The sequence below is a fragment of the Mus caroli genome, unplaced genomic scaffold, assembly GCF_978045245.1.
Source record: "Mus caroli unplaced genomic scaffold, Mus_caroli_1 scaffold_5, whole genome shotgun sequence".
NCBI classification, from domain to species: domain Eukaryota; kingdom Metazoa; phylum Chordata; class Mammalia; order Rodentia; family Muridae; genus Mus; species Mus caroli.
In genome coordinates, this window is record NW_028227260.1 from 114,954,882 (window position 1) to 115,026,970 (window position 72,089).

At 38.1% G+C, this 72,089-nt stretch overlaps 1 protein-coding gene across 1 annotated transcript; it reads left to right on the forward strand.

Annotated features, from left to right (window-relative positions):
* Positions 1-9,345: 9,345 nt before the first annotated feature.
* LOC147004765 (X-linked lymphocyte-regulated protein PM1-like) lies at positions 9,346-21,426 on the forward strand. The gene is made up of 5 exons (XM_085837837.1): positions 9,346-9,405; positions 10,898-11,026; positions 13,138-13,201; positions 21,184-21,283; positions 21,418-21,426. The coding sequence occupies exons 2-5, from the start codon at positions 10,921-10,923 to the stop codon at positions 21,424-21,426; spliced, it is 279 nt and encodes a 92-aa protein (XP_085693963.1). The 5' UTR covers positions 9,346-9,405; positions 10,898-10,920.
* Positions 21,427-72,089: the final 50,663 nt, after the last annotated feature.

The following is a 72,089-nucleotide window of genomic DNA, read 5'->3' on the forward strand; positions in this document are numbered from 1 at the left end:
TTCGAACTATATTATGAACTAACCCTTATTCCAGAGCTCTTGACTCTAGCTACATATGTATCAAAAGATGGCCTATTCGGCCATCACTGGAAACAGAGGCCCATTGGACTTGCAAACTTTATATGCCCAAGTACAGGGGAACACTAGGGTGAAAAAGTGGGACTGGTTGGGTAGGGGAGTGGGGGGGGAGTGTATGGGGGATATTGGGATAGCATTGGAAATGTATATGAGAAAAATACCTAATAAAATAATTTAAAAAATATGGCTTTTATAATAATAATGATAATCATATAACATACATGCACAGTGTGTGTATAAATAGAACAAATTGATATGATTAATGATTATTAGTTTTTAGGCAGATAAGGTAACAAAAGCCCAAATAGATAGAATAGCATGTTCCTGGAGACATAAAAACCTGAGTATCATTGGCCTTAGGAGGATTGTATCATAATACATTGTGACTGGTACAAAAGCTATAAGGGGAATTCGGCTTGGTATAAAATAAAAATAGAAGATAAAAAGATAGTAGGGGATAAAGATGGCGTATCCACATACCACTCATGCCTTTTGCTTACTGAGAGATTAGACCATGATTGATAGAGTTTACACATGGAATGTCAATGTTCTCCAATTGTTAAAAAACACAACAGAAATAAGTAGGATTTAGTGGACTATTCATTGATAACCTCTGAGTTTGGAGATTTGATGAAATTTACTTTGGGAGTTGAATGTGTAGTGCACACATACTAAGTGTATAGTTCCATGAGAGAGAAGAACAAATAATGCAAGAATAAAACCAAAGCTCCTGAACAACAAACTATATTACCTATTCTGCTTCTAAGTAACTAACAAAGTACACAGGCTGGATCTAGGCCTCTCAGCTTAAAGGTAGTAGATGTACAGCTTTGTCTTCATGTGGGTCCTGAAGAACTACAGTGGGGGTTATCTCAAAAGAAAGAACTATTTGAAAATTCATTGATAATAACAAGAAACCTAGGATAGTGGAAACTATTCTCAACAATAAAAGAACTTCTGGTGGAAACACATTCCCTGACCTCAAGTTGTATTACAGAGCAATTATAATAATAATAATTTTAAAAAACCTGCATGGTATTAGTACAGAGACAGGCATGTAGATCAGTGGAATGGGATTGAAGAACCAGAAATGAATCAAAACACATGTGGTCATGTGTTTATTGACAAAGGTGCTAAAAAAAAAAAAAACCCAGTAGAAAAAAGAGAGTATTTCAACATACTTTGAATAAGAAGTTAGCTTGTAGAAAAATGCAAATTGATCCATTCTTATCTCCTTGAACAAAGCTCAATTCCAAATGGATCAAGGACCTCCTCATAAAACCAGATATATTGAAACTAACAGACAAGTACATTGGGAAGAGCCTTGGGCACTTGGGCACAGTGGACAATATCCTGAACAACAAGAGTTAACAAATATGACCTCATAAAATTGTAAAGCTTCTGTAAGGCAAAGTACATTGTCAGTAGTACAAAATAGAAACCAACAAACTGGGAAAAGAATTTTAACAATCCTACATCCAATAGAAGGCTAATATCCAATATATACAAAGAACTAAAGAAGTTAAATGCTAGAGAAAAATGACCCTATTAAAAATGGGGTACAGAGCTAAACAAAAAATTCTCACCTATTAAAAATCTAGTGGCTGAGAAGCGCCTAAAGAAATGTTCAATATCCTTAGTAATCAAGGAATTGCAAATCAAAACAAGCCTGATATTCCACCTCACACCATTCATAATGGCTAAGATCAAAACGCAGGTGACAGCAGATGCTGGCAAGAATGTGGAGAAAGAGGAATACTCCTCCATTTCTGGTGGGGTTGCAAGCAGGTACAACCACTCTGGGAATCATTTTAGTAGTTCCTCAGAAAATTGGACATAGTACTACCTAAGGACCCAGCTATACGACTCTTGGGCATTAACCCAAAAGATGTTCCCATTTGTAGTAATTTCACATACTCCACTATGTTCATAGCTATCTTATTTGTAATAGCCAGAAACTGGAAAGAACCCAGATGTCTTTCAACAGAGGAATGGATAAAGAAAATGTGGTATATTTACACAATAGAGTACTACTCAGTTATTTAAAAATTAATTTATTAAATTCTTAGGCAAATGGATGGATCTGGAGGATAACATCTTGAGGGAGGTAACCCAATCACAAAATATATGATATGCACTCACTGATGAGTAGATATTAGCCCAGAAGCTCAGTATGCCCATGAAAAAATTCACAGACCACATAGGTGTAGATGAGAAGGAAGAATTTCAACTTAAACGTCCAGCAAATATCTTCAACAAAATATATAAGAAAACTTCCCATACCTAAAGAAAGAGATGGCCGCGACCATCCAAGAAGCATACAAAACTCCAAATAGACTGGACCAGAATAGAAATTCCTCCTGACACATAATAATCAGAACAACAAATGCACTAAATAAAGAAAGAATATTAAAAGCAATTAGAGGAAAAGCTCAAGTAACATATACAGGCAGACCTATTAGAATTACTTCAGACTTCTCACCAGAGACTATGAAAGCCAGAAGATCCTGGACAGATGTTATACAGACAGTAAGAGAACACAAATGTCTGCCTAGTCTACTGTACCCAGCAAAACTATCAATTACCATAGATGGAGAAACCAAAGGATTCCATGACAAAAAAAAAAAAAATTCACACAATATTTTCCACGAATCTAGACCTTTAAAGGATAATAATAGGAAAACACCAACAAAAGATGGAAACTGCACCCTAGAAAAAGCATGAAAGTAATCCTTCAACAAACCTAAAAGAAGCAGCCGCAAGAACAAAATCCCAACTTCAACAACAAAAATAACAGGAAGCAATAATTACTTTTCTGTAATTTATCTTAGCATCAATGGACTAAATTCCCCAATAAGAAGACATAGACTAATAGACTGGCTACAAAACCAGGACCCAACATTTTGCTGATTGCAGGAAACCCACCTCAGGGACAAAGACAGACAGTAATTCAGAGTAAAAGGCTGGAAAATAATTTTCCAAGCAAATGGTCCCAAGAAACATACTGGAGTAGCTATTCTAATATCGAATAAAATTGACTTTCAACCAAAAGTTATCAAAAAAGACAAAGGGGGGAAATCATAGACATCAAAGGTAAAATCTACCAAGATGAAATCTCAATTCTGAACATCCATGCTCCAAATGCAAAAGCATCCACATTCATAAAAGAAATTTAGTAAAGCACAAAACACATATTGTACTGCACACCTCATGATGCCTTCTCCAAAACTGACCATTTAATCAGTCACAAAACATGCCTCAACAGATATAAAAATATTGAAATAATCCCATGGATCCTATCAGATTACCTCAGAAAAAGGCTGATATTCAATAAAAACTATAGATAACAGAAAACCCACATACACGTGAAAGGTGAAAAACAATCTACTCTATGATAACTCGGTCAAGGAGGAAATAAAGAAAGTAATTAAAGACTTTATAGAGTTTAATGAAAATGAAGCTACAACATACCCAAACTTATGGGACACAATGAAAGCAGTCCTAAGAGGAAAACTCATACCTTTGAATGCCTCCAAAAAGAAACTGGAGAGAGGATGCAGGAGCAGCTTGACAGCACAACCAAAAGCTCTAGAACAAAAGGAAGCAAATTCACCCAAGAGGAGTAGAAGGCAGGAAACCATCAAACTCAGGGCTGAAATCAACCAAGTGGAAACAAATAAACTGTACAAAGAATCAACCAAACGAGGAGCTGGTTATTTGAGAAAATCAACAAGATAGATAAACCCTTAGCCAGGCTAACTACAGGGCACAGGGACAGTATCCAAATTATCAAAACCAGAAATGAAATGGGAGACATAACAACAGAAATTTAGGAAATCCAAAAAAAATCATCAAATCCTACTACAAAAGCCTATACTCAACAAAACTGGAAAATCTGGATGAATTGGACAAATATCTAGACAGATATCGGGTACCAAATTGAAACTAGGAGCAGATAAACCCTGGAAATACTCCCATAACCCCTAAAGAGATAGAAGCAGTAATCAATAGTCTCCCAACAACAACAACAACAACAACAAAAAAAAGCCCAGGATCTGATGGGTTTAGCGTAAAATTCTATGAGATGTTCAAAGAAGACCTAATACCAATACTATTCAAACTATTATGCAAAATCAAAAGAGAAGGTACACTATTCAATTTGTTCTATGAAGCCAGAATTACAATTGTACTCAAACCATACAAAGACCCAATGAAAGGAAACTCAGACCAATTTCCCTTATGAATATCAATGCAAAAATACTCAATAAAATTCTTGCAAACTGAATCCAAGAATATATCATGATCAAGTAGGCTTCATCCCTGTGATGCAGGAATGGTTAAGTATACAGAAATCTATCAACTTAATCTACTATAGAAACAAACTCAAAGACAAAAACCACATGATCATCTCATTAGATGCTGAAAAAGCATTTGATAAAATGCTACACCATTTATAATAAAAGTTGAGGAATTCAGGAATTCAAGGCCCATACATAAACATAGAAAAAGCAAGAGACAGCAATCCGGTAGTCAACATCAAAGTAAATGGTGAGAAACTTGAAGCAATCCTACTAAAATCAGGGACTAGACAAGGCTGCCCACTTTCTCCCTACTTATTCAACATACTAGTTGAAGTCCTAGCCAGACCATTTCAACAACAAAAGGATAAAAAATGAATACAAATTGGAAAGGAAGATGGCAAAATATCACTATTTCCAGAAGATATGATAGCATATATCAGTAACCCCAAAAATTACAACAGAGAAATCCTAAACCTGATACACAACTTCAGTGCAGTAGCTGAATATAAAATTAACTCAAACATGTCAGTGGCCATTCCCTACACAAAGGATAAAGAGGATGAGAAAGAAAATAGGGATTCGACACCCTCCACAATAGTCAAAAAATATAAAATTCCTTGGTGTGACTGTAAATAAGGGAGTGAAAAGTCTCGTATGACAAGAACTTCATGTCTCTGAAGAAAGAAATTGAAGAACTCAGAAGATAAAAAGATCTTCCATATTCATGGATTGGTAGGATTTATATAGTAAAAAATGTCTATTTCCCGAAAACAGTCTACAGATTCAATGCAATACCCATCAAAATTCTAACTCAATTTTTCACTGAGTTAGAATGGGCAATTTGCAAATTCATATGGAATAACTAAAACAAAAACAACAAAACAAACCAACAAAAATAACCAAAAAACAAAAAACAAAAATACAACAAAAAAACTAGGATAGCAAAAACTATTCTCAATAAGAAAAGAACCTCTTTAGGAATCACCATGGCTGAACTCAAGCTGTACTACCTGATAAAAACTGAATGTAACTGGTACTGCAAAAGACAGGTAGATCAATGGATTAGAATTGAAGACACAGAAATGAACCCACCCTGATATTCCACCTCACATAAGTCAGAATGGCTAAAAAATTCAGGTGACAGCAGATGCTGGCAAGGATGTGGAGAAAGAGGAACACTCCTCCATTGCTGGTGGGATTGCAAGCTTGTCCGACCACTCTGGAAATCAGTCTGGTGGTTTCTCAGAAAATTGGACATAGTACTACCAGAGGATCCCGCAATACCACTTCTGGGCATATATCCAGAAGATGTTCTGACCAGAAAGTAGGACACATGCTGCACTATGTACATAGGAGCCTTATTTATAATAGCCAGAAGCTGGAAAGAACCCAGATGCCCCTCAACAGAGGAATGGATACAGAAAATGTGGTACATTTGCACAATGGAGTACTACTCATCTATTAAAACGAATGAATTTATGAAATTCCTAGGCAAATGGATGGACCTGGAGGGCATCATCCTGAGTGAGGTAACCTAATGACAAAAAAACTCACAGAATATGTACTCACTGATAAGTGGATATTAGCCCAGAAAGTTAGAATACCCAAAACATAAGATACATTTTGAGAAACACATGAAAGTCATGAAGAACAAAGACCAACGTGTGGATACTTTTCCCCTTTTTAGAATTGGGATCAAAACACTCCTGCAAGGGAGTTACAGAGGCAAAGTTTGGAGCTGAGACGAAAGGATGGACCATCTAGAGACTGCCATATCCGGGGATCCATCCCATAATCAGCCTCCAAACACTGACACCATTGCATATATCATCAAGATTTTGCTGAAAGACTATGCCCGGACCTAGCAAACACAGAAATGGATGCTCACAGTCAGCTTTTGGATGGATCACAGGGCCCTTAATGGAGGAGCTAGAGAAAGTACCCAAAGAGCTAAACGGATCTGCAACCCTATAGGTGGAACAACAATATGAACTAAACAGTACCCCCCAGAACTCGTGTCTCTAGCTGCATATATATCAGAAGTTAGCCTATTTGGCCATCAGTGGAAACAGAGGCCCATTGGTCATGCAAACTTTATATGTCTCAGTACAGGGGAATGCCAGGGCCAAGAAGTGGGAGTAAGGGGGTAGTGAAGGGAACTTGTGGGGGACTTTTGGTATAGCATTGGAAATTTAAATGAAATAAATACCAAATAAAATAAAAACATGAACCCACACACCTATGGTCCCTTGATCTTTGACAGGGGAGCTAAAACCATCCAGTGGAAAAAAGACAGCATTTTCAACAAATGGTGCTGGCACAACAGGTGGTTATTATGTAGAAGAATGAGAACTGATCCATTCTTATCTCCTTGTACAACTCGCAAGTCTAAGTGGATCAAAGACCTCCACATAAAATCAGAGACACTGAAATTTATAGAGGAGAAAGTGGGGAAAAGCCTCGAAGATATGGGCACAGGAGAATATTTCCTGAACAGAACAGCAATAACTTGTGCTTTAGGACTAAGTATCAACAAATGGGACCAGAAAAAAATTGCAAAGCTTCTGTAAAACAAAAGACACTGTCAATAGGATAAAAAGGCCACCAACAGATTGGGAATGAATTTTTACCGAACCTAAATCTGATAGGGGACTAATATCCAATATATACAAAGATCTCAAGAAGCTGGACTCCAGAAATTCAAATAACCCATTAAAAATGGGGTACAGAGCTAAATAAGAATTCTCAACTGAGGAATACCGAAGGGTTGAGAAGCACTTGAAAAAAAAATGTTCAACATCTTTAACCATCAGGGAAATAGAAATAAAAACAAAACTGAGATTCTACCTCACATCAGTCAGAATGGCTAAGATCAAAAATTCGGGTGACAGCAGATGCTGGCAAGGATGTGGAGAAAGAAGAATACTCCTCCATTGGTCGTGGGATTGCAAGCTTGTACAACCACTCTGGAAATCAGTCTGGAAGTTTCTCAAAAAATTGGATATAGTACTACCTGAAGATCCAGCAATTCCTTTCCTGGGCACATACCCAGAAGATGGTCACACTGGTAGTAAGGACACATGCAGTAGTATGTTCATGGCAGCCTTATTTATAATGGCCAGAAGCTGGAAAGAACCCAGATGTCCCTCAATAGGGGAATGGATATAGAAAATGTGGTACATTTATACTTTGGAGTACTGCTCAGCTATTAAAACAATGGATTCATAAAATTTTTAGGCAGATAGATGTATCTGGAAGATATCATCCTGAGTGAGATAACCAAATCACAAAAGAAGTGACTTGAAATGCACTCACTGATAAGTGGATACTAACCCAGAAACTTACAATACCCAATATACAATTTGCAAAACACAAGAAAATCAAGAATGAAAATCATCGCGTGGATACGTCATACATCCTTAGAATAGGGAACAAAATACCCATGGAAAGAGTTACAGAGTCAAAATTTGGAGGTAAGGCAAAAGGATGGACCATCCTTAGACTAACCCACCTAGGCTTCCATCCCATAATTATCCACCAAAAGCAGACACTATTGCACATGCCAGCAAGATGTTGCTGAACACACCCTGATATAGCTGTCTCATAGGAGGATATGCCAGTGCCTTGCAAATACAGAAGTGGATGCTCACTGTCATTTATTGGATGGAACACAGGGCCCTAATGGAGGAGCTAGAGAAAGTATCCAAGGAGCAGAAGGAGTCTGCAACCCTATAGGTGGAAAAACAATATGAACTAACCATTATCCCAAGAGCTTGTGTCTCTAGCTTCATATGTAGCAGAAGACGGACTAGTCGGCCATCACTGGGTAGAGAGGCCCCTTGGTCTTGCAAACTTTATATGCTGCAGTACAGGGGAGTGCCAGAGCCAAGAAGTATGAGTGGATGGGTAGGGGAGAAGGACAGGGAGGGGGAGCGTATAGGGAACTTTCGGGATAGCATTTGAAATGTTCATGAAGAAAATATCTAGTAAAAAATTGAAAACAATCAAAAAACAAAGAAAGAAAAGGAATACACCTCACAATAAAGTTGGACAAGGCATGAAATAGTACAAAAGGAGTTATAGAGAAATATGAAAATTAAAAATTATCATTGGGCATATGTGTATGTACAGTGTGTGTGTGTGTGTGTGTGTGTGTGTGTGTGTGTGTGTGTGTGTGAATGTGTGTGGGTGTGTGTGGGTGGGTGTTGGTTCACCATAAATTTAAACACACCGGATGCATGCCTGGTACCAGAAGAGGCCAGAGGAGTGCAAATAAGTGCACAAAACAGTGCTTGGAAAAATGACTCAGCTGTTAAATCACCTGTTCTATGCAGATGACCGGGCACAAAACACCCATATCTTGGATCACAATTTATGCACAGCTAAAGTTTCAGAGAATCAGTGCACACTTCCAGACTCTATAGGCAACAGAGGCATAAGTGAGAGAGAGGGCCAGAAGGGTCAGGCACATTCTTGTAATCAAGGTCAGTACTAGGAAGGTGGAGACAGGAGGGTACCAGGGGATAGAGGGGATAAGGATGCTCCCTTCTGATCCCTTAGGACAGAATAAACTCTTGTGGTGTGCGTAAGTACATTCAGAAAATGTCCACACACATTAAATGTTATGCACATAAATAAATAGAAACAGAAATTGCATACAAGAGCCTCTACATTTGAAATAAAGTAGTGTCATTTGCATTGTTTCGTATGTTTCATGTTTGTTCAAGTTTTTCAAGTCTGTATGGACTTATGAACCTAGAAAGTGTCTTAAAGCCAGTAGTAGTTCATTCCCACCTCCTGAAAACTCCCTTTGAAGCAATGGTGCCTGGTACTCCATGTACGCATGCGCAGGATATATTCAGCCAATCAGGACAGTCCCTGGGTGAGACCTGTTTACTCCAGCTTGCGTCACAAAGGGTCCTCAGAAGCCTCTGTCCAGGCATCTCTGCTGACAACGGTTTTTTACCCTTGAGGAGCTGAGCACGGAAGGGTGCTGTTGGGAAAGTGTTCACCTCTGAGATAACCTGTAAGTGATAATTTGCTCTGATCAGGGTTGTTGGACAGTTAATCGAGGTGTGTCACGGTGTGGCATATCAGGCCCAGGTGGTCACTATGTTAGGAAAAGCCTACTGGTCCCCATTTCCTATGGCTTCTGATTGTTAAATGAAGGTGGAGGACCATATTCATGGCAGAGGATTGAATAGGTCAGGGCCTTAGAGAATTGTGAACCCTTGGAGGACACAATCTTGGGTCCTGGGGATAGGATCAGCGAGCTGGCTGCAGGATTGGGGGTCGAGGGAGCATGTGTCTGTGAGTGAGGAGCCTTGGAGCTTGTCCTGTGTGCTGTAAGGAGCCTTAGGGTCCAACTTGGTGCTTTTCCTGTGTGCTGTCCAGGATCCATTAGAAATACACTGAGGATTCCTCCCTCTTCATTGTCTTCTCTATGGTGTGTTCCTTTGGTATACACTGTATGGACATTGCAGAGAAGGGAGTGGTAGAGGAAGAATGAATGAAAAGAAGAAGAGGAGACATTGCAAGAGATTAATAAGTAATCTGGGAAGGATTCTGAGCACCGATCCTCCTGTCTCAATCGCCCATGTATTGGGATTAAAGACTTGCACCACCAAGTTCAGCGTTTTCACTCAGTTTTATTTCTGTAGAAAGGGATCTTCCTTTGTAGCTCAGGCTGGCCTGGCTTGGGCAAGCCTTGAACTAAAAATCTGCAGATGTTTGAAATCCTCGGCTTCCCCCAATCCCACGTTTCTCCAATATAAGGATTTTCTGTGTGGGTGGTGGTGGCGAGTGTTTGTTGTAGACTGAGCATTGGGTCTTCTTGACATGAATATATAGTTACCATGCTCGTTATCTTTCTGAATAGTACTGTGAATTTACTTTAAAACCGAGATACACTGAAAAACGGAATTGATGATGTTTTGTTTAAAAAGAATCTTTGGGATATAGGATCAAAATTCAGATGCCTCAAAGTTTAAATGCAAACACATTTTGCTCAACATTTTTGGTGGGAAGGGGAGGACTCACACATTAAAGGCTGGCCTGTTTTTGCCTTTTTTTAAACTGAGAAATGGTAGATTGTTAACTTGGGTTCTAAAGAAGGTTTTTAAATACGTAAATTAAAGAAGATTTTAAAACAAAGTTAGGAGGGAGAGGGACATGATAAATGGGATACATGGAGGAAATTGTAAGGGAATATATATATATATATATATGTATGGGTATATATATATATATATATATGTGTGTGTGTGTGTGTGTGTGTATGTGTGTGTGTGTGTATACATATGTATATATATATGTCATTATATTGAATATGTATTCAAAACTCTATGATAAAGACAAATTATTAAAAATATAAGTTTTAAAAAACAAAAGAAACAATCTTTCAATGAGCTAAGATAATTATTTGACTTTTTGACATTTTTAACTATTTAAATGATACCTTTGGATTCAGATTGCTATGTTTTTATTCTTTTTTCCTTTTTATTTTTGTAACTGAGAAGACAACTGAGTGCTTAAGAGAAAAATGGCAAAGAAAATGTGGGTGGTACCAAAGAACGGTTACTTATTACTTCTTGACTATGATGAAGATGAAGATGACATAAATGTTTTGGATGACGCTCATTCTGAAGGTATAGTATATCCAGTCTTCGGTATTGATTGTGTCCTGCAGTTTCTTAGACTTTTACCAACTCACCTGCAATGGAACAAGTCTTTTCTAAGAGATTTCATATACTTAATTTCTAATTTTACCTATATCTATATATTCCTATACCTGAGTTTTAGCCGTGCATATACCTACTCTTGGCACTGTAGTCACAATATGTTGAGAAACAATAACTTGCTATGATTTTACCCCAGGAAAAGACCTGAACATTGTTCCTGTATGTTAGCAAAACATGAATTTATTTCATATAACCTGCAAATGAATTGTTTCATTCCTTTTTTTCTATTATATATTTTCTTTATTTACATTTCAAATATTATCCCCTTTTCTATTTCCCCTCTGAAAATCCCCTCTCCTCTCCCTTCTCCCCCTGCCTCCAACACGCCCACTCCCAAATCCTGGCCCAGGCATTCCTTAATACTGGGCATAGGACCTTTACTGTACCAAGGGTCTCTCCTCCCATTGATGACCTACTAGCCCATCCTCTCCTACATATGCAGCTGGAGCCATAAGTCCTAACATCTGATTTATTTGATTGGTGTTTTAGTCCCAGGGAACTCTGGGGGTACTGCTTAGTTCATATTGTTCCTCCTCCTATGGGGCTGCAAACCCCTTATTCTCCTTGGGTACTTTCTCTAGCTCCATCATTGGGGACCCTGTGCTCAGTACGATGGATGTCTATGAGCATCCATTTCTGTATTTGTCAGGCACTGGCAGATCCTCTCAGGAGACAGCTATATCAGTCTCCTGTCCCCAAGCTCTTGTTGGCATCTTCAACAGTGTCTGGGTTTGGTGGTTATTATGGGATTTTTCCCTGAGTGAGGCAGTCTCTGGATGCATTCAGTCTCAGCTCCAATCTTTGCCTCTGTAACTCCTTCCATGGGTATTTTGTTTCCCATTCCATTCCCGCCAGAAATTCATAAAAACAAACTGAAGACCAGTCTTCATTTTCCTCTACCTGGTGTTGAAAGGCCAGATTGCCCAAATTTGTCTATATAGGATCCAAACAGCCTCAAAATCCTGAGGCTCCTCTCAGCCTCAGAAGTACTGGGACTTCAGACATAATTCAGGACAGGCTGTGTTTATTTGTGTGTTGTTTTGGTTTAGGGAAGTAAGCTCTAACTCTCTATCTCAGGAGTGTCTGAAACCTCGTGTGCAGCTTGAACTGGCCTTGAAACTGAAGTCCTCAGCCTTACAAATGTACTGGGGCCTGAGGATACATGCCTGTTTTATTTTTTTTTAATTTTTTTCTTAACTGAAGATTAAACACAGAGCTTCTTGCTGTAGCAGTAAAATATATGTCCAGACAGGCAGAACTTTATAATTTAGATTAAGGAAGCCCAAGATACTTTATTCAACTTAATTCTTTTTTTAAAAAATGTGTACATATTAAAGTTAAGGTTTATAATGGCTATCTTTGAAGCCAACTATTCTGTTCCATGTTTAAATACTAAAGTCTTTAGTATTAAATCAGAGGGTAATAGAAATATGGTTTTATCTTTAAACCCTTCATGCAATTATGAAGTGCTGCTTTTGTAAAATTCATTCCTTAATGTTATTTTATATTTCAATTTTATTAGTTTAAGTGATTTTTTTGATTCAAATGGCTTGAGAAAATTTATTTTTTTATTTTAAATCTGAAAACGTAAGTTTCTCAGTGGAATGGCAGCGTTTTGCACGTTCTGTAGAGACACCAATGGAAAACTGTAATTTGTTAAGTGGTGAACAGCAAGATGGGAATGCTTCAGAATTGGACCTTATGGAAGATACCAGATATCTTATGTTGGGCATTGATGTTACACTTCCTTTTTTCTAGTTATTCTTCTTAGGACTGTAATGAAGATCAAAAATCTCATATTGCATCTCTTGTCTTTAATCACAACATGTAAATAAATAGCTTAAAATATATTTCTAGATGACAATTAGACATTACTTGATTTTGTTTAACTTCTAGACAAATCATAGATCTGCTTTAAAACCTAATGTTGGCACTATGCCTGAATGATCACAAAGCATTTCATTAAAATTTTCAAAATAACATAATTGTTTTAATATCTTGTTTTATTACCAACCCAGTACAGAATCCAGTAACTCATGATGATGGGAATGCAAATCCTGAAAGAATAGTTGGAGATACACGGTAATATGTTCAAACTTATTATTTCCTTCTTAGTGTAAGTTCTTCCAGAAAAGTTTTATTGATTGTATAGCAAGTAATCTATATTAATAATTAGAATATGATATATATTATAAACAATATTTCCGTAAGATTAATCCTTAATTTGAATGGTTTTCTTGGAGGGTGTATTGCTGTGGGTCAAACTCTCATCGTCCTGCTGTAGGACAAAAGCTGAGCCGTCAAAAGGTATCCTTACTTTTTAAAGCTTTAATTACTTCATAGATCTCCAGTATAAAATATTCTGGGAAAATTTGAAGGTACGTTTTTTGGATATATAATGTGTTTAAAACTATATAGTATTAACATAATTTACATATTAGGAAATATTAGTTAATATACTATATGACATCTTAATGAATTATTCCTATTTATATGTAGTATTTTGTGAATATTTTTATTTTAATTTATTTATTATTCTCTATCATCTTCCTTTACATTTCTAATAATAGCCCTTTCTTGGTTTCACCCCAGAAACTCCCTATTCCATAACCCATCCCTTTGCTTCTATGAGGGTGTTCACCCCCCACCCACTCCCACCTCCCCATCCTGGCATTTGCCTACACTGGGGCATTGAACCTTCACAGGATCAAGGACTTCTCTTCCCACTGATGTCTGACAAGGTCATACTCTGCTATATATGCAACTGGAGCCATGGGAACCCCTCTTTTGTTGGTGGATTAGTCTCTGAGTGCTCTGGGGGGGTCTGGTTCGTTCATATTGTTGTTCTTCCTATAAGGTTGCAAACCCCTTCAGATCCTTCAGTCCTTCCTCTAACTCCTCCACTGGGGACCCATTGATCAGTCTGATGGTTGGCTGTGACAATCAGCCTCTGTTCTTGCCAAGCTCTGACAGAGCCTCTCAGGAGAAAGCCATATTAGGCTCCTGTCAGCAAGCACTTGTTGGCATCCACAATAGTGACTGGGTTTGGTGTCTGTATATGGAATGGATCCACAGGATGGGCAGACTCTAGATGGTTATTCCTTCAGTCTCTGCTCTGTACTTTGTCTCCATATTTCCTCCAAGGAGTATTTTGTTCTGCATTCTAAGAAGGACTGAAACACCCACACTTTCCTCTTCCTTCTTCTTGAGCTTCATGTGGTCTGTGAATTACATTTTGGGTATTCTGAGCTTTTAGGCTAATATCCACTTATCAGTGAGTACATACCATGTTTGTTCTTTTGGGATTGGGTTACCTCACACAGGATGATATATTTTAGATCCATCCTTTTGCCTGTGAATTTCATGAAGTCATTGTATCTGTACCATTACCATACATTTTTATCATTATTTCTCTATAATACAGCTTGAGGTCGGGGATGATTCCCCCTGAAGTTCTTTTATTGTTGAGAATAGTTTTTTTGATATCTTGGATTTCTGTTATTCCAAATGATTTTTCAAATTGCTCTTTCTATCTCTATGAAGAATTAAGTTTGAATTTTGATAGAGATTGCATTGAATCTGTAGATTGCTTTTGGCAAGATGGCCATTTTTACTAAATTAAGTGTGCCAATCTATGAGCATGGGAGATCTTTCCATCTTTTGAGATTTTCAATTTCTTTCTTCAGACTTGAAGTTCTTGTCATACAGATCTTTCACTTGCTTGGTTTGAGTCAAACCAAGGTATGATAATTTGTGACCTTGTGAAGGGTGTTGTTTCCATAATTTCTTTTTCAGCCTGTTTATCCTTTGAGGAGAGGAAAGCTACTGATTTGTTTGAGTTAATTTAATATCCAGCCACTTTGCTGAATTTGTTTATCAGGTTTAGGAGTTCTCTGATGGAATTTATGGGGTCACTTACATATACAATCATGTCATCTGCAAATAGTGATATTTTGAATTCTGCCTTTCCTATTTTTATCCATTTGACCTCTTTTTGTTGTCTAGTTGCTATGGATAGAACATCTAGTGCTATAGAATACTACTATATTATATACTACTGTGAATAGGTAGGGAGATAGTGGGAAGCCTTATCTAGTCTTGTCTTGTCTGATATTAGTGGGATTGCATCAAGTTTCTCTCCATTTATTTTGATGTTGGATACTGGTTTGCTGTATATTGCTTTTACTATGTTTAGGTATGAGCCATGAATTCTTGATCTTTCCAAGAATTTTATCATGAAGGGTTGTTGAATTTTTGCAAATGATTTCTCAGCATCTAATGAGATAATACTGTGGATTTTTTCCTTGCCATTGTTTACATTGTGGATTTCCATATATTGAACCATCTCTGTATCCATGGGATGAAGACCACTTGATCATGAAGGATGATCATTGTAACATGTTCTTGAATTGGGTTTACCAAAAGTTTATTGAGTATTTTTGCATCTATATTCATAAGTGAAACTGGTCTCAAGTTTCCTTTCTTCATTTGGGTCTTTGTATGTTTTGGGTATAAGTGTAATTGTGGCTTCATAGAACAAATTGAATAGAGTTCCCTCTCTTTTTAATTTTGCGTAATAGTTTGAAGAGTGTTGGTATTAGGTCTTCTCTGAAGGTCTGATAGAATTCTGTACTAAACCCATCAGATCCTGGGTTTTTATTTTGGGTGAGGGGGTTGGGAGACTATTAATGATTGCTTGTATTTCTTTAGGGTTTCAGGGAGTGTTTGCAGGGTCTATCTGATCCTGATTTAAATTGGTACCTGATATCTGTCTAGATAATTGTCCATTTCATCCAAATTTTCCAGTTTTGTTGAGTATAGGCTTTTATAGTAGGATCTTTTTTTTTTTTTTTTTTTTTTTTGATCTCCTAAGTTTCTGTTGTTATGTCTCCCTTTTCATTTCTGGTTTTGTTAATTTGGATACTGACTCTGTGCCCTCTCTTTAGTCTGGATAAGGGTTTATCTATCTTGTTGATTTTCTCAAAGAACCAGCTCCTGGTTTGGTTGATTCTTTTTATAGTTCTTTTTGTTTCCACTTGTTTGATTTCAGTCTGGAGTTTGATTTTATCCTGCCTTCTACTCCTCTTGGGTGAATTTGCTTCCTTTTGTTCTAGAGCTTTTAATGGTGCTGTCAGGATGCTAGTGTATGCTCCCTCCAGTTTCTTTTTTGGAGGCACTCAGAGCTATTAGTTTTTCTCTTAGGAATACTTTCATTGTGTCCCATAAGTTTGGATATGTTGTAGTTTCATTTTCATTAAACTCAAAATAGTCTTTAATTTCTTTCTTTATTTCTTCCATGACCAATTTATCATTGAGTAGACTGTTTTTCAACTTCCACGTGTATATGGGTTTTCTTTTTTTTATTATTATTATTATTATTATTATGGGGGTTAAGACAGGGTTTTTCTGTTTATCCATGGCTGTCATGGAACTCATTTTGTAGACCAGGCTGGCCCTCAAACCAGAAATATGCCTGCCTCTGCATCCCAAGTGCTGGGATTAAAGGCATATGCCACCATGCCTGGATTATTTATATTATTATTGAAGATCAGCCTTAGTCAGTGATGACTTGATAGGATTCATGGGATTATTTAAATAATTTTATATCTTTTGAAGCCTGTTTTGTGACACATTATATGGTCAGTAATGGAGAAGGCATCATGAGGTGTTGAGAAGAAGGGACATTCTTTTGTTTTATGATAAAATGTTCTATGATATCTATAGATATAGACCTCTGTTAAATCCATTTGTTTCAAAACTTCTGTTAGTTTCACAGTGTCTCTGTTTTGTTTCTGTTTCCAGGATCTGTCCGTTGTTGAGAGTGGGGTGTTGAATTTTCCCACTATTATTATAGGGTACAATATGTGCTTTGAGCTTTAGTAGAGTTTCTTTTATGAATTTGGGTTTCCTTGCATTTGGAGCATAGATGTTCAGAATTGTGAGTTCATCTTTGTTGATTCATCCTTTGACAAGTATTGTGACAGTCCTTATCTTTAAAAAACAAAAACAAAAAAGAACAACAAAAAATTATTTTGGTTATAAGTTGATTTTATTCCATAGTAGAATGGCTATTCCAGCTTGTTTCCTGGGAATATTTGCTTGGAAAAGATTTTCCAGGCTTTTCCTCTGAGGTAATGTCTGTCTTTGTCACTAAGGTGGGTTTCCTGTATGCAGCAAAATCCTGGGTTCTGTTTATGTATCCAGTCTATTAATCTATGTCTTTTTATTGGGGAATTGAATCCATTGCTATTAAGAAATATTAAAGACCAGTGACTGTTGGTTGTTTCCTGTTACTTTTGTTGTTTGAGGTGGAATTATGTTTATGTTGCTACCTTCTTTGAGGTTTGTTGAAAGAAGATTTCTTTCTTGATTTTTGTATGGTGTAGTGTTTCCCTCCTTGTGTTGTAGTTTTCCATCTACCTTTGAAGGTTTGGATTCGTGGAAAGATATTGTGTGAATTTGGTTTTATCGTGGAATATTTTGGTTTCTCCATCTATGGTAATTTTGAGTTTTGCTGGGTATAGTAACCTGGGCTGGCAATTGTGTTCTCTCAGGGTCTGTGTATCATCTGTCCAGAATCTTCTGGTTTTATAGTCTCTGGTGAGAAGTCTGGTGTATTTCTAATAGGTGTGCCTTTTCATGTTATTTGACCTTTTTTCCTTACTGCTTTTAATATACTATCTTTATTTAGTGCATTTGTTGTTCTGATTATTATGTGTCAGCGAGAATTTCTTTTCTGGTCCAGTTTATTTGGATTTCTGTAGGCTTCTTGTTTGTTCATGTGCATCTCTTTCCTTAGATTGGGAAAGTTTTCATTTATGACTTTGATGAAGATATATGCTGGCCCTTTGATTTGTAATCTTTTTTCTCCTCTATACCTATTTTTCTTAGGTTTTGTCATCTCACTGTGTCCTGGATTTCCTGGATGTTTTGGGTTAGGAGATTTTTTCATTTTGCATTTTTTGACTGTTCTGTCAGTGTATCTATGGTATCTTCTGTACCTGCGATTCTCTATTCTATCTCTTGTATTCTGTTGGAGATGCTTGCATCTATGTCTCCTAGGTTTTCTTTCTCCAGGTTCATCTGTCTTTGTGAGTTTTTAAACTCTATTTCCAGTTTTAGATCCTAGATGGTTTTTGTTCAATTCCTTCACCTGTTCTGATGATGCCGACTAGTTTTGGTTTCTATATTTATATTCTTGCACTTAACTCTTGCTATCTCATTTTCTTTGGTGCTACCTTCCCTTGCAGTCTCTGACTGGAGCCTGTCCCTTCTGTAATCCTGGTTGTGTCAGAACTCATTGGAGTCCAGCTATCTGGGATCCTGGGATCCTGCGATCCTGATATTCTGGGTGTGTCTGAACTCCTGGAAGTCATGCTGCCTCTTGGATCCTGAAATCCTGGTGTGAACAATCTAGTGAGATCCTGCTGTGTCAGAGCTCCTGGGAGTTAAGCTTTTTCTTGGTGTTGCAATATTTGGTGGGGTGCCAGAGCCCTATGTTTTCTCTAGACACAGTTGCAAGCTGCAAGGAACCCGTGCCTCTGGCTGGGAGGATGATTTTGTTTCCCTGGTTCTTGTGGGGGTCCCACATACACAGGGTGTTGGGAAAGATGTCGTGCCCACAGCTGTGATCTTCTGTCAGAACTCCAGTGTTCCTGGGTGTCTCTGATCTCCTGGGAGTTGAGCTTCCTCTGTAATCCTGTGATCTTGGGCATTTCAGAATACCTGGGAGTCATGCTTCCTCTGGGTGTTTTAAGAGTGGGTGCAGAGCCAGTACCCCAGGTCTGATCCAGGTGCAGTTTCAGACCAGAAGGAATCCATGCCACTGGCAAGGCAGGAGTTCCTGTGTCCCTGGATCCTTAGGGACTCAAGTTACTCCTGATGTTGATGCCATTGCTGTGATCCTGGGTGTGTTAGAGCACCTGGGAGTTGAGCTTCCTCTGGGTATTGTAGGACTAGTTGCAGAGTCAGCACCCAAGGTCTACTCATGACACAGACTCTTGCAAATATTTTTGATTTAGCATCATGGACTTACTTTTTCCTGTGGTACAGAAGTGAAAATGGTGCTTTTTGCAGAGGTGTGACATTAATTAAACTTAATTTTTATTTTTTTGTATGTGTGTGTGTGGTGCATAAATACAAATGTGGAGGGCAGAGGAGGATGTTGGTTTTCGCTCTATTACTTTCCACCTTATTCCCTTAAGTCAGGTTCTGTCACTGAACATCCAGTTAGACAAGCAGCCAGCAAGTCCTAGCAATTCTCACTTTGCCTACCACAGTGCTGCTATTGTAGAAGCAACCATCCATGGTTGGTTTTCAAGATGGGTACTAGATTCAAATTTGCAAACCTCCTCCTTTCACAGTAAACCCTCTTAACTATTGAGGTATCTTCATAACTGCTTTGAAGGGATTTTAGAGGGAAAAAAAAGATGTAAACTTTTTTATACTTCCATGTATTCAAACCTAAGTGATATGTATACAAAATTCTGTACATTCAACAGTTTTTCATTGACCTAGTATTAATTTTATATTAAGTCATTTTCTTTTCTAGGACTCCTCTGTGCTTCTTTATTTGACACAGTGCAAAACTGAATTCTTTAATATAACCCTTATTACTTTTTTTAAAATTTTATTTTATGGGTATGTTTGTTTTGCTTGCACACAGCTTGTATGTCTGGTACCTGAGGAGGCCAGATGAAGGCATTGATTCCCCTGGAACTGGAGTTATAGGTTGTGAGCCATCTTGGAGGTGCTGGGAATCCAATCTCAGATCTCTGGAAGGGAACCAGTGCTCTTGACTGCTGAATCATCTCTCCAATCCCCTCACTGGTTTTTGTTTTGTTTTGTTTTGTTTTTTCATAAAATGAATTATGTAACTGAAAGTAAAAGATAGCTTTACTAACCAGTGAGAGAATGATACTCAGATCCAAAATAATCTGTTTTAAATTATATGTAATTGAATGTTACATTAGCTTTCTTAGAAGACAATAATTTTTCTTTGAGATATGGTCTCACTATGTAGTTCAGGCTGGCCTGAATTTTGCTATGTAATCTATGTTGTCCTATACACTGGAAAACTCCTGCTTAAGCTTCCTAGACTAGGATCATAGGCCCAAAATATCTTACATGGCTTAGGAAACAATGCTCTTAATACTTATTTTTCAGACATATTTGTATATTAGTGTTTTGCTTATAGGTATATATGTGCACCACATATGTGCCTGTTGCCCATAGATATCAGATGATTATTTGAGATACCTTGGACCTGGAGCCACATAAAGAGAAAACACATGGAAACTTATATCAAAGATTCTTTCAAAGAAAGCAACCAGAAATTAGAATGACTTTGGCAAATGAACAAATGGGAGAGGTAGAGGTTTTAGTTTGGTAGGGTCACATTTGTATCATTTAAAAAATTATAAATGGCTAAGTTTAAAAAAAAAAGCCATGTGTGAGATTTTAGTAAAAAATATGTGTCTTTGATTTTGTCTAAGCATTTAACCCTATAACTTCATGCCTTCGAGGAAACTAAACCTAATTTTCAGAAATCTGTGAAAATTTTTATTTTCTACTTTAAGTACCTGTTAATTAGATTTTAAAATTTGATTTAATTTCATTGTGGAAACACAGAAGTCTTGCAAAAAATCTTAGAAATGTAATTTATGGTTTATTATAACAATATGGAAAAGGATCAATTACATATGCAGACAATTTATATATTTTAATTGACTTATGTTTTGCAGTATGTCTTAACTGAATAAATATAGGAAAATAAATTAGACCTTATATTTGGTAGAAATTAATGAAAAAATACTTTGAAATACGATTAATTTCCTAAATTAAGATGTATATGTATTAAAACCTCTTTAATTTTAAAAAGCTAAAACATAAAAGAAGATGTCTCTGATAATCTGTTAGGGAAAAATCTGTAATGATTTCCCATTAGATAATTTTGTACTGCTGTTTTTCTTTTTATAGTATGAAATGGTCTATTTAATTTGTTTTGAGTGTTCTTTTTTTAAATTGGTATGAAATGTGACTGCTTTCATTACTTTGCTTTACAGCGAGGTGATCAACCACAAATTGTGTGAGCAGAATATAACTACATTTCAGAAGTTTGATATGGATATACAGAAATTCAATGAAGAACAAGAAAAATCAATGGTTAGTATCATAACTAACTTTATAATTAACCTAGTATAACTAAGTATCAGGTAGGAATGGAGAAACTAGCCTTGTGTTGGGCACATGAACCTAAATTAAGTTTCATTATCTATCTATCCTTTGTTCTGTTCTAGTCCTACTGAATTGTAAACCAGAGAAGTATGATCACATACTACTATATCAATGAAAACCACTAGGTATTTTATGGTAGTCAAGATCATAAATTTTCAAGAGGCAGACATTTGCTGAAAGATGAAAAGAGGATTACCACTTTTTACAAAAGTGAGCACAGTATGTCAGCCTCAGGTACAGTTGATAGGAGAGTGAAAGCTTAGTTACTGGTGTCATCTGGACTCTGTTGTTAATATTAGAAAGCCAATTCAAACTGGTAAATCAGTTCTTACCATCATAACTTAGTACAGATTTAGTAACAACAGTGGATGGAAACAACCTGTTTCCATCAGGCTGTCTCAACGACCCTAGCAGAATATTCCTGTGGAAGAATATCACCAAACTATCTTAGATCATCTCTCCATTACTGTACCAATGACTGTAGTCATCACATGGTTTCCAAGTAAGACCTGAGATGATGACCATATTAACTACATTTTTATTTGATGGTTTAATAGTTTCAGAAGTATTAAATATGAAAGGAACAGGAGATCCATTCCTGCCTGGGAAGGCATTGAGGAAGCTGCCATTATATGTCAGTTCAAGAAAGAGATAGGGACTGAAGATAAAAAAAAAAAATACTCCAATTGAAGGCAATTTTTATACCTTGATCTCTGGATGAAATTTCAAGGGGGAGTGATCATCAGTGTAAATGAGGAATCTAAAGACAGACCCCCAGAGAACTTAAATATTTGTAATTGTGCATGTGGCAAGGGGTGGGGGGGTTGAGAGGGAACCAGCAAGGGAAGAGAACAATTGGTAGAAAGAATACTACCATAAGTGAAGGAAAACTTTTAAGGAAGAAAAGTTCACTAACTGTGTCATATGTTGCTAATGGGCCAAATAAGATAGATTTGCAGGGCTGGAAAATGGTTTATTTGGTAATCTTTCTCAGTGTAGGCATGGAGACCCGAGCTTATATTCCCTGAGTAGGCATGCATGCACAGACCACCACCACTACCACCACCTACACAACCACCACCAACAAACTAGCAAAACTAAAAACAAACCACCACAACAATAAAAGTTAGTGTGGTGGTGAGCATTTTAGAACCACCAAACTCAGATTTAGTTCAGAGATAAGAAGATTCCCAGAGCTTCCTAGCCACCAGGTGTAGCCTAATGGATGAGCTCTAGGTTCAGTCAGATCCTGTCTCCCAAACAGTAGGGTGCAACCAAAGAAGACACCCAATATTAATTCTTTGTCTCCATATATATGCATGTGTATGATTTTTAAATGGAAAATACGCAAAGTGGAGGTCATTGTACTTAATCAGGATGATTTGAGTGGAAGTACTTAATCAGGATGATTTGAGTGGAAGTGTGAGGTTAAACTGATCACAATATATAAAGGACAAAATAGGAATGTAGTGTCCCAAGGAGAAAAGGTATAAAGAGCTTGTCTTAATTTTTTATAAAATGCAAATTACCATGGTTGTGTGCCAACATAAAGAATACAAAGAGAAATGTATATTACTACTTCCATGTGTTACTTGAGATTGAAACCTAGAGAAAACCAATCTACCACTAAACTTTTTCCCCAGACATCTCTTTACACTTTATTTTGAGGCAGGATGTCTTTAAGTGATCAAGACTAGATCTTGTGATCATTGTAACTCAAACTTTATAAAAGTTAGTTTTATAGGCATTACATTGACAGCCAGCTGGAGTCATAAATTTAAAATAGCAGTTACAATTGCTGAAACTCTTGACAATAGTTGAGACAAGTGAAGATGTTGGACTTAGAAAAGAATAGTGTAAGGCATCCTTAAGAATGGAAGAGAAAGTTGAAGATGTGGAACATACACTTTAGGTTGGGGGTACATACAGAGATGAGGTAGTGAACCAACTCTTGGGATTGCTTCTGCTATTTAGAAAAAGGAGGCCATTGTATGATAAAAGCATTAACACTAGCTAGAGTTAAGCTTCCAGGGTTATGATTTTACCAAGTTCATGTTTACATGGTGCATGCCTATAAACCTAAGTACTTGGAGGCTAAGGCCAGTCTCTGCAGCATGGCAAACACTTTCTCATAAAAAAAAAAAAAAAGTTTTATTAACCCACAATTGGTAGTATAGTTGTATTTCATGTTACTTAAAAATATAAGTATATTTAGTCATAGTTGTTAAAATGTTAAATCACGTAGAAAACTATTCCTTTTAAGTTTCATATTGAATTATTTTTGCTCACGTAAACATTTTAGTATTGGAGATATATTTAGTGGTTGAATCTTAGCCTAGCATTCATGCTGCATGGCAGTAACAACAAAATGAACAGAATTGTTATAGTAATGTTTTCCTTTTACATTTGTAGAGCAATTATCAAAAAGAACAACAAGCATTAAAACTGTCCAAATGTAGTCAGAGCCAGACCCCGGAAGCAATTAAAGACATGCATGAGAAGTCCATGGAGGTGTGCATGGAGGTATGCGCATAGTCAATAAAATGTCCTTAGGAAACTAAATATGTTTTAGGAATCAAAAAGTTTAACTACTTGCTATTTTGAATTATTTCTGACTGAAGTGACTGATATTATCTGTAAAATCCTAATGACTTTGTAGGAATTATTGAAGACATGAAATTATAAACTGGGAATTTGTCCTCAGATGTACCTCATAGTTTATTAACTGTATAATTATCTGGCTTAACTATATATAGCACGTCTATACATCATTTGCACAGAATCTTTCCTATTTGTATGCTTGGGAGTTTGTTTAGTAAGAAGTGCTTTTCTGTTTTAGGGTTTGATGAACTTGGAGAACAACAACGATGATATGCTTTTTGATGTAGATGGTGAACTGAGAAAATAAATGTCTGTGTTTAAAAGAGACATTATGAAGCATACTCTGAAGTACTCATCTACTTTCCCATCTTCAGACTAATGAACCATACATATTTTTTACTTGCTGGTACATTTGTAACCAAATAAAAAAAATTGCTAACTTTTTTTTCCCCTATGTAACTGAGTTTGAAAGACTCTTTAATCCTTGTTATTCTGATGATTCTAAGAAGGAAGTTAAACCCCACTGATGTGATTATAAAGTCAACTAGGAGGTATACCTCTAGAGTCAAAATAGAACTCCTTTATTTTTAAACATCTTTAATCATTTTCTTGTTTAAGTGTAAGAGCCTCTTTATATTAACTTCCAAACAAAATCTAAATGAATAAGTGAGTGGCAAATATTCCTTTGTACCGAACTTTCACACACTAATGTAGTGAATTGTTTAAAATTTATTCTTTAACCTTTTTTTAAAGTCCAGGCTTTATCCCCCTCCTTGTCTGCCCTCTGACTGTTCCACATGCCATAACTCCTTCTGCCATGCCCCCCACGCCCCCACTCCCCATCTCCAAAAGGATGTCCCCACCATCCTACCCCCACCCCACCAGACCTCCCTACTCCCTGTGGCCTCAAGTCTCTTGAGGGTTAGATGCACCTTCTCTAACTGTGTCCAACACGGGAGTCCTCTGCTGTATATGTGTTGGGGGCTTCAAATCAGCTGCTGTATGCAGTCTGGTTGGTGGCTCAGTGTCTGAGAGATCCTGGGAGGTCCAGGTTATTTGAGACTGTTGGTCCTCCTACAGGGTCGCCCTCTTCCTCAGCTGCTTCTAGCTTTTCCCTAATTCAACCACAGGGGTTCCCATCTTCTGTCCATTGGTTGCATGTAAATTTCTGCATCTGTCTCTTTCACCTGCTGGTTGGGTCTTTCAGAGGGCAGTCATGATAGGCCCATTTTTGTGAGCACACCATAGCATCAGTAATAGTGTCAGGCCTTGATGCCTCTCCTTGAGCTGCATCCCAATTTGGGCCTGTCACTGGATCTCCTTTTCCTTAGGCTTTTCTCCATTTTTGTCCCTGTCCTTCTTTCAGACAGGAACAATTCTGGGTTAAAGCTTTTGACTGTGGAATGGCAACCCAATCTTTCCACTTGATGTCCTGTTTCTCCACTGGAGGGCTCTACAAGTTCCCTCACCCCACTGCAGGGCATTTCATCTAAGGTCCCTCCCTTTGAGTCTTGAGATTCTCTCACCTCTCAGGTCTCTTGTACATTCTAGAGTGTCCTGTGCTATTCCTGTCCCGCAGGAATGCACACAGAACACAAGTCAAGACATTTCGTGGTTACACTGTATTCATAATCGTGAGGTAGAACAAAGAAGGATAGAAAAGTGTTGCTATATATACCCACAGGTGTGACGTGTTAATACTACTGGCGATTCCACCCACAGTCTCAAATGTCCCAGGGGATGGACTAGTGACTTGGCAGGCTTTTGATCTGGCACATGCGCACAACGGAGCTTAGCGCCATCTAGTGACGGCATGTATTATCACGGCTTCCTACACTAGAGGGTTTTATAACCTCCTACCTATCAAACATGCCTCTTTCCATTCTTTTTGCTGGTCCTAAGCGCTTCAGTTCTTTTCCCCACCCCCGCAATACCTGATCATTTTCCTCTCTTCCCCTCCTTGTCCCCTTTCACACCCAGGTCCCTCCCCCCTCCCTGTTGTGATTTTTTTTAACCTTCATAACATTTCTAATTATTTTTATTGATAAAGATAATTGAAATTTATTTTTAATCATTATCTTATTAGTTCCCAAAGGTATGAGATACAAATATAGAAGGTTCATTGGTTTGATTTTATTTCATTTCATTTCATTTTTGTGATAGCCACTTAGTCTGTTGTTTATTGTCCAGGAAGGTCTAGAATGTTTAGGTTCAAGGTGATCCCAGCATTCCATGTAGGTGCTATTACAGGTATGTGACAACATATCTGGCTTACACTGTTTTTAAGAAAATAGTCCCACATAAATCTCCTATAAACATTATAAAATTAACACTGTCAGCTCTGAGAGATGAGAATATTTCCTGTTCACTTACAAAATTCATTGAAAGAAAGTGTATTTGTTTCTTGAAACAAACTAAACTGCTAACTGTGAGGCAGGATAAAAGGACTGATTAGTCCCCTCTCACTGTTTCAGGCCCAGCCCCTTCTCTCTGTTCCCATTGTTCTTCTTTCTGAGATCTCTGTCTGTCTTTGTTCCCAGCTTCCCCTCTATCTGTTCTCTGCCCTACATTTTCTGACCTAATGGCTTTGCTTCTGTCTGTCTGCCTCTATCTCTTCCCCAGTTCCTCACTCCTCTCCCCTCCCCCAATAAATCCATTTTATACCAGGTCTGTTGCATGGTATAATTTCTCAGGGGAACACCTGGCATTAGCCCTCCAAAGGTACTCCCTTGCCATGTTATATTTCATAACACTAACACATTAAATGTAACTGAAAAAATGTATAAATATTAGTTTGAGACATGGATTTTTGTATTCTCATAAAGGCATCAAAACATCATTTCATTGTGCTTGGCCTTCAGATAAATGACACCTAAACTTACCTAATGATTAAGAATGCTTCACATGTGTCTCAAACATAAATGATCAAGAATGCCTTCTATTTTGATGGTCAGCAATCATATAGAAGTTTGATTTTTAGATTCATTCTTTTTTTTTTAGTATTAGTATTTTGTTTATTCAGGCATATTCAACATCTTGCAAACTTTATATGCCTCAGTATTTGGGGAACACCAGGGCCAAGAAGTGGGAGTAGGTGGGTAGGGGAGTGGGGGTGCAGATTTGGGGGATTTTGGGGAAAACATTTGAAATATAAAGGAAGAAAATACCTAATTAAAAACTGAAATAAAAAACTAAAAAAAGAATGCTTCACATGTGTCTTCAAACATAAATGATCAAGAATATCTTCTATTTCGATGTTCAGCAAACATATAGAAGTTTGATTTTTAGATTCTTTTTTTTTTAGATTTAGTATTTTATTTATTCAGGTAGATTCAACATATATATATATATATATATATATATATATATATATATATATATATATATATATTCCAACATACTATTATGTGTATTGAAAATAAATCATAATTAAAACTCACAAATATGCACATACTGTGTCAGTGGCCTGTTCATTGTGTTTAGATTCATTCTTAAGCTGTTAATCTTTATTCCTCATTATTTCAAATATTCATTTATAGATAGAAAGAATTGAAATATTTGTTTTACCAAATATTCAGTATTTCAACATTTCTTTTAAATCAATCATACTGTTTTTCTAAATTTACTTAAATGAATTAATCATTCCAGATAAGCTGCTGAGTGACTTTCTCCATTTCTGTCCATCTTATTTTGAGATAGTTGTTCTCATTGAACTTGGAGCTGGCCCTTTCAGCTACACTGGTACTTCAGCAAGCCCCGGCATCTATCTCTCTCCACTCCTCCAGGGCTGGGTTACACACAAGTGCTGGCACACTTAGCATTTACTGTGAGTGCAAGCACTTTACCCAGTTAGCCAACTTCCTAGCCCCTATCCAACTATTTTTTAATTAACATTAAACAGTTTTTATATTAAGGTAATACCCTACTTTGTGAGCTGAATTTTGGAATTGTTTTTCTTCTTGAAACAATGTATATCTATCATTGCCCTTTGACACACATAAATGCACAACCTTGCTCCAGTGGCTAGAGCACTGTTCATTTAAACCAGCGATAACAAGCAGATGCAACAGGAGTAGCAGCAACTGCCCCAGGTCCTCTCAGGAGCTCTTGCATTTATACCCTCTCAAGAGTCCCTAGAATTTCAAACATAAACTATGTGCAGCTGGGGACACACGTGAGATTAAAACAAAACAAAACAAAAAAGTACTCATATAACATTACTGGGTTTTTAAAGAAAGCGAAATTCTCACACATTGCTGTTCATCACTGAAAGAAGTCAGGACTGGAACTCATGCAGGTGAGGGAGCAGGAGCTGATGCAGAGGCCATGGAGGGATAGTCCTTACTGGCTTGCTTCCCCTGGCTTGCTCAGCCTGCTCTCTTATAGAACCCAAGACTAACAGCCCAGAGATGATCCTACCCACAAGGGGCTTTTCCCCCTGGTTCACTAATTGAGAAGATGCCTTACAGTTGGATCTCATGGAGGCATTTCCTCAACTGAAGCTTCTTTCTCTGTGATAACTCTAGCTATGTCAAGTTGAAACAAATCTAGCCAGTACAATTGACCCCTTGTCAACTTGACACACAAACACATCACTAGTAAGCCTCAACCCTTGCATTCTTATTCATCCCCAAGATATAAATAACTTTAAAAGTCCCATAGTCTTTACATATTCTTAAAATTTCAATCTCTTTAAAATATCCATCTCTTTTAAAATCCAAAGTATTTTTACAATTAAAAGTCTCTTAACTGTGGGCTCCACTAAAACAGTTTCTTCCTTCAAGAGGGAAAATATAAAGGTACAGTTACAATCAAAGCAAAAATCAATCTCCAACCATCCAATGTCTGGGATCCAACTCACAATCTTCTGGGCTCCACCAAGGGCTTGGGTCACTTCTCTAGCCATGCCCTTTGTAGCACATGCGTCATCCTCTGGGCTCCAGACAACTGTACTCCACTGCTGCTGCTGCTCTTGGTGGTCATCTCATGTAACTGGCATGTCCAAAACACTGCATGACCCCTTCAGTCCTGGGCCTTCAATTGCAACTGAGGCTACACCTTCACCAATGGCCTTTCATAGCCTCTCACAGTGCCGAGCCTCAGCTGCTGTGCGTGATCCCTTCATGCCTTCAAAACCAGTACCACGTGCGAGACCCTTACATATTACCAAGTCCCGCTTCAGCAGGAGTACAATCTTGGCTATCTCTGGAGCACACCCTCTTTGTGCTTTCAGAAAACACTTCCCAGAAGATGTCACCTCAATAATGCTGGTCTCTTCTTAATTACCACTAAATTCTTAGCTCCAGCTAACCAGCATCAATAGTCCCAGTAATGGAAAGTTTTTGCTTTAGTAGTTCTAGTATCTTCTTAACCACAGCTGATTCTTCAGCCCCAGCTAACCAGAGATACAAAATCTTCACAATCAAAACAGCAATGGCCCTGAAAGTGTCTTTAATATTCCCTCTGAAATTTCACAATCCAGACCTCCATCTTCTGTACTTTTCTCAACATTATCTTCCAAGCTCCTATACAACATCTGACAGAGCTCTTAACAACAAATGGATCTTCAAGTCCAAAGTTCCAAAGTCCTTCCACAGTCCTCCCCAAAACATGGTCAGGTTTTCTCAGGAATACCCCACTCCCAGTACCAATTTGTCTTAGTCAGGGTTTCTATTCCTGCACAAACATCATGACCAAGAAGTAGTTGGGGGAGAAGGGTTTATTCAGCTCACATTGCCACATTGCTGTTCATCACTGAAAGAAGTCAGGACTGGGACTCAAGCAGGTCAGGGAGCAGGAGCTGATGCAGAGGCCATGGAGGGATGTTCCTTACTGGCTTGCTTCCCCTGCCTTGCTCAGCCTGCTATCTTATAGAACCCAAGACTAACAGCCCAGAGATGGTCCTACCCACAAGGGGCCTTTCCCCCTTGATCACTAATTGAGAAAATGCCTTACAGTTGGATCTCATGGAGGTATTTCCTCAACTGAAGCTCATTTCTCTGTGATAACTCTATCTGTGTCAAGTTCACACAAAAGTAGCCAGTACAGTTTAACTCCCTAAAACTTCAATTGGGGCTAGGTGTGGTAGTAGCACATGCCTTTAAACCTAGCACTCCAGAGTCAGAGGCCTCTGTTAGTTTGATGGTAGCCTGGACTACTACACAGTGTGTTCCTGGTTACACTGATCTACATAATGAGACCCTGTCAAAACCAAAACCAAAACCAAAACCAAAACCAAAACCAAAACCAAAACCAAAACCAAAACCAAAACCAAAACCAAAACCAAAACCAAAACCAAAATAATACTTCAGTTGTTGTGGAAAACTGACTTACCTAGTGGAAGTGTGATTTAAACTTCTGCTGGAAGCACCACATACCTGGGCCAAAGATTTTATAATGCAGTGGATTAGGAAATCCAATGCTTTGGTTCCCAAACCACTTTGAACAAAACCTCTATCCCTTGTCTAGTTTCTCTCATCTCTGACTGGCCTGAAACAGTGTCAATGCAGATATCAGGTACCATGCCCTCTGTGGACTATATCAGATATGTGAGGGACACAGCCTAGATTATACTTCTGCTCAACCCATCAGGATTGTGTGTGTTAGGGTCTAGCTGTACAGTTTTCTTCCTGTTCCAACTTACCAGAGGGGACCATTTAGAAATTATAAGTACAGGAAATCTCAAAGTAAATGGTGTGCCCTACAAATTGGCAACTATAAATAAAATTAATGGCCATCTGAGTATAAAATCCATTATCATGGTCCAGCTACCTGGACAGAGGATGGGTCCGGAGGCTACCATACTCCCATGTATATGTGAAACCATGTTATCAGGGTAAGGCACAGTTGAAATTATTATTATTATTATTATTATTATTATTATTATTATTATTATTATTACTTCTACTATATTATAATGTGACATATAAAATTATTATTAACTGTACAATCCAAGTACAGTTGAATTTATTACTAATATAACTCCCAAAGCCCTTAATATATTGTTGTATAATAGTGTCCTCAGAGGATCGAAACCTTCCACCCTGCAGGAATCTCCTTAAGCAGGGAGATAAACAACTCAAAAGAGCTTCAGGAAGCTCTTTAAGCAGGAAGGCAAACACCTCCAAACAGCTTCAAGGAGTCCCCCAAACTTAAAACAGTCATTAGGCTCCTCCATGCCAGAGGAAGGACTAAAAGCTGAGAGTCCTTCTCAGATGCAGAAAGCTGAGCTACAATTGAGGAGTATCTTGGAAGATGAGACTAGTTTCCCGAAAGAAGTAGAAACCAGCAGAGCTGGAGCTACCTTGCCTGGAAGAGGTATAGACCCACTGAGGCACGTGGAAGACTCTCTCCAAACTGTTGTGCTGCCTGCAGGCCGTGCAGTGTGCTCCAGGTCCCCGGCTTTGTGAGCTCTCGCCCATGCTGTGGTGGGCTTTGGTGATGCAGCTGCCTTTGAGTCATTTCTGCTCCTGTAAGTAACCCCTTGCACATATTCCTGTAAGGAATCCCAGTAAAATTCATTGGTCCACCAAGTTGGACTTCAGTGACATTTTTAATATACTCAGGAATTCAAGGCCCATACCTAAACAATAAAAAATATACAGCAAACCATTAGCCTATATCAAACTAAATGGAGTGAAACTGGAAGCAATCCCACTAAAATCAGGGAATAGACAAGGCTGCCAACTTTCTCCCTACCTATTCAATATAGTACTTGAAGTCCTAGCCAAAGAAATACCACAACAAAAGGAGATCAAGGGGATAAAAATTGGAAAGAAGTCAAAATATGACTATTTGCAGATGATATGATTGTATATATAAGTGACCCTAAAAATTCCACCAGAGAATTCCTGAACCTGATATACGGCTTCATTGCAGTAGCTGGATATAAAATTAACTCAAACAAATCAGTGGCCTTTCTCTACACAAAGGATAAATAGGCTGAGAAAGAAATTAGTGAAACAGCACCCTTCACAATAGTTACAAAAAATATAAAATACCTTGGTGTGACTCTAACTAAGGAAGTGAAAGATCTGTATGGCAAGAACTTCAAGTCTCTGACGAAAGAAATTGAAGATCTCAGAAGATGGAAATGTCTCCCATGCTCATGGATTGGCAGGATTAATATAGTAAAAATGGCTATCCTGCCAAAAGCAATCTACATATTCAATGCAATTCCCATCAAAATTCCAAATCAATTCTTCACTGAGATAGAAAGGTCAATTTGCATATTCATCTGGAATGACAAAAAACCTAGGATGGCAAAAACTATTCTCAACAATAAAAGAAACTCTGGTGGAATCACCATGCCAGACCTCAAGCTGCACTACAGAACAATTTTGATAAAAACTGCATGGTACTGGTACAGCGACAGACAGGGAGATCAATGGGACAGAATTGAAGACCCAGCAATGAACTCACACACCTATGGTCACTTGACCTTTGACAAGGGATCGATCTAAAACCATGAATTGGAAAAAAAGACAGCATTTTCAACAAATGATGATGGCACAAAGGGAGGTTATCACTTAGAAGAATGCAAATTGATCCATTCTTATCTTCTTGTACAAAGCTCAAGTCTAAGTAGATCAAAGAACTCCACATAAAACCAGACTAAATTTTATAGAGGATGAAGTAGGTAAAAGCCTGGAAGTTATAGGCAAAGTGGAATCATCCCTGAACAGAAGAGCAATGGCTTGTGCAGTAAGATCAGGAATCAGCAAAAGGGACCTCATAAAATTGCAAAACTTCTGTAAGGCAAAAGATACTGTCAATAAACAAAAAGACCACCAACAGATTGGGAAAGGATTTTTTTCTAATCCTAAATCTGATAGGGAACTAATATCCAATATCTACAAGGAGCTCAAGACACTGGACCACAGAAATTCAAGTAACCCCATTAAAAATGGGGTACAGAGCTAAACAAATAATTCCCAAGTGAGGAATACTGAAGGGATGAGAAACACCTGAAAAAATGTCCAACATCCTTAATCATCAGGGAAATGCAAATCAAAACAACACTGAGATTCCACCTCACACCAGTCAGAATGGCTAAGTGTGAAAATTCAGGTGACAACAGATGCTGGCATGGATGTGAAGGAACACTCCTTCATTGCTGGTGCCATTGCAAGCTTGTACAAACACTCAGGAAATCAGTCTGGCAGTTCCTCAGAAAAGTTGACATTGTCCGACTGGAAGATGCAGCAATACCTCTCCTGGGCATATTCCCAGAAGATGTTCCAACTGGTAATAAGGACACATGCTCCACTATGTTCATAGCAGCCTTATTTATAAAAGTCAAAAGCTGGAAAGAACCCATATGTTCCTCAACAGAGGAATGGATATAGAAAATGTGGTACATTTACACAAGAGAATACTACTCAGCTATTAGAAACAATGTATTTATGAAATTCTTCAACAAATGGATGTATCTGGAGGATATTATCCTAAGTGAGGTAACCCAATCTCAAAAGGAACCACTTGATATGCACTCACTGATAAGTGGATATTAGCCAAGAAACTTAGAATATCCAAGATTCAATTTGCAAAACACAAGAAAATCAAGAAGTAGGAAGACCAATATGTGGATACTTCATTTCTCCTTAGAATTGGGAACAAAATACCCATGGAAGGAGTTACACAGACAAAGTTTGGAGCTAAGATGAAAGGATGGAACACCTAGAGACTACCCCATCCAGGGATCCATCCTATAATCAGCCACCAAATGCAGACACTATTGTACATGCCTGCAAGATTTGGCTGAAAAGACCCTGATATAGCTGTCTCTTGTGAGGCTATTCCAGTGCCTGGCAAATACAGAAGTGGATGGTCATAGTCATCTATTGGATGGAACTCAGGGCCCCAATTGTGGAGCTAGAGAATATACCCAAGGAGCTGAAGGGGACTGCAACCCTATAGGTGGAACAAAAAAATAACTAACTAGTGCCCTCAGATCTTGTGTCTCTAGCTACATAAGTAGCAAAAGATGGCCTAGTCAGCCAGTATTGGGAAGAGAGGCCCCTTGGTCTTGCAAACTTTATATGCCCCAGTACAGGGGAATCCAGGGCCAAGAAGTGGGAGTGGGTGGGTTGGGGAGCAGTGCATGGAACATGGTATAGGGTACTTGCAGGATAGCATTTGAAATGTAAATGAAGAAAATATCTAATAAAAATTTAAAAAAATTAAAAACTATTGTCTTGAGTGGGGTAACTCAGTCACAAAAGACCATGCATGGTATGTACTCACTGATAAGTGAATATTAGTCAAAGAACATGGAATACCCAAGATACAACTCATGGAGCCAATGAAGCTCAAGCAGAAGGAAGATCAGTGTGAATGCTTCAGCCCTACTTAGAAAGGGGAACAAAATACTCATGGGAAATAGAGGGTGAAAGGGACTGGGATGTAAGAGAAGAGGGGTAGGTGAAAAAGAGGGAAGAATCATATATCAGAGGAGATGGAGGAAATGTAATGTGGGTCGGGAACCTGAATAGCAGTGTATAGCAAATGGGGATGGGGAACTGGATGTAGCAACCCGAAAGTCCCCAATGCCAAAAAGCAAAGGACTCACAGGACTCCAACAGGATTACATTAGCCAAAATACACCACAAAAGGGGAGAGAGAACCTTTAAAGATCATATCCAGAGGTTGGCATGGTTGAGGGATGGGACCCCACACTCAGTTCCAAAATTTTAATCCATAATTCCTCCTTTCTATAGGAAATACAAGAAAAAAAAAAAGAGTGGATCAAGACTGAAGGAAACGTTATCCAGAGACTACCCTATCTGGGGATCCATCCCACATGCAGACACCAAACCCAGACACTATTGCTGATAAAGAAAGAAGTGCTTGCTGACAGGAGCCTGATACAACTGTCTCCTGGGAGGGTCTTCTACATCCTGACCAATACAAATGTGGATTCTCACAGCCAACCATTGGACAGAGCAAAGGGAAGCCAGTGGAGGAGTAAGGAGAAGTACTAAAGAAGCTGAAGGGGCCTTATCTGGCATCAATGTGAGAGGAGGCCCTTGGTTTTGTGAAGGTTTGATGTCCCATTGTAGAGGAATGCTAGGGCAGTGAGGCAGTAGTAGCTAGGTCAGAGGGGGAGCACCCTCATGGAAGTAGGGTAAAGGGGGTTGGAAGAGGGTGTTTGCAGAGGGGAAACCTGGAAAGGGATAACATTTGAAATGTAAGTGAATAAAATATCCAATTTTTAAGAAAATCAGAATGACACAAAAAGACACTGTCTCCACACTGGGAGCCGGATTAAGCATTTTAACTCCAGTCTGCTTATCATAGGTTTCCTTCCCTCTGGGTCAATGTCATAGGAACACCCTTTGATTATAGGACATTAGAGGTCTCATTTTTTTCTTGACAGGTAGAAAAACAATAGTTATCACAAGTTCAGGGCAAATAGAAGCCAACAAAGCTCTTAGTTATCCTAGATTTAAGTGGGGCAATTCCAACTGGAATTATATTTCTATTAACAGGAGTATAGTTAATAATATTTTTATGAGACAGGGTCTAATGTATCTCAGGGTGGGCTTCAAACTAACTATGTAGCTGAAGATGACCTTGAGTATTGTATGTATGTGCATATATATATATATATATATATATATATATATATATATATATATCAATCCTGGCTTTGTTTCTGCCCCTGGTACCCCCTCACAGTTCCTCATCATATTCCTCCTCCCCCTTGCCCCTCTTCCAAGAGGATGCTCCCACACATACACTGGAACTTCACCCTCCATGGGGTCTCAAGTCATTTGAAGATTAGGCCCATATTTTCCCAGTAAGGCCAGACTAGGCAATCCTATGCTATATGTGTGTCAGGATACTCCAGCCAGCTCTGGCATGCTGCCTTGTTGGTGGCTCAGTTTCTGGGAGCTTCTAGGCATCCAGATGAGTTGATACTGCTGGTATTCCTATGGGGTCACTCTTCCCTTCAGCTTCTTCCATCCTTCCTCTAATTGCACCATAGGGGTCCCGACTTCAGTCCAATTTCTAGGTATAAGTATCTGCAACTGAATTATTCAGCTGCTATTTGGGTCTCTAGGAGGCCAAACAATGCTAGGCTCCTGTCTGTCAGCAAACCATTGCATCAGTAATAATGTCAGGATGATGCCCTCCAGGTCCATCCATTTGGCTAGGAATTTCATAAATTCATTCTTTTTAATAGCTGAGTAGTACTCCATTGTGTAGATGTACCATAATTTCTGTATCCGTTCTTCTGTTGAGGGACATCTGGGTTCTTTCCAGCTTCTGGCTATTATAAATAGGGCTGCTATGAACATAGTGGAGCAGGTGTCCTTCTTACCGGTTGGGACATCTTCTGGATATATGCCCAGGAGAGGTATTGCTGGATCCTCCGGTAGTACTATGTCCAATTATCTGAGGAACCGCCAGACTGATTTCCAGAGTGGTTGTACAAGCTTGCAATCCCACCAACAATGGAGGAGTGTTCCTCTTTCTCCACATCCTCGCCAGCATCTGCTGTCACCTGAATTTTTGATCTTAGCCATTCTGACTGGTGTGAGGTGGAATCTCAGGGTTGTTTTGATTTGCATTTCCCTGATGATTAATGATGTTGAACATTTTTTTCAGGTTCTTCTCTGCCATTTGGTATTCTTCAGGTGAGAATTCTTTGTTCAGTTCTGAGCCCCATTTTTTAATGGGGTTATTTGACTTTCTGGAGTCCACCTTCTTGAGTTCCTTATATATATTGGATATTAGTCCCCTATCTGATTTAGGATAGGTAAAGATCCTTTCCCAATCTGTTGGTGGTTTTTTTGTCTTATTGATGGTGTCTTTTGCCTTGCAGAAGCTTTGCAGTTTCATGAGGTCCCACTTGTCAATTCTCGATCTTACAGCACAAGCCATTGGAGGGCATCATCTTGAGTGAGGTAACACAATCACAAATGAACTCACACAATATGTATTCACTGATAAGTGGATATTAGCCCAAAACTTAGGATATCCAAGATATAAGATACAATTTGCTAAACGCATGAAACTCAAGAAGAATGAAGACCAAAATGTGGACACTGTGCCCCTTCTTAGAATTGGGAACAAAACACCCATGGAAGGAGTTACAGAGACAAAGCTTGGAGCTGTGATGAAAGAATGGACCATCTAGAGACTGCCTTATCCAGGGATCCATCCCATAATCAGCTTCTAAACGCGGACATCATTGCATACACTAGCAAGATTTTGCTGAAATGACCCAAAGATAGCTGTCTCTTGTGAGACTATGCAGGGGCCTAGCAAACACAGGAGTGGATGCTCACAGTCAGCTATTGGATGTATCACAGGGGTCCCAATCGAGAAGCTAGAGAAAGTACCCAAGGAGCTAAAGGGATCTGCAACCCTATAGTTGGAACAACATTATGAACTAACCAGTACCCCGGAGCTCTTGTCTCTAGCTGCATATGTATCGAAAGATGGCCTATTCGGCCATCACTGGAAAGAGAGGCCCATTGGACTTGCAAACTTTATATGCCCCAATATAGGGGAATGCCAGGGCCAAAAGAATGGGAATGGGTGGGTAGGGAAGTGGGGGGCGCTATGGGGGAATTTTGGGATAGCATTGGAAATGTAATTGAGGAAAATATGTAATAAAAATATTAAAAATTAAAAAAAAAGAAAGTTGCCTTATACAATGTCACATCATAAATATAGTTAAAATATTTCTTCTGATTTTAGTTGTTACTTTGTCACTTAATAAGCAACTTAATAAAACTTCAAAATATATAAAAAAAAAAGTAATAATGTCAGTTCTTAGAGCCGGCCCTTGAGAGGAATTCCAATTTGGGTCTGTCACTGGACCACCTTTCCCTTCATCTCTTCTCCATTTTTGTCCCTCAAGTACTTTTACACAGGAACAATTCTGGGTCAGAAATTTTAACTGTGTTTTGGTAACCCCATCCATCTGCCTGAAGCCCTATCTATCGAATGGAGGTGGATGCTTTTTAAGTTCCCTCTCCCCATTGTTGAGCATATCACTAAGTCCTGAGAGTCTTAACTCCAAGGTCCATGGTACTTTCTAGAGTGTTCCCCCACATGGAACCCACCCCCAAACCTGCATATTTCCACTCATTCTGCTACTGCTTTGGGCTTCGTTCCTGTCCCACCTAACTGATCCTGTCCCATTTCTGTTCCATCTCCCCACTCACACCCAGGTTACTCCCTCCCCCTGACTCCTATGATTATTTTCTTCACCCTCAAATGTTATTGAAGTATCCTCATTTGTGCCTTTCTGTTGTTAAACTTCTTAAGTTCAGTAGGTTGTATCCTAGGTATTCTGTATTTTTTGGCTAATATCCACTGACTAGTGTGTACATACTATGAATGCCCTTTTGGGTCTGAGATACTTAACTCATGATGATAATTTCCAGTTCTAACCATTTGCCAGAAAAACTTATAATTTCCTCATTCTTAATAGCTGAATAATATTACATTATGTAAAGAAACCACATTTTCTGTCTCTACTCTTCTATTGAGGGACATCTGTGTTCTTTCCAGCTTCTGTCTATTACATGTAAGCCTAATGTGAACATAGTGGAGCACATGGTGTGGCATATTTTGGATATATGCCCAAATTAGTCGAGCTGGTTCTTCAGGTAGAACTATTTCCATTTTTCTGAAAAATAGCCAGATTGTTTCCCATAGTGTTTCTACCAACTTGCAATCCTACCAGCAATAAAGGAGTGTTCCTCGGGTTCTACATACTCACCAGCATGTACTGTCACTTGAGCTCTTGTTCTTAGGCATTCTGATTGGGTTAGAGTGGAATCTCAGTGTTGTTTTGATTTGTAGTCCCATATAACTAAGAACTTTGAACATTTCTTTAAGTGTGACTTTGACCCCATTCAGAAATACATCAAGAATATCATCCATGATGATCAAGTAGGCTTCATCCCAGGGATGTGGGGATGACTCAATATATGAAAACCAATCCACATAATCCACCATATCAATAAATTGAAAGAAAATATTCACATGATCATCTCATAATATGATGAAAAGGCCTTCAACAAAATTCACCACCCCTTCATGTCAAAAGTGTGAGATCAGGAATATAAGGCACATACCTAAACATAATCCAAGCAGTATATGGAAAGTCAATGGACAACATAAAATTAAATGTAGAGAAATTTCAAACATTTCCACTAGATTGGAGACAAGTGAATGCACCCCACTCTTGCACTATTTATATAATATAGCATTAAAAGTTCTACCCAGAGCAATAAGACAGCTGATGGAGTTCACAGAGATGCAAAGTAGAAAGGAAGAATTCAATGTATCACTATTTGCAGATGATATTATTGTAAACATAAGCAAGTTGATAAACACCTCCAGCAAAACAGCTGAATATAAAGTTATTTCAAAGTAATACATAGCCTGCCCTCCTTTGATAAATGATAAATGGGACAACAAATAAATTAGGAAAATACAACTCTGTACAATAGACATGAACAATATAAAATATCTTTGTGCAACTCTAATCAAGCATGTGTAAGGACTTAAAAGTGAAGAACTTCAATTCTCTGAAGAAAGAAACTGAGGAACATATCAGAATTGGAAAAATCTTCAATGCTCATGGGGCACTAGGAGTAACATATTGAAAATGACCATCTGAACAAAAGCAATTTATAGATTTAATGCAATCCCTATCAAAATTCTAACACAATTCTTTCCAGACATTGAAAGAACCATTCTAAGATTCATACAGATAAACAAAACCCAGGAGAGCTAAAACAATCTTAACCACTAAAAGAATTTCCAGAGGTATCACCATACCAGTCTTCGATTTATAATACAGAGAAATAATATTAAAACTGCATTCTATTACTATAGAAATAAACTGGTGGATCAATTAAATTGAATGGATGATCCTGAAATGGCCCCACAAACCTACGGACATTTGATTTTTGACAAAGAAGGTAAAAGTATACATGGAAAAAGGAGGCATCTTCAACAAGTTTTGCTGGTCTAACTGGCTGTCTGTATATAGAAGAATACAAATAGATCCACATCTGTCGTGCACAAAACTGAAGTCCAAATGGACCAAAGACCTCAACATAAATCAGATACACTAAATCTCATAGAAGAGATAGTAGGAAATAGGTTCAACACATTGGTATAGGAAACAAATTCCTGAACAGAACACCAATACTTCAGTCTCTAAGATCAAGAACTGAAAAATGGGACCTCATGAAACTGGAAAGCTTCTGTAAAGCAAAGGACATAGCCCATAGTACAAGTCAGCAACCTACACATTATGAAAAATTTTCACTTACCTGACATCCCATAGAGGACTAATATCCAAAATTTACCAAAAACTCAAGAAGTTAACCTCCAGAAACCCAAATAACGTAGGTGAAAAATTAGGTACAGATAGTTCACTGCAGAAGAATCTTGAATGGCCAAGAAGCACTTAAATAAATGTTCAATGTGCTTTGTCATTAGGGAAATGCAAATCAAAACATTTCTGAGATTCTATCATACTATAATCGTATGGGCTAACATCACAAATTCAAGTGGTAATACATGTTAGTGAGGATGTGGATCAAGGGGAACATACCTCAAATGCTGGCGGAACTGCAAACTTCTGCATCAACTTTGGAAATCAATTTGGTGTTTCTTAGCAAACTGTAAATAGTTCTATTCAAGAGCCAGCTTAACACTCCTGTGCATATACCCAAAAGATATTCCACTGTCCCCAAAAGAACACTTGTTCAACCATGTTCATAGCTTTATTCATAATAGCCAGAAACTGGAAACAGCCTAGATGTCCCTTAACTGAAAGATGGATAAAGAAAATGTGACACATCTACACAGTGGAGTACTATACAGGTATTAAAATCAGAGACATCATGGATTTTGTAGGAAAATAGATGGAATGGAGAATATCATCCTGAGCTAGTTAACCCAGACCCCAAAGGACATGTATGGCATGTAGTCACATATTAGTTGAAATTAGTCTTAAAATACAGGACAAACTTGATGTACTCCAAAGACCCAAGGAAGCTAAACAAGAAGAAAGGACAAAGTGAGGATGCTTGAATCTCACTTAAAAAAAAAATCATGGGAGGCAGATGGGCAAAATTAACTGGGTGAGAGAAAGAATGGGTAATGGCATGGCAGTGTTCAGAATCCAGTGTGGGAAGGGGCAGGGTAGATGTCTAGATGACCATGAGAATGGAGGGAAAACTGAAACTTGCAGGGGTATAGAGTGTAGGGGTGTGACATGTTGAGGATGAGACTGAGACCTGGGAAAGGGAAGGTACTCAAATATCAATGTGAGTGATCTTAACTGTGACTCACAATATTGTGCTATGGAATCTGAATGGTCCACCTCTTGTAACTATGTAGGAACTCCAGTGAAGCTATCATCACACCAACACATCTTCAAACTTTGGACCTAAAATTTATTCTGTCTATGAGAAATACATGGACAAGGGATAGAGAAAACACTAATGCAATGGCAAAGCAATAACTTCCCAAACTAGAGACCCATCCTATGGGCAACAACCAATCCCTGACAGCATTAATGATACAGTGATAGGATTGCAGACAGAAGCATGTTGTCCTCTAGGAGAATCTACTCAGCAGTTGGCTCAGACAGATACAGACACCCACAGCCAAATATTGAATGGAGCTTGGGTCTCTTATGGTAGAGTTGGGGGAAAAATTGAGGGCCCCAAGGGGGATAAGAACTCTAAAGGAATACCAACACATTCAAACAACTTGGATCAGTGAGATTCTCAGATACTGAAATAGCAACCAAGTACCATACACAGGCTGAACCTGGGGCTTGCACACATTTGTTGCAGAGTGCAGGTCCAACATCAGTATAGATTCCATGGTGTTTTTTGCAAGATAAATCTGTGATATCATCGTAGACTCAGAGGGTAGAAGAGATCATGCAAATAAATTTCTTCTCCAGTGGCGGGATGGATCATTGACATCAATAGCAAATCTGGTGTCAAAATGGGTATTTAATGAATATGGTCTGCATTGAGGGCTGCATGCATGCATCAAGGAATTCACTATAGTCACCTGTGGCAGGTAGGATCTCAATAATACCTATGTACACCATCTTTTTTGCTGGTGAAAGCTGATATTATTGATATCAGTATAGCTTCCAGTTGCAAGTAGGATCACACACATATCTGAGGTGGAACTCAGAACACTCCACATGAAGTAGGTAGCAGCATTGTTCATGAACTTCAAGATAGATTCTTATGACAGTAGGGCACACAGACATCACCAAGCTCTTGAGAGCAAACACTGTCTTGGGATATCAACATGTTTACCACAGGCAGCAAGATTATGTGACATCAAGATATTTTCCTATGCAATTGAGATCAATGGTATAATCAATAGGGTCCAAAGTGACAGCAAGAATCCCTAATCTTCTTGTGGCTAATGGCAGCCATCATCTGGGATAATCCATGTTGTTTGTTGCCAGGAGGTATCATTGGCTTGTACACATTTTCAGAGGACATATAAAACCATAGACAGTAATGTCTAGTCCAGTGGCAGGATAGGCCTTTGACATCAAATTGGTTAGAGCTGGCAGTACACATCATATACCTAACATGGTGTCAGATGTCAGAAGTGTGGATTGATGATATCAGTATATATTTTGGTGGCAATTGGAGTAGCTTGTATTAATGTTCCAAGTGGCAGCAGAGAACATGGACATCCATAGATGATCCTGGTATCAATCATTGTGGACAGAAAACAACGGTATCTTTTCCCACATTATATCAATGAAATCAATATAACATATCTTAGAACACTTCACAACATGACCTTAAGCAGCAGTATTGACCTTAAACTTCAGAATAGACTCTGGTGGCCACAGGACTCCTTGATATGAACAATTCCATCAGAAGCAACACAGACTATGCATTTCAATATAGATGCTAGTGCCATCATTGGTTATGGACATCAAAATACTTTCTGACAATACTTTGAATTAATGATACTAATATGATACTCATTTGCAACAGGGGTCACTGAAATCAAGGTTGCCCGTGGTAGCACAGATCTTGGAAAAAACTTGGTTACTGTTTCCAGGTGTATCTTTGACATCAGCATAGATTCAGAACCTGGGAATTGTATTAACATAAGCATTTTCTCCATTGCCAGGATGGATCAATGATATCGTGTTCAGTTCTTCTGGTTGTAGTAAGGAGCATATAAATTATTAAAGAAACAGGAGGGGCTATTTCCATAAATCATGGACATTTCATAGATTCCTGTGCACCATAATACCTTGAGAGTAACAATAATCACTGTCGTGATTACTGATGTCAGAAGGCAGCACTGACATCAACACTGCTACATGTCACATGTCAGGTCATAGGCATGAAAATCATAACTGATTATAATACAGTACACTTAAGTAAACATGACTTAGGCAACAGTATTTACCGTGAACTTCAAGACAGAGACTTCTAGCAGTAGGGATAATAGATTTTAACAAGATCTTCAGAGGCAGCACTGTCTATGGATAAGAACAGAGTTACATGAGGCAATATGGATGGCTACCATCATAATATTACAGTAGGCAGTTAGGATCATCATGGTCCAAAGTGGCAGCACAAATCTCTAATATTGTTTGCTATTGTGAGCAAGAATTGTAGATATAGTATGGTGTCTGCAGACAAGTGTATCACTGATATTGAAAAGGTTGAATTATGGACATAAATCTTTTCTCTGGGGGCAAGAGGGATCAATTACATCAAATCTCTTCTTGGAGCAGCAAGGATATTACCCACAACAAGGTCTACAAAAAAAATGCATTCATGTATCAGATACATCAGCACAGTTTTCAGCAGCAGGTAAGCTCTCAGACATCAAGCTTATCCCCAATGCCAGCTCAGAACATTCACCTCAATGTATAACTTTGTACATCAATATGAACCTTGGAATTCAGTCTGTTCTCATGCAGCAAAACAGATCATTGACATCAATAGGGTCTTCCAAGGAATAGAAACGATGGATACCCTCATGTTTCCTGGGTTCAGCATATAGCAGTGACAGCAACATAGGTTCAGGTTGTAAGTCACATCAGAGGCTTGAAACAAGTTTCCAATAGGAAAAGATACTACTAACCTCATTGGGATCTTGGGCAGAAGTTCTGACCATGCATTTCATAATTGATGCTTTTGTCCACAGTGATCATAGACATTACCAAACTCTTCAGAGTCAACACTGAATATGAATTTAAATGTGGTTACAAATGGTACAATGGGAGAGTAAAATCAACATATTTATCTTAGCAAATAGGACAATTTCTATCACAATCTGGTCCAAAGTGTCAGTAGGTATCATTAACATCCTGGTTGCCTCTGGCATCAAAGTTCTTGGATATACCATGGCATCTATTGCCAGGAAGAATCAGAACATCGTGATTGTTTCAGAGAACAGGGAGAACCATGAACAGAAATCACATCTATAGTGTCAGAATGGATCATTGACTTCAAAATTATTACAGCTAAGTGTATATATCTCATAAAGGACATTCCCACAGGTGAGAGAAGCATGCTTCACTGACATCAGTATCGATTCCAATGACAGTTGGGTCACTCATATTAATGTGGCCCTAAATGTGAGAAAGGATCAATGACAACATTGTTGCTTTTGCTATCAAAGAGTATAGACATAGAATGATTTGTCTTCCGATGATGTATATAATAGTGAACTCATGGTCCACAACAGGGGCTACATGCATACATCAGGGATATCAACAGAATTTCCGGTGGCCCGTAGGATCTCAGATATCAATGTGATCTCCAGTGTACCTCAGAACCTGTACCTCAATATGATGTCCAGTGTCAGTATGGACCATAAAATATGGGATTCCCTTAAACAGCAGCAGAGATCATCCTTATGATCAGGGTCTCCATCACCTTCAGTAATAGAAACAATGAAATCCATCATGACTGCTGGTCAAACCAGTCATTACCTGTATCAACATAGTATCAGGTTTCAGGTACCATCCCAGGTGTCCAAAGTATCTCCAGTAGCAGCACACAGCACTTACCTCATTATGGCATTTGGCAGCAATATTGATCATGAACTTTACAATAGACTCTTTGACTAAAGGATCATAGGCAGGACAGAATTCTTCAAAGACAAGACTATCTATGAATCTCAACATGTTTACCAGATGCTTTATGGATAAATAATGTCAATACTTTTATCTTGAAAATTGGGAAGTTGGGATCTCTGATGTCATTACCTGTTCCAAAGAGGCAGTAAGAATCCCTCAGGACCTGGTTGACAGTGGCAGCTTGGAACTGGTATATACCACCTCGTTTGTTGTCAGGAAGTATCAAGGCCATCAAAATATTTAAGAGGCCATGAATGACTGTACAGAATCTTCTTCTCTGTTGGCAGGATGGATCTTTGACATAAAAATTGTTGCAGCTGAAAGCACACTTCTCATAAATAACAGCAGAAAAATTTGGATAGCTGATATCAGTAAAGATTCTATTGGCATTTGGAGATGCTCATATTTATGTTGCCCCATAAGTTAGCAGAGATTACTGTGATCACAGCTGCTTGAGGCCTGAATTGTCATGAATATAAAAATGATATCTTTTGACACTATGTGTCCTCAGTATAACAGAATATGGAACTCAACATGACATGGGGGAACAGTATGACCTAAATTTTCACCTTATGTTCAGATAGTCTCATAGATCCTGGACATTAACAATCTCATCCGAAGTATCATGGACTATGGGTGTAAACAGGCCACTGAAGGCAGCATACTGGATATCATCATATTTTCTGTAGGCACATTAAATGAATGACATTAATATAGACCTTAGTTTTAGCAGGGATCACTAATGACAAGGTGGCTAATGACAGCATGTAACTAAGGCCATATGGTGGAATCTATTGCCGTTTATATATCAGTGACATTAGCATAGATTAAAAGGGCAGAAAAGTTATGATCATAAACCTCTTATCAGGTAGCACTATTTATGTTGACAGCACAATTCCAGGGGCAGTAACAACCATGTACATTACATGGTTGATAGCAGGCAGGAACATCAACAGAATTTCTTGTGGAAAATAGAATCTCAGACAACAATCTGATCTACTGTGTCACCTCAGAACACTTATCTCAACATGACCTCTACCATCAACATGAACCTTGTAAGTCAGCAGGTTCCCAACAATAAGAGAGATCATGGCCATCACCAGGTTTTTCATCAGCAATAGAAAAAATGAGTTCTATCATTATTGCTGGTCACAGCATGCAGCTTTCAAATCAAGGTATCTTCAGGTTTCAGTTAGGATCACAGGCATCAAACTAGTCTCCAGTAGCAGCAAACAACACTTACCTCATTATGAACTTAGGCAGCAATACTTACCATGGACTTTACAACAGATTCTTATGTTTCATTTATCACAGACCTCATGTAGCTTTTCAATGACCACACAGACTATGGGTGTCAAAATAGTTACCAGTGACATCATGGATTAGTAATGTCAATATATTTTCCTTGGTAGTCAGGATCACAGATGTCATCAATCTGGACAAAGTGGGAGTAGAAATCACGCCTAATCTGTTTGTCTATAGCAGCATGGATCTCTGATATAACATGGTGTCCATTGCCAGTAAGTACAAGGGACATAAAAATACTTTCAGAGGGTTTCATGTAAACAAATCTCTTTTCCAGTTGCCTGATGCATCGTTACATCAAATTGCTTATGAATGGCAAGACACTTCTGGGATTTTATACAGAAGAATAGATAAGTGACATCAGTAGTAATTCCATTGGCAGTTAATGAAAGTTATATTAATTTGGGCAGAAGAGTCATCAGGGATCACTGACTTACTGTCTGCTACAGGCCTGTAGTATCATGGGCATACAGTGGTATCTGATGCCTATATATATATTGGCTCAACATAACATACTTCAGAACATGTAACTCAACATGACCTAAGATAGCATTATTGAATGAACTTCATTGAAGATTCTGATGGTCTCAGGGATTCTTACCATTTACAGTCCCTTCAGGAGCAACACAGACTATGGATTTCAACATGGCTACTAGAGGCAGGATTTATGATTTACATCATCCACTTTCCTGTGGCAATTGTGCATTAGTGAAGTCAATATAGTTCCAGTGTCAGCTAGGATAACTGACAATAATTTTGCCATTGCGAACAATAATCTCAGACAATACCATGGGGTCTGTTGCCAGGTATATATTAGTGACATCAGCATTGATTCAGAGGGCAGAAGAAATTAGGGTCATAAAATGCTTTTCCAGGAACAGGATAGTTCACTGACATCACTACCTCTTTTGGTGGTAGTAAGAATATTGTACATTTCATAGATGATAGCAGGTGCTACATGAAAGCATCAGGGACGTCAACAAAATTACCTGTGGCAGGTTGGATCTCAGATGTCAATCTGATCTCCAGTGCTACATAAGAACACTTACCTCAACATGACATCAAGTGTCAGTTTGGATCTTGGAATTCAGTATATTCTCTAGAAGAAGCACAGATCATAGACATGACCAAGGTTTCCATAAGCAATAAGAATTGAGTTCATCATGATTTCTGGTTGCAGAATACAACACTGACCTCAACATAGCTTCAGGTTGCAAATATGTTCAGTGGCATCAAACATGTGTCCAGTAGCAGCACACAGCACTTATATCATTATGGCCTTAGGCACCAGTACTGACAATGAACTTCACAACACATTATTCTGGTTGAGTTATCACAGACATCATGCCGTCTTCAAAGACACTGACTGAGGATCTCAACATGGTTACCAGTGGCAGCATGGATGAGTGACATCAATTTCCCAATTCCCTTGGCCAATTTCCCTAGCAGTTGGGATCACTGATACCAATTTGTTCCAAAGTGTTAGTAGTGATCACTCACTGCCTGGTTGCCTGTGTGAGTAGGAATCTGAAATATACCATGGTATCTGTTGCCAAGGATATCAATACAGTTTCAAAAGGGAGATATGACCATGTAAAGAACTCCCCTAGTGGTACTTTGAATCATGATATCAAAATGTTTTCAGGTAACAGGATACTTGACATAAATTTGACAGAAGCATTGATAATTGACATCAATAATGAATCCATTGGCAGTAGGAGACAGTGATATTAATTTGGTCCCATAAGGCAGAAGATATCACTGACATGGCTGCTGGATGCCTGAAGTATATGTAACAAGCAACAGTGTCCATTGCCACACTATATGTGACCTCAATATAATATATCTCAGAACATATAATTCAACATGATATGATGCAGCAGAAATTATCTAAAACTTCACCTAAAACCCTGCCTGCCTCAGGGATCCTTGACATTAACAATAATCCAAGAAGCATCATGGACTGTGGGTTTCAACATGGCTACTTGAGGCAGAATGGATGATTGATATCATCATAGTTTCTACAGGAACTTGGTAATAGTGATATTAACATGGTAACCAGGGGCAGCAGGGATCACAGGCAACCAGGTTGCAAATGGATGGGGTTGCAATCCGATGGGGTGTTCAGACATTTATATATCAATGACATCAACATCAATTCACAGGGCAGAATAAGTCATTGTCATAACTACCTCATTTAGTTGCAGGATAAATCCCTGATATCAACATTATTTCGGGTGGCTGTAAGGATCTTGAACATTACTTAGTCAACATTATGCAATGTATTCATGTATCAGTGACATCAACAGAATTTTAGTGACCATTAGGATCTCAGATATCAATTTGATCTCCATTATTGAGAACACTAACCTCAATATATTCTAGCATTTCACTATGGGCCTTTGAATTCATCAGGTTCTCAAGAAAAAACACAGATCATAGCCATCACCAGGGTCTCAATTAGCAACAGGAATAAAAGACCCCATGATGATTGCTGGTCATAGCTGCAGCACTGATTTCAAAATAGCTTCAGGTTTCCAGCAGAATCACAAGTATCAATATTTATCACATGTTCGATATTGTGGGCTACACACATACTTGAGGAATACCAACTGATGTTCCTGTTGCAGGTAGGTTTCCAGATATCAATCTGACCTCCAGTACCAAATAAGAATACTTCCCTCAAAACGAACATGGACATTAATGTGGACCTTGAGGTTCATTATATTCTTAAGCAGTAACACAGATCATAGCCACCATGAGGGTTTCCATTAGCAATAGGAATAATGGACTCCATCAAAATTGCTGATCACAGCATACATCACTGGTGTATCAACATAGATTTTTGTTACAAGTAGAATCATAATAATGAAAATACCATGCATGTTTCACATCAGGAGCTACATGAATGCATCAGGGACATCAACAGAACTTCCTGTGGTGGGTAGGATCTCAGACATCAATTTTATATCCAGTGTCAGATAACAACACTTACTTCAATATGGTATTGTGTATCAGCATTTACCTTGGAATAGAGCAGTTTCTCTAGAAGCAACATTGCTCATAACCATTACCAGGGTCTCCATTAGTAATAGGAACTTCATGTAATAGATTCCATTATGCTTGCTTATCACAACAAACAGCAATGATATCAGCAAAGCTTCAGCATGCAGATGTGATCACTGACATCAAAGGGAACTTCAATAACAGTATACAGCTCTTTTGTCATTATAAACTTAGGGAGCAGTACTGACAATGATGTTCACAATAGACATTTATGATTGGGGCATCTCAGATGTCATGGAGCTCTTCAAAGATAATACTTGTTGCTACACCATTCCTACTACAATCTCTGAGTATAAATCTCAACATGGTTACCAGTGACATCATGGATGAATGACTATATGGCCTTTGGGATCTCTGATATCATTAATTAGTCCAAAGTAGGAGCAAGCTTCATTTTGCTTTGGGGTCTCTGGTGTCATTAATTAGTCTAAAGTAGGAGCAAGATTCACTTTGCTTTGGGGTCTCTGGTGTCAATAATTTGTCTAAAGTGGGAGTAAGATTCACTCCTAACCTGGTTGCCTATGACACCAGGCATCTGGCATACAAAGTGGAGTCTGTTGCCAAGAAGAATCTAGGACATCAAGGTAATTCAAGAGGCAGGATGCATAGTGACATCAAAATTATTATAGATGGCGAGAATCTTCGCACTATTTGAGCAGAAAAATGGATAACATACATCTGTAATAATTTCATTTTTAACATCTGCGGCTATATCCATTCATCAGTAAACATAAAGAGAATTTCCTGTATCAGGTATGATCTCAGACATCAGTCTGATCTTCAGTGCCAACTAGGAAAACTTACTTCAATATGAATTCAAGCATCAGTAAAGACTTTGGAATTTATCAGATTCTCAAGCAGCAACACAGATCATAGCCATCATCAGCATCTCCATCAGCAATAGATATAATGGACTCCTGCCCAGTTTCTGTTCACAAAATGCATCACTGACATCAGTATAGCTTCTTCTTACAGGTAGGACCACAAACCTCAAAATACATTGTTTGCTCAAAATTGAGGGCAAAATTGATGAATCAGGAACATCAACAGAATTCCTTATAATATGTAGAATCTCAGCCACTGATCTGTTATTCAGTGCCAGCTCAGAATACTTACCTCATAATGATCTTGGTTATCAGTATGGACCATGGAATTCAGCAGTTTCTCCAGAAGCAGTACAGATCATAGTCATCACCATGATCTCCATCAGCAATATTAAAAATCGACTCCTTCGTGTTACTGGTGACAGCATGCAGCACTGACCTCAACATAGCTTCAGGTTTCAGGTAGGATCACTGGCATCAATGGTTTCTTCAGTAGCATCACACAACACTTACCTAATTATGACCACAGGCAGTAATACTGACAATGATGTTCACTATAGACTCATTTGGCCTTGGGTTCTCAGATATCAGGGAGCTCTTCTTATACAAAACTGACTATAGATCTCAATATGGTTACTAGTGGCATCATGTATGAGTAATATTAATATATTTTTCTTGACTGTTGGTATTTTTTATGTCATCAGCAGATTCAAGTAGGCAAGAGGGTTCATTCATGTCCTGGTTGCCTGTAGCAGCATGGATCTCGAATATACCATGGTGTATGTTGCCAGGAATAACAGGGATATCAAGAAAATTTCAGATAGCTGGGATGACCATGACTGAAGCCTCTTGTCTAGTGACAGAATGAAATAGGACATAAAAATGTTTATAAATGGCAGAACACTTATGAATGTGGCAGAATTATAGATAATTCACATCAGTAATTATTCTAATGCAGTTCAAGACTGTCATATTAATGTAGTCCCATAATGCAGCAGGGATCACTGACATGATTGTTTCTAGAGGCCTAAAGTATCATGGCCATGCATTCTCTGTTGCCAGTATATATGTGACCTCAACAAATCATATGTCAGAACATTTAACTCAACATGATCTGAGGGAGCTTTACTGACTGTGAATTTCACTGTATATTCTGATGGCTTCAGGGATCCTTGACATTAACAATATCTTCAGAAGCAACATGAAATGTGGGTTTCAATATGGCTACTGATGGCAGCATGGGTAATTGTGATTGTCATATTTTCTGGGGATACTTTGGAGAGTCAGGTTCTAATGAGAAAGATTAATGTAGAAGGAATATAGAAGAAGGTAAGATAAACTAAGGATATCTGCAAAAGTCATAAGAAATCTCACTACTAAGTAACTCTGTAAAAACCTATACCTCAAATAAGCTATAAGTAAATGAGCATGTACAGTTTAATTAGAACTTTACAGTTTCAATTTACTTATTAAACCAATGTATGCAATTGTTTATGTATCTTTTATTTCAAATTATATAACATTTTCTATTTATATATGTTTTGCTTCAAATAATAAAATTAGGTTCATATTACTGCTAAATATTACCCAAATATGCATGTTGTTTTTCATGTGGGGATTTATTGATACTGTATACATCTAGCTAAAAATAATAACAGTAGGTTATCCCCTATGTCCTATCACACCCTGAGCTACTGCTTTTTGGTCAATTTTGCATTAATGAGCATGTTTCCTCTCCTGTGTTGTGAGCCTTGAATCTAATAAGAAGCCTAATATCTATTGACTAAAGTTATTTAATTTTCTTATTCTTACGTCAAGGGTGTTTACGTTCCATTCCACGTTTTATCCTTTCTATTCCTTACATATCCCTGTAGGAGTAAATGTATCCTTCATATTTTATGTGTTTTTTCTGTTAAACCCAATATTAGTTCCTTTCCAGCTGCTATGATAAAATAACATGACGAAGGCACCTTACAGAAGGAATATATTTTGACCATAAACTTTCAGATAGAAAAGACTTCATGATGGTAGGATTGTATGTCAGCAAGTGTCAGGAATAGAATGAGGAGGATACACTGAGCCCTCTTCTTTCACAAGCAAAAAGAAGGGGACTAAATTGGAAATCCAGCAGTGTTAAGTATTCTCAACACCAGCCTCCAGTTACACACTTCTTCAGGCATCACCATAAATAACTGCACCTTCGGAAATACCAGCACCAAAAGAGGATGAAGTATTCAAATGTTTAAGCCTATAGGAGACATTTCTTCTTTAACCCACCATATTCAGGCTCTGCTGTCATTAGGTGCATGCTTCATATCCATAAAAAAAGAAAAAGCTAACTTATATCTCCCAAAAGTGAACACCAAAAAAAAAAAAAAAAGTGGTTTATAATCATTAGCCAGCAATGGGATGTTCTAAAGATCTCACCCCTACATGCTGGGCTTTGCCTGGCTTGATGTTGAATTTTTCTTCAACATATAGTTATAGTCACTATCACTTTACATGTACAAATACCTTATTGTTTCTGGAAAACAGACTTTATTTGTAGTCATTCACTACTTTTGGTTCTTGCTATCTTTCAACTATTTTCTCCATGGTGACCTCTTAACGTTAAGAAAAGAAGGTAGTGTTGTGATTTAATTAAGAAATGTTTCCAATCATCTTTAGAATTTATACAATTGGGTCCAAATGGTTAGTGTTGCTTGCAGGTTTGGAATAGGGGTTAGGAAGACATATATTATTGCAGGCTGTATATCAGGAAAATAATCATCTCACTACCACCAATTGATTCTCTCTGCTTTCTGCTTTCAGTTCATGATGTGAGCTCTCACTACCCTGATCTAACATGTATAAACAAATGGACGTATGAAGCAACTTGGTTTATCCACTCTAATATCCAAAAAAGAAAAAGAAAAATTGCAAACCAAAATAAATTAATGCAAACACAAAAAAGACACTTCATATTCATTAAAAAAAAAAAGTTTCATGGATGGACCATCTAGAGACTGCCATATCCAGGGATCCACCCCATAATCAGCTTCCAAACAGTGACACCATTGCATACACTAGCAAGATTTTGCTGAAAGGACCCAGATATAGCTGTCTCTTTTGAGACTATGACGGGGCCTGGCAAACACAAAAGTGGATGCTCACTCTCAGCTAGTGGATGGAACACAGGGCCCCCAATGGAGGAGCTGGAGAAATTACCCAAGTAGCTGAAGGGATCCGCAACCCTATGGGTGGAACAACATTATGAACTAACCAGTACCCTAGAGCTCTTGACTCTAGCTGCATATGTATCAAAAGATGGCCTAGTCGGCCATCACTGGAAAGAGAGGCCCATAGGACATGCAAAGTTTGTATGCCCCAGTACAGGGGAATGCCAGGGCCAAAAAACTGGGAATGGGTGAGTAGGGAAGTGGGGGGGGAGGGTATGGGGGACTTTTGGAATAGCATTGGAAATGTAATTGAGGGAAAGATGTAATAAAAAATATTTTTAAAAAGTTTCACCAAGGTAATCTTTTAATTTTTAGCAGCTATGCCATAAAAGCAAGGGTACTGGCATTTGTCAACAAAATGAACAGCACTAAAACTTAAATTATACAAATTCTTATCACACTGTTAAAGGACTGATAATGCCAAAACTACTCGAATCCATTCACAAAATATAAACAAACAGAATATTTCCAAGTTCATTTTATGAGGCAACATTTATCCTGACACCTAAACCACACAAATACTTAACAAAGAAAGTATATCACAGAACAATTTCCCTCATGAACATTAATGCAAAAATACTCATAATAAAATACTCACCAAACAAAAAGACATCGATATCACACATCATGTTATTGTACATCTCCTCCCAAGATGCAGAGGTGGATCAACATACAACAATCAGAAATGTAATCCATCATATGAATAACTGAAACTGTCATGGTTCCCTGTGAAACAGGAAAGATTCTATAAGGCAGAGAACAACACTGAGTGGCAAAAACAGTAACCCACAGAATGGGAAAATATTTTCATCAAGCCCAAATCTGACTGAGAGCTAATGTATAAGAAACCCATGGAACCAGATAGTAAGAAAACTAAAAATACAATTGAAAATGGGTAATTTCATCTAAAATGAGAATTCTCAAGAGGATATCAAGTGGCAAAGAAATGCTTAAAAATTCTTAATGTCTATAGCCATCAGGAAAGTGCACTTTAGAACAACTTTGTGATTCCATCTTACACCTATCAGAATGCCTAAGTTCAATCCACAAGGAATAGCAGATGGTGGCAATCATTTGGAACAAGGGGAATGTGTCTCCATTGCTGATGGAACAGCAAACTAGTACAGCCACTATGAAAATCAACATAATGGTTCCTCAGACTATTGGAAATTGTTCTGTCTCAAGATCCAGATATACCTTTTTGAGAATTTACCTAGACTACTCTCTATATTACCACAAGGACACTTCCTTATTCATCTTCATTGCAGCTGTACTCATAGTGGTCAGAAATTGTAAACAAACTAGATGTCCCTCAACTGAATAGTGAATAAAGAAAAAGTGGTGAATATACACAATGGAATACTATTCTTTGAGGAAAAAAAAAAGATACCATCCTTAAATTTGAAGACAAATGGATGGAACTAGAAAAGATTATACTGCATGAGGTAACCCAGACACAGGAAAACACACATGGAATGTACTCATTTATATTTGAACATTAGTTTTTCTTTAAAGGAAAATAATACTACAATCCTCAGATACAGTGAGCCTAAGCAAAACAAGAAGAGCTCATGGAGGGGGAAATTATGGATCTCCTAGGAAGGGAAACAAATTTTGTGGTAGATTTGAGTCAGGTGAGGATGAAAACAGGAGGAATGAGTGAGTGCATGAGAGAGATGGAGGAACAGAGTACTGGGAGAGAAACTGATAAAAATACAAGAAAAATGAACACCATTGAAATCATTTGACAGTAATGAAAAATGAAATGTCATTAAGGTACTTTGAAAACCAAAGGATACTTAATACTACACTTACACTAATAAGCACTGATGGAAATTCAATTGAAATAATAATTATCTAAATTTAATTTTTAATAAAGATATGTATCTTAAGGTAGCAGGTTCCACGAATAAATAATAAAGCTTATCTTGATAAAAACCAAACCAACATAACATATATTATTATATTCACCATGTCCATTAAAACCATGAAAAGAAATTAATCGGTACAGAAAATATATTCGTAAATTTCAAAAACAATTTTGAGAGAATACAGCAGTTCAAAGGCATCAAAATACTACTATGTTTAGTTAAATAAAAGAGGAAACTATGTTTATGTATAGAGAAACTTAATTTACAGGTAATCTTTTCTCATCATTTTATAAGTTATATTTAAATATTACATTCCATAGTTAAAAACACTGACCCAGAATTATTCCTATCTAAAAGAATTGCAGGGACAAATAATAGAGAAGAGATTGAGGGAAAGGAGGCACTTTGATTAGCCCAACTTGGGGCCATACTTCGAAGAGTGGCCCCAAGGCCTGACACTACTATGGATGCTATGGTATACTTACAGACAGGACGCTAGCACGTCTGTTCTCTTTGAGGCTCAACAAGGAGCTGACTGAGAAGGTTGCAGATACTTTAACCCAACCAATGGAAGTCAGGGATCACTGTGGTTGGACTAGGGAAAGGCTGGAAGAAGCTCAGGAGAGCAAACCCATAGGAAGACTAGCAGCCTAAACTCACCCAGAACCCAGGGAGCTCCCAAAGACAGAGTCACCAACCAGGCAGCATACAGATAACCCCAACACAGCCCAGAATTTGAAAGAAATAATGGAAATTATGTACATGAGACAAACATAAAAATAAAATATGCTTCTAGAAAATTGCCTTCAACTTACATTGGCTGATATTTTTCTCATCTGTGGCTTTGCAATTGGTATATGTAAATGATTTCTTTACCTAATTTAAAATATTTATAGAAGCTGGCTCTTAAGCAACCACTTACTTCTGTATGTGTCATAAATGTACATTCTGACATAACTTCCACCAACATTTTTCTTCAAGATCATCAGAACAAGAGTGATAGTGAAAGAACCTAGTGGGGAAACCCCCACTTGACTCCCGATTCGGTGTGCACCCAAGAATCATGAACAAAGAGACTGTCTTGATGTAAATACACGAGGTAGTTTAATGATGGAGCTCCAGGACAGACATGCATCTCACACAGGAGATAACAGATGTCGGCCTCAAGGCTCAAAAGTATATATAGTAAAGGGGTTTATGTAGGAAGGGAGTGGGGGTAGGTGAAGAATTGGTGCAGTTACACACAAATGGGCAATTTAAACATCAGAGAGTAACTCTAAAGAGAGGGTTTTTATCTTGGTCTGCAGGACATTTGGCTAAGCCCAAACCATATCAGCAGGTGGTCCACTACTCATCTTGAGTTTGTCCTGGGGGGATTGTCCTTGCATGCCTTTCTTATCTCAAAGGCTAGTTGGTTTCTGGGATGACTTTACAGCCTTTGTTCTTTGCTCTAAGCCAAAAAGCGCTCCTAAATAGCATGCCACATGAGATATGGACTTTATAAACTTTCTGGGTAGGGCTGTAATGTCTTAAATTTAGTTTTCTTTCGTTCAATAGGAATAAAATTTGAGATATTATCATAGTCTTTCCTTTTAAGGTTACATTATAATTGGCTATAAAGGAGTCTATATTGTTCTGCACAATCTTCATAAAACAACATTTTACCATGAACAATTGAAGCAAATTTTTATAATTACATTTATAAAAGAAGCAAAAAAATATATATTTTTGTTTGGGGTGATCACAACATAAGGAACAGTATTAAAGGATTGCTGGCATTAGGAAGGTTGAGGACAACTGTAATAAATGATACAAATAAGCTACCAGATTCAAGGTAATACCAAGTGAGTTTAAGTAATAGTCCTCTGAAAATACTACAGGCCTTGATACAATGGTCAAGATATGATAACATATTTCCTAATAAACAGACTTGTTTTATCTAGTTGAAGTAAGACTCCACACAATAAAATTTTCTGTACCCTTGCTTTTTGTCTTGTTGACAGTGTCCTTTGCCTTCCAGAAGTTTTGAAGGTCTATAAGGTCCCATTTATGGATTAGAGTCTCAGCTATTGGTGTGTTATATTCAGGAAATTTCTCACTATGCCAATGTGTTTGATGTTATTTTCCACATTCTCTTCTATTAAATTCAGTGTATTTGGTTTCATGATGAGGTCCTTGATCCACTTAGATTTAAACTTTGTGCATGGTGATAATTATGAATCAGTTTGCATTCTTCTATAGGCAGACTGCCAGTTAGACCAGCACCATTTGTTTATGCCTTATTTTTTTCCACTGTATGGTTTTAGCTTTTTTTTTTTTTTTTTTGTCAAAGATCAAGTGACCATAGGTGTATGTGTTTATTCCTGGGTTTTCATTTTTATTTCATTGACAAACCTGTCTGTCTCTGTACCAATTCCATGTGCTTCATTATTATTATTATTATTATTATTATTATTATTATTATTATTACTATTATTATTATTACTATTATTATTATTACTTTTGCTTAAGTGATTCTTCTGGATGTTCTTTTATTGTTCAGAATTGTTTTGGCTATCCTGGGTTTTTTTTATCCCATATGATGTTGAAAATTTTTCTTTCCATGTCTGGGAGGAATTATACTGGAATAGTGATGGGAATTGTATTGAGTCTATTCATTTTCAACCTAAAATTGTTTCTATCTAAAAGAAATGCTGGGGGAAATGGAGTAATAACTAAAGGAATGGCAGACCAGTGACCAGCCCAACTTGGGATCTATCCCATGGGCAAGTACCAAAGCCTGACAGTATTACTGATGCTCTGTTGTACTTTCAGAGAGGAATCCTAGCAATGCTGTCCTCTGTATGCTATACCAACAACTGAATGAGACAGATGTAGATGCTTATATCCAACTACTAGAGTGAGGTCAGAGACATGTATGTAAGAGTTAGTGGGAGGATTGAAGGAACTGAAGGGATTGGCAACATGGAAGACCAACAGTGTCAACTAATATGTACTGCTGGGAGCTCCCAGAGATAAAGTCACCAAATAAAGAGCAAGTAAATCTAGACTGAGGCCAACAATATATATGTAGCAGTGGACTGCCTTGACTGGCCTTAGTGGGAGAGGTTCTGCATAATTCTGTAAAGACTTGCTGGCCCAGGGAAGGGGGACCACCATGATGATACCCATCTCAGAGGCAAAGTGAGAGGGAAAAGTGTGAAAAACTGTGCAAGGGAGTGTGGGAGCAGGACAATACTTGAGATGTAAATTAAAAAATTGGTAACAGTAATAATAATAATAATTAATAATAATATGTTCTTTAAATAAAGATGAATAAAAACATTTTTCTGACTTCACTGGTTCTCAGAACAAAGGAAAAAAGAACCAATGAAAAAAGAGTATGAAAATATTATGGTGCCCTTCTAGTCCTGCCAGCACTGGGGTAGCTAGGGTTCAGAGTGGGCTGACACCCGCCAGCTACCCACATCACCCGCCATGGGATCTTAAGACCTCTGGTGAGTGGAACACCGTGTCTGCTCCAATCCAGTCGTGCAGGACCTGAGATTGCATTAGATAGGGAAGCAGAAAACCTGAACTGATCAGGGGCACAAGTCCCTTCCGGTCTCGTCAGCACTGGGGTAGCTTAGGTGCAGAGTCGGCTAACACCTGCCAGCTACCCACAAGACCTGTCACGGGATCTTAAGACCTCTGGTGAGTGGAACACAACGTCTGCAACAATCCAATTCCGTGGGACCTGAGTCTGCATTAATTAGGGAAGCAGAAAACTTGGCCTGATCTGGGAACAAATCCCTTCTGGACCATCCATGCCAGCACAAAGGCACCTTGGGCATGGAGTCTGCAGACAACTGTTAGGTATAAACAGGACCCTCCACTGGATCTTAAGACCTCTGTGAGTGGTTAACAACTTCACCCAGGAAGCAGGTTCAAACACCACATATCTTGGCACCTTCTCTGCAAGAGGAGAGCCTACCTGCAGAGAGTACTCTGAGCACTGAAACTAAGGAGAGAACTAGTCTCACAGGTCTGCTGATAGAGGCTAACATAAACACTTGAGGAACAAGACCTAACCAGAGACAACTACAACAACTAACTCCAGAGATTACCAGATGGTGAAAGGCAAACATCAGAATCTTATTAACAGAAACCAAGACCAATCACCATCATCAGAACACAACACTCCCACCCCACCCAGTCCTGACACCTCAACAACCCTGAAAAACTAGACCCGGGTATAAAAGCATATCTCATGATGATGGTCATGATGATCTCATGAGGACATCTAGAAGGACTTTAATAACTCACTTAAAGAAATACAGGAGAACACGGCTAATCAGGTAGTAGACCATAAAGAGGAAGCACAAAATTCCCTTAAAGTATTGCAAGAAAACATGACCAAACAGGTGATAGAATTGAATAAAATCATCCAAGACCTAAAAAGGGAAGTGGACACTATAATGAAAACCCAAAGTGAGGAAACGCTGGAGATAGATACCCTAGGAAAGAAATCTGGAATTATAGATGCAAGCACCAGCAAAAGAATACAAGAGATGGAAGAGAGAATCTCAGGTGCAGAAGATTCCATGGAGAACATTGGCACAACAATCAAAGAAAATACAAAATGCAAAAAGATCCTAACTCAAAACATCCAGGAAATCCAGGACAAAATGAGACGACCAAACCTACAGATAATAGGAGAAGATGAGAATGAAGATTTTCAACTTAAAGGGCCAGCAAATATCTTCAACAAAATTACAGAAGAAAACATCCCAAATCTAAAGAAAGAGATGCCCATGAACATACAAGAAGCCTTCAGAACTCCAAAAAGACTGGAACAGAAAAGAAATTCCTCCCAACACATAATAATCAGAACAACAACTGCACTAAATAAAGATAGAATATTAAACGCAGTAAGGCAAAAAGGTCAAGTAACATATAAAGCAGGCCAATCAGATTACACCAGACTTTTCACCAGAGACTATGAAATCCAGAAGATCCTGGACAGATGTGTTACTGACCCTAAGAGGACACAAATGCCAGCCCAGGCTACTATACCCAGCCAAACTCTCATTTACCATAGATGGAGAAACCAAATTTTTCCACGACAAAACCAAATTCACACATTATCTTTCCACAAATCAGCCCTTCAAAGGATAATAACAGAAAAAAAAAAAAACAAAACAACAACAACAACAAAAAATACAAGGACGGAAACCACGCCCTAGAAAAAGCAACAAATTAATCCCTAAAGAAACCAAAAAGAAAACAGCCACAAAAACAGAATGCCAACTTTAAAAACAAAAATAAAAGGAAGCAACAATTACTTTTCCTTAATATCTCTTACTATCAATGGACTCAATTCCCCAATAAAAAGCCATAGACTAACAGACTGGCTACACACACAGGACTCAACATTCTGCTGCTTACAGGCAACCCATCTCAGGGAAAAAGACAGACACTACCTCAGAGAGAAAGGCTGGAAAACAATTTTCCAAGATAATGGTCTGAAGAAACAAGATGGAGTAGCCATTCTAATATAGAATAAAATCAACTTCCAACCCAAAGTTATCAAAAAAGACAAGGAGGGACCCTTCATACTCTTCAAAGTTAAAATCCTCAAGGAGGAACTCTCAATTCTGAATATCTATGCTCCAAATGCAAGGGTAGCCACATTCATTAAAGACACTTTAGTAAAGCAGAAAGCACACATTGCACCTGACACAATAATAGTGGGAGACTTCAACATACCACTTTCATCAATGGACAGATCGTGGAAATAGAAACTTAACAGGCACACAGTGAAACTAAAAGAAGTGATGAAACAAATGGACTTAACAGATATCTACAGAACATTTTATCTTAAAACAAAAGGATATACCTTCTTCTCAACACCTCACGGGACCATCTCCAAAATTGACCATATAATTGGTCACATAACAGGCTTCAACAGATACAAAAATATTGAAATCGTCCCATGCATCCTAGAAGACCATCATGGACTAAGGCTGATATTCAATAACAAAATAAATAATGGAAAGCCAACAATCACGTGGACAATGAACAACACACTTCTCAAAGATACCTTGGTCAAGGAAGGAATAAAGAACGAAAGTAAAGACTTTTTAGAGTTTAATGAAAATGAAGCCACAACATACATAAAGATATGGGGACACTATGAAAGCATTTCTAAGACGGAAACTCATAGCTCTGAGTGCCTCCAAAAAGAAACTAGAGAGAGCACACAGTAGCAGCTTGGCAACACAACTAAAAGCTCTAGAAAAAAGGAAGCAAATTCTCCCAAGTGGAGTAGACAGTAGGAAATAATGAAACTCAGGGGGGAAATCAACCATGTGGAAAGAAGAAGAACTATTCAAAGAATCAACCAAATGAGGAGATGGTTCTTTGAGAAAATCAACAAGATAGATAAACCCTTAGTCAGACTCTCTAGAGGGCACAGGGACAGCATGCTAATTAAAAAAATCAGAAATCCATTGGGAGCCCTGTGATCCATCCAATAGCTGACTGTGAGCATCCACTCCTGTGTTTGCTAGGCCCCTGCATAGTCTCACAAGAGACAGCTATCTTTGGGTCCTTTCAGCAAAATCTTGCTAGTGTATGCAATGGTGTCAGCGTTTAGAAGCTGATTATGGGATGGATCCCTGGATACGGCAGTCTCTAGATGGTCCATCCTTTCATCACAGCTCCGAACTTTGTCTCTGTAACTCCTTCCCTGGGTGTTTTGTTCCCAATTCTAAGAAGGGGAACAGTGTCCACATTTTGGTCTTCATTCTTCTTGAGTTTCATGCGTTTAGCAAATTGTATCTTATATCTTGGGTATCCTAAGTTTTGGGCTAATATCCACTTATCAGTGAATACATATTGTGTGAGTTCCTTTGTGATTGTGTTACCTCACTCAAGATGATGCCCTCCAGGTCCATTCATTTGGCTAGGAATTTCATAAATTCATTCTTTTTAATAGCTGAGTAGTACTCCATTGTGTAAATGTACCAAAATTTCTGTATCCATTCCTCTGTTGAGGGACATCTGGGTTCTTTCCAGCTTCTGGCTATTATAAATAGGGCTGCTATGAACATAGTGGAGCATGTGTCCTTCTTACCGGTTGGGACATCTTCTGGATATATGCCCAGAAGAGGTATTGCTGGATCCTCCGGTAGTACTATGTCCAATTTTCTAAGGAACCGCCAGACTGATTTCCAGAGTGGTTGTACAAGCTTGCAATCCCACCAACAATGGAGAAGTGTTCCTCTTTCTCCACATCCTCGCCAGCATCTGCTGTCACCTGAATTTTTGATCTTAGCCATTCTGACTGGTGTGAGGTGGAATCTCAGGGTTGTTTTGATTTGCATTTCCCTGATGATTAAGGATGTTGAACATTTTTTCAGGTGCTTCTCTGCCATTCGGTATTCCTCAGGTGAGATTTCTTTGTTCAGTTCTGAGCACCATTTTTTAATGGGTTTATTTGACTTTCTGGAGTCCACCTTCTTGAGTTCTTTATATATATTGGATATTAGTCCCTTATTTGATTTAGGATCACAGGGCTCCCAATGGAGAAGCTAGAGAAAGTACCCAAGGAGCTAAAGGGATCTGCAACCCTATAGTTGGAACAACATGATGAACTAACCAGTACCCCGGAGCTCTTGTCTCTAGCTGCATATGTATCGAAAGATGGCCTAGTCGGTCATCACTGGAAAGAGAGGCCCATTGGACTTGCAAACTTTATATGCCCCAATATAGGGGAATGCCAGGGCCAAAAGAATGGGAATGGGAGGGTAGGGAAGTGGGGGGCGGTATGGGGGACTTTTGGGATAGCATTGGAAATGTAATTGAGGAAAATATGTAATAAAAAAAAAAACAGTGAAAAAAAATCAGAAATGAAAAGGGAGAATAACAACAAACCCTGAAGAAATCCAAAACACCATCAGATCCATGTACAAAAGGCTATACTCAAAAAAACTGGAAAACCTTTAGGAAATGGACAAATTTCTAGACAAATACCAGGTACCAAAGTTAAACCAGGATCAAGTTAACGATCTAAATAGTCCCATATCCCCTAAAATATAGAAGCAGTCATTAATGGACTCCCAACCAAAAAAAGCCTAGGACCAGATGGGTTTAGTTCCAGTTCTATCAAACCTTCAAAGAAGATCTAATTCCAGTTCTGCACAAACTATTCCACAAAATAGAAGTGGACGGTACTCTACTCAACTCATTCTATATTCATTACTCTGATACCTAAACCACAGAAAGATCCAACAAAGATAGAGAACTTCAGTACAATTGCCCTTATGAATATAGATGCAAAAATACTCAATAAAATTCTCACTAACCGAATCCAAGAACACATCAAAACAATCATCCATCCTGACCAAGTAGGTTTTATTCAAGGAATGCAGGGATGGTTTAATATACCGAAATCCATCAACGTAATCCATTATATAAACAAACTCAAAGACAAAAACCACATGATCATCTCACTAGATGCGGAGAAAGCAATTGACAAAATCCAACACCCATCCATGATAAAAGTCTTGGAAAGATCAGGAATTCAAGGCCCATACCTAAACATGATAAAAGCAATCTACAGAAAACCAGTAGCCAACATCAAAGTAAATGGTGAGAAGCTGGAAGCAATCCCACTAAAATCAGGGACTAGACAAGGCTGCCCACTTTCTCCCTACCTATTCAACATTGTACTTGAAGTCCTAGCCAGAGCAATTCGAACAAAAAAGGAGATCAAGGGAAAACAAATTGGAAAAGAAGAAGACAAAATATCACTTTTTGCAGATGATCTGATAGTATATATAAGTGACCCTAAAAATTCCACCAGAGAACTCCTAAACCTGATAAACAGTCTCGGTGAAGTAGCTGGATATAAAATTAACTCAAACAAGTCAATGGTCTTTCTCTGCACAAAGGATAAACAGGCTGAGAAAGAAATTAGGAAAACCATACCCTTCTCAATAGTCACAAAGAATATAAAATACCTTGGCGTGATGCTAACTAATGAAGTGAAAGATCTGTATGATAAGAATTTCAAGACTCTGAAGAAAGAAATAAAAGAAGATCTCAGAAGATAGAAAGATCTCCCATGCTCATGGATTGACAGGATCAACATTGTAAAAATGGATATCTTGCCAAAAGCATTCTACAGATTCAATGCAATCCCCATCAAAATTCCATCTCAATTCTGCAACGAATTACATATAACAATCTGCAAATTCATCTGAAATAACAAAAAACTTAGGATAGCCAAAACTCTTCTCAAGGATAAAAGAACCTCTGGTGGAATCATCATGCCTGACCTAAGGCTTTACTACAGAGAAATTGTGGAAAAAAAAAAAAAAAACAGCATCGTACTGTTTATAACGAAAGACAAGTAGACCAATGGAATAGAATTGAAGACCCAGAAATGAACCCACACACCTATGGTCACTTGATCTTCGACAAGGGGTCTAAAACTATCCAGTGGAAAAAAGACAGCATTTTCAACAAATGGTGCTGGCACAACTGGTGGTTATGATGTAGGAGAATGGAATTGATCCATTCCTATCTGCTTGCACTAAGGTCAAATCTAAGTGGATCACTGAGCTCCGCATAAAACCAGAGACACTGAAACTTATAGAGGAGAAAGTGGGGAGAAGCCTCAAAGATATTGGCATAGGGGAAAATTTCTGAATAGAAGAGCAATGGCTTGTGCTTTAAGATCGAGAATTGACAAATGGGACCTCATGAAACTGCAAAGTGTCTGTAAGGCAAAAGACACGGTCAATAAGACAAAAAGGTCAACAACAGATTGGGAAAGGATCTTTACCTACCCTAAATCAGTTAGAGGACTAATATCCAGTATATATAAAGAACTCAAAAAGGTGGACTCCAGAAAATTAAATAACCCCATTAAAAAATGGGGCTCAGAGCTAAACAAAGAATTCTCAACTGAGGAATACCGAATGGCTGAGAAACACCTGAAAAAATGTTCAGCATCCTTAATCATCAGGGAAATGCAAATCAAAACAACCCTGAGATTCCATCTCACACCAGACAGAATGGCTAAGATCAAAAATTCAGGTGACAGCAGATGCTGGTAAGGATGTGGAGAAAGAGAAACACTCCTCCACTGTTGGTGGGATTGCAAGTTTGTACAACCACTCTGGAAATCAGTCTGGCAGTTTCTCAGAAAATTGGACATGGTACTACTGGAGGATCCCGCAATACATCTCCTGGGCATATATCCAGAAGATGTGCCAACCGGTAAGGAGGACACATGCTCCACTATGTTCATAGCAGCCTTATTTATAATAGCCAGAAGTTGGAAAGAACCCAGATGCCCCTCAACAGAGGAATGGATACAAAAATATAGTACATTTACAGAATATAGTACTATCACCTATTAAAACTAAAGAATTTATGAAATTCCTAGGCAAATGGTTCGACCTGGAGGGCATTATCCTGAGTGAGGTAACCCAATCACAAAAGAACTCAAATGATATGTACTCACTGATAAGTGGATATTAGCCCAGAAACTTAGGATACCCAAGATATAAGTTACCATTTGCAAAACACTTAAAAATCAAGAATAACTAAGCCCAAAATGTGGAAACTTTGCCCCTAATAGAATTGGGAACAAAACACCCATGGAAGAAGTTACAGAGACCTGTTTGGAGCTGAGACAAAAGAATGAACCATCTAGAGACTGCCATATCCAGGGATCCATCCCATAATCAGACTCCAAACGCTGAAACCATTGCATACACTTGCAAGATTGTGCTGATAGTAACCTGATATTGCAGTCTCTAGTGAGACTACGCCGGGGCCTAGCAAACACATAAGTGGAAGCTCACAGTCAGCTATTGGATGAATCACAGGGCCCCCAATGGAGGAGCTAGAGAAAATACCTAGAGAGCTATAGGGATCTGCAACCCTATAGGTGCAACAACATTATGAACTAACCAGTACCCTGGAGCTCTTGACTCTAGCTGCATATATATCAAAAGATGGCCTAGTCGGACATCACTGGAAAGAGAGACCCATTGGACTTGCAAATTTTATATGCCCCATCACAGGGGAAAACTTGGGCCAAAAAATGGGACTGGGTGGTCAGGGAATGGGGGTGGTATGCTAGACTTTTGGGTAGCATTGGAAATTTAATTGAGAAAAATACGTAATAAAAATATATTATAGAAACATAAAAAGACAGACTATGTGTGAAAGAGAACTTGGTTGGCAAGCTGGAGACATTGAAGTCTCAGTATATTTCTACTGTGTCAAATTTGATCATCTGTGGGGTAATCTAATCTTCACATTTGTTCATCAGAGTCCTTTGAAAATATAAAAAATGATCCCTTTTGATGGGCCCTCTCGAGATGGCCTTATCCGGGGATCCATCACATAATCAGCTTCCAAACTCTGACACATTTGCATACACTAGCAAGGTTTTGCTGAAAGGACCCAGATATAGCTGTCTCTTGTGAGACTATGCTGAGACCTAGCAAAAACAGAAGTGGATGCTAACAGTCACCTATTGGATTGATCACAGGGCCCCCAATTGAGAAGCTAGAGAAAGTACCCAAGGAGCTAAAGGAATCTTCAACCCTATACGTCGAACTATATTATGAACTAACCCTTATTCCAGAGCTCTTGACTCTAGCTACATATGTATCAAAAGATGGCCTATTCGGCCATCACTGGAAACAGAGGCCCATTGGATTTGCAAACTTTATATGCCCAAGTACAGGGCATATACAGAACACCAGGGCCAAAAAGTGGGACTGGTTGGGTAGGGGAGTGGGGGGGGGAGTGTATGGGGGATATTGGGATAGCGTTGGAAATGTATCTGAGAAAAATACCTAATAAAATAATTTTAAAAATATGCCTTTTGTAATAATAATCATAATCATATAACATACATGCACAGTGTGTTTATAAATAGAACAAATTGATATGATTAATGATTATTAGTTTTTAGGCAGATAAGGTAACAAAAGCCCAAATAGATAGAATAGCATGTTCCTGGAGACATAAAAGCCTGAGTATCATTGGCCTTAGGAGGATTGTATCATAATACATTGTGACTGGTACAAAAGCTATAAGGGGAATTCGGCTTGGTATAAAATAAAAATAGAAGATAAAAAGATAGTAGGGGATAAAGATGGCGTATCCACATACCACTCATGCCTTTTGCTTACTGAGAGATTAGACCATGATTGATAGAGTTTACACATGGAATGTCAATCTTCTCCAATTGTTAAAAAACACAACAGAAATAAGTAGGATTTAGTGGACTACTCATTGATAACCTCTGAGTTTGGAGATTTGAGGAAATTTACTTTGGGAGTTGAATGTGTAGTGCACACATGCTAAGTGTATAGTTCCATGAGAGAGAAGAACAAATAATGCAAGAATAAAACCAAAGCTCTTGAACAACAAACTATATTAACTATTCTGCTTCTAAGTAACTAACAAAGTACACAGGCTGGATCTAGGCCTCTCAGCTTAAAGGTAGTAGATGTACAGCTTTGTCTTCATGTGGGTCCTGAAGAACTAGATTGGGGGTTATCTCAAAAGAAAGAACAATTTGAAAATTCATTGATAATAACAAGAAACCTAGGATAGTGAAAACTATTCTCAACAATAAAAGAACGTCTGGTGGAAACACATGCTCTGACCTCAAGTTGTATTACAGAGCAATTATAATAATAATAATTTTAAAAAACCTGCATGGTATTGGTACAGAGACAGGCATGTAGATCAGTGGAATGGGATTGAAGAACCAGAAATGAATCAAAACACATGTGGTCATGTGTTTATTGACAAAGGTGCTAAAAAAAACCCAGTAGAAAAAAGAGAGCATTTCAACATATGGTGCTCTTTGAATTAGAAGTTAGCTTGTAGAAAAATGCAAATTGATCCATTCTTATCTCCTTGAACAAAGCTCAATTCCAAATGGATCAAGGACCTACTCATAAAACCAGATACATTGAAACTAATAGACAAGTACATTGGGAAGAGCCTTGGGCACTTGGGCACAGTGGACAATATCCTGAACAACAAGAGTTAACAAATATGACCTCATAAAATTGTAAAGCTTCTGTAAGGCAAAGTACATTGTCAGTAGTACAAAATGGAAACCAACAAACTGGGAAAAGAATTTTAACAATCCTACATCCAATAGAAGGCTAATATCCAATATATACAAAGAACTAAAGAAGTTAAATGATAGAGAAAAAAATGACCCTATTAAAAATGGGGTACAGAGCTAAACAAAAAATTCTCACCTATTAAATATCTAGTGGCTGAGAAGCGCCTAAAGAAATGTTCAATATCCTTAGTAATCAAGGAATTGGAAATCAAAACAAGCCTGATATTCCACTTCACACCATTCATAATGGCTAAGATCAAAACGCAGGTGACAGCAGGTGCTGGCAAGAATGAGGAGAAAGAGGAATACTCCTCCATTGCTGGTGGGGTTGCAAGCAGGTACAACCACTCTGGGAATCATTTTGGTAGTTCCTCAGAAAATTGTACGTAATGCTACCTAAGGACCCAGCTATACGACTCTTGGGCATTAACCCAGAAGATGTTCCCATTTGTAGTAATTTCACATACTCCACTATGTTCATAGCTATCTTATTTGTAATAGCCAGAAACTGGAAAGAACACAGATGTCCTTCAACAGAGGAATGGATAAAGAAAATGTGGTATATTTACACAATAGAGTACTACACAGCTATTTAAAAATGAATTTATTAAATTCTTATGCAAATGGATGGATCTGGACGATAACATCTTGAGGGAGGTAACCCAATCACAAAATATATGATATGCACTCACTGATGAGTAGATATTAGCCCAGAAGCTCAGTATGCCCATGAAAAAATTCACAGACCACATAGGTGTAGATGAGAAGGAAGAATTTCAACTTAAACGTCCAGCAAATATCTTCAACAAAATATATAAGAAAATTGGACATAGTACTACCGGAGGATCCAGCAACACCTCTCCTGGGCATATATCCAGAAGATGTCCCAACCAGTAAAAAGGACACATGCTCCAGTATGTTCATAGCAGCCCTATTTATAATAGCCAGAAGCTGGAAAGAACCCAGATGTCCCTCAACAGAGGAATGGATACAGAAATTATGGTACATTTACACAATGGAGTACTACTCAGCTATTAAAAAGAATGAATTTATGAAATTCCTAGCCAAATGGATGGACCTGGAGGGCATCAGCTTGAGCGAAGTAACACAATCACAAAAGAACTCACACAATATGTATTCACTGATAAGTGGATATTAGCTCAAAACTTAGGATACCCAAGATATAAGATACAATTTGCTAAAAAAGACAAAGGGGGGAAATCATAGTCATCAAAGGTAAAATATACCAAGATGAAAACTCAATTCTGAACATCCATGCTCCAAATGCAAAAGCATCCACATTCATAAAAGAAATTTAGTAAAGCACAAAACACATATTGTACTGCACACCTCATGATGCCTTCTACAAAACTGACCATTTAATCAGTCACAAAACATGCATCAACAGATATAAAAATATTAAAATAATCCCATGCATCCTATCAGATTACCTCAGAAAAAGGCTGATATTCAATAAAAAATATAGATAACAGAAAACACACATACACGTGAAAGGTGAAAAACAATCTACTCTATGATAACTCGGTCAAGGAGGAAATAAAGAAAGTAATTAAAGACTTTTTAGAGTTTAATGAAAATGAAGCTACAATATACCCAAACTTATGGGACACAATGAAAGCAGTCCTAAGAGGAAAAATTAGTTATGAATGCCTCCAAAAAGAAACTGGAGAGAGGATGCAGGAGCAGCTTGACACAACAACTAAAAGCTCTAGAACAAAAGGAAGCAAATTCACCCAAGAGGAGTAGAAGGCAGGAAACCATCAAATTCAGGGCTGAAATCAACCAAGTAGAAACAAAAAGAACTATACAAAGAATCAACCAAACAAGGAGCTGGTTATTTGAGAAAATCAACAAGATAGATAAACCCTTAGCCAGGCTAACTACAGGGCACAGGGACAGTATCCAAATTATCAAAACCAGAAATGAAATGGGAGACAAAACAACAGAAATTTAGGAAATCCAAAAAAATCATCAGATCCTACTACAAAAGCCTATACTCAACAAAACTGGAAAATCTGGATGTATTGGACAAATATCTAGACAGATATCAGGTACCAAATTGAAACTAGGAGCAGATAAACCCTGGAAATACTCCCATAACCCCTAAAGAGATAGAAGCAGTAATCAATAGTCTCCCAACAACAACAACAACAACAAAAAAAAGCCCAGGATCTGATGGGTTTAGCGTAAAATTCTATGAGATGTTCAAAGAAGACCTAATACCAATACTATTCAAACTATTATGCAAAATCAAAAGAGAAGGTACACTATTCAATTTGTTCTATGAAACCAGAATTACAATTGTACTCAAACCATACAAAGACCCAATGAAAGGAAACTCAGACCAATTTCCCTTATGAATATCAATGCAAAAATACTCAATAAAATTCTTGCAAACTGAATCCAAGAATATATCATGATCAAGTAGGCTTCATCCCTGCGATGCAGGAATGGTTAAGTATACAGAAATCTATCAACTTAATCTACTATAGAAACAAACTCAAAGACAAAAACCACATGATCATCTCATTAGATGCTGAAAAAGCATTTGATAAAATGCTACACCATTTATAATAAAAGTTGAGGAATTCAGGAATTCAAGGCCCATACATAAACATAGAAAAAGCAAGAGACAGCAAACCGGTAGCCAACATCAAAGTAAATGGTGAGAAACTTGAAGCAATCCTACTAAAATCAGGGACTAGACAAGGCTGCCCACTTTCTCCCTACTTATTCAACATACTAGTTGATGTCCTAGCCAGACCATTTCAACAACAAAAGGATAAAAAATGAATACAAATTGGAAAGGAAGATGGCAAAATATCACTATTTCCAGAAGATATGATAGCATGTATCAGTAACCCCAAAAATTACACCAGAGAAATCCTAAACCTGATACACAACTTCAGTGCAGTAGCTGAATATAAAATTAACTCAAACATGTCAGTGGCCTTTCCCTACACAAAGGATAAAGAGGATGAGAAAGAAAATAGGGATTCGACACCCTCCACAATAGTCAAAAAATATAACATTCCTTGGTGTGACTGTAAATAAGGGAGTGAAAAGTCTCGTATGACAAGAACTTCATGTCTCTGAAGAAAGAAATTGAAGAACTCAGATTATTAAAGGATCTTCCATATTCATGGATTGGTAGGATTTATACAGTAAAAAATGTCTATTTGCCGAAAACAGTCTACAGATTCAATGCAATACCCATCAAAATTCTAACTCAATTTTTCACTGAGTTAGAATGGGCAATTTGCAAATTCATCTGGAATAACAAAAACAAAAACAACAAAACAAAAAAAAAAAAAACCAAAAAACAAAAAACAAAAATACAACAAAAAAACTAGGATAGCAAAAACTATTCTCAATAAGAAAATAACCTCTTTAGGAATCACCATGGCTGAACTCAAGCTGTACTACCTGATAAAAACTGCATGTAACTGGTACTGCAAAAGACAGGTAGATCAATGGATTAGAATTGAAGACACAGAAATGAACCCACCCTGATATTCCACCTCACATAAGTCAGA

Coding starts and splice junctions, on each gene's coding strand:
- LOC147004765 (XM_085837837.1), top strand. CDS start 10,921: ATGGCAAAGAAAATGTGGGTGGTACCAAAGAACGGTTACTTATTACTT. Junction 11,027..13,137: donor GGATGACGCTCATTCTGAAG/GTATAGTATATC, acceptor TTACCAACCCAG/TACAGAATCCAGTAACTCAT. Junction 13,202..21,183: donor AGAATAGTTGGAGATACACG/GTAATATGTTCA, acceptor TTTGCTTTACAG/CGAGGTGATCAACCACAAAT.